The following is a 68057-nucleotide window of genomic DNA, read 5'->3' on the forward strand; positions in this document are numbered from 1 at the left end:
ATAAGGCTGCAAAGCTCTCAGAACACAAACTCTTAACTCCTATTATGGCACATAATAATCTATAGTGGGGGGTTTCATATTGATTTAGTATAGTGCTTAGTGAAATCTGAGTAAAATCTGCCCACATTAGCATTAAACAAACAATTCTAACATTTACTCTGTCTCTAATTTAGCCAAGTAACCATGTGGTGTGCATGTCTACTGCTCTGAGTAGACTAGCAATAATGCTAATGAAAAAAGTGTATTATTATTTATTATTCGCCTGGGGGGAAAAAAATCTTCAATGTCAACTTTCCTATGCTTACCAGCCATTATAGCACATGTGTTTTTATCAATAGTGGCAAGTGATTGTTTTGTTTAATTTGAGTCTACCATGGTGTGTGCTACAGAAACACTGCTAAACAACCCCATCTGCCAGGTGTACACTTGAATTGAAAGATAACTACACCAACCTAAAAATAATCTAGATCTGAAAACTGGTCTCCTGATGTTGTGGTCATTTTTTCTTATGAAATAGAGACAAATATTTTTTTTTCTTTGAAGATTGTCTGGGAAGGGTAAAAAAACAAAATCACCAGGAACTTGCTTCCAAGAATTGTTATGTTTTTGTTTTCACATATGTGATTGCGTCTCAATGTAATCAAGGTATGACATTTTTTTATTTACATGTACAATTTATTGTTGGGATGTGGTTAATTTGCACTATTCAAATACATCTGTATAATTATTCTAATTATGTCCTGCCTCCTTGAATATTTTCCCAACAAATATTTGCCTTAAGCTACCTCTGCGTATTGTAGCAACTGCACAAATGTTTGTTAGTTCAAAAGTTTGTTAAGCAGAGGTTCAGTTTGTGTTTCAGTTCTATAAGGCTTCGTCCATTTTAACATTCAGTAACCGATTGTTTGCATTTGTGTTCAGTTTCCATCAGTTTTAATGTTTTTCATTTTCTAATGCTGCTTGCATCTTGATCTGTATTCGATCATGTGTTTCCTGTTTAAGATAGTAAAGGGTTAGCAAAAATGATACACTTGTTCCTGACACAACTCAAACGTGCAACCTTTCTCCCAAAAGGTCTTACCTGGATTCATATTAATATTTGTTTTATGGCAAAGTCAGGCTACTATTATTATTTGTTTATTTTTTACCAGGTAATTATGACTGAAAACCTACTCATATTGTCAGCAATTAGAATTTACTGCTTTGCTTAGAGCCAGAACAACTTTGCCTGAGAGAGATTTTTCACTTTGCCGACTCTGGGATTTGATCAAACAACCATCTGACCTTTAGACAGATGCTGTAACTACTAGTCTACCCTGCTGACCCATTATGTTTCTGTCTGTAACTAAACCCTTAGCCTACCATCTTGGAGGTGCTCCTAAATATGTAAAGTATGTTGTATATGACTCAGAGGACAGCCTGTCATGCTTGGCATAACTTCCTACACCTCAGTCTAGTCAGGTTTCAGTCTGAAACACTAGCAGATCTGATTGCAGAGTCATACTGTACTCACAGCTGTACTCATTCTAACCCTCTTTCTATAGCCCTAAATAAATTCACAGGGAACAACTAATCCCACTGGAACAAGGTTTCAATATTGCAGAGGAAAAAGCCTGGTGACGTGCCAGTCTGAAAGCAGAGCAGGCCCTGTGGCATTCACAGTCACAGAGAATCAACTCAACCTCACTAGAAAATTCGGCCATTTCATCACCTCGGCGTGCTGGCAGAGGACAGTGTGAATAAAGGCTTTCAAAGCCCATTGAAGGACACTAATTAATTGGAAAGGTCAGTTGGACATGCAGAAACTACCTGTAAGATAAAGGATTGACCTTGCCGTACCTCAGCCTCCGTTAAACTGTTTCAAATACAAGGTCACAGTTAACAATGTCCTTCCCTGTTTGACCAGCACCCTGTTCAGCTCTATGCCAGTCAGACTTGTGGTCGATTCCATTTCCTGGTCAGAGGCTGCCTGGACAGATGGTGTGTGTGCATCCCTCTAACATCCCTCTCTACCGTGACTTGATCCACCACAGCCACCAGCTTGCCACTTCCTTTCAGGGTTCCCTTCACATGTTTGCTAACACTTTTTCACCGACACCACTGGCCTTTTGAAGTCCTTTTAAGAGCACAGTTATCCCCCCCTCCAGACAGTACACTCACTTCTCACCTTTTTAATAAGCCTCTCATAGACAAGTGTCGGACCCTTAGACCTTAAGTATGCTCATAAATTCTCTGTCACTTGGTTGCAAACATTGAAACCCCACAGTTGACCCCCCCCCCCCACACACCCCCCCACCCCCACCCCAAGGTGTCTTTTTTGCTTGGATTTTTTGTCTCTGTGCAAACACAGCTTCCGCCCCTTTGATTTCTGGTGAGTCAGGTGTGACAGGAGATTAAAGAAGCCATTTCACTAGGGAGCTGTGTACACTAATTGCTTTGCATGTGCCACCCTGGCATCTGACCGATGCTCATTTGGGTGGTGGGGTTATGTGTTGGAGTGGCACTTCTGCAGGTGGCTAAGGTCAAAGGGGACCAGGTTTTTAGTTCAAGGGGCAGTGGAACCTCTGTTAACAGCGTGTGTCCAGTAGAGGTTTCGAGTGGATTCGGGTGTGGTACACGGTTAAACTCAGTGTGGTGAGTACTTGCAGCTCAGGCTATGAGAGGCATTCTCTCTGGTCAGAGAGACCTCCTCAGTAAATACACATTGACCTATGTAAGTCTTATATTAATAATATCATATCATCTGTTTGGAAGTCCGTTGTGGCATATGTTCCCATTTAGGCTCATCAGAACCTCATGTGGATCGTGTGTGTGGATGGGTTGATCCAGAGGGCCATGGTATGTTGCCTGGTTCCCCAGCACACAGACCTGTGATGAGCGTAATGGGCTCTACTCAGCGTGCTGACAAAAGCCTGTGGAACATTCTCCTCAAGCGCACACTATCTTAACTCAAATACCTACCTGTGTTTCTAAGTGCCAAAACAGGCTCGCGATCCCACACATTTTGAAAACAAAGTGGCTGTGGAACTCAGTCTCCATGACCTGGGTTCACCAGCGAGCACCATCACACTTTGGGGGCTCTATGGATAAGCAGTCGGCTGTACATCTTGCAGCAATTTACTGTAGCTGCGTGTGCCTTGTGCAGTGAATATATTAATCAGCTCTGGTTTTCTGGGCCAGCATGTATTAGACAAACTTTTGATGGTATGGTTGAGCCGTAATGAACGGTGGCAGAACAATGCTGACAACCCAGACATCTACAGAGATTTATAAAATCCATGAGCCTGTGCTGGATGCATGCATGTTTGGCTGAATGCAATGACAATATTTTTGAAATGCATATCAGGGAGAACGCTGACTGATTTGAAAATTGAATACATTGTTGAGTAATTAATCAGAGTAGTAATACAGGAATTTATAGAATATAAATTCAGAACAGTAATTCACAAAAACACTGAACCTATCCCGTCCAAATATTCCCATAAATACCTTCACAGAGGCTTTATGGTTAAAAAAAAGTTTACCTATACAGGATAACTTGAATAATGCACAATTCTTTGAATTGGAAACCTAAATAATACATTCTTAATACATTCTTTTAATGCTCTAATCTCTATTCAAAGTTCTTAACAAAAATCATGGCTAGACAGCAATTTAAAAAAGAAACATAAGGAGGCAGTTATTCAATAATATGTTGTTTTGGATTTGTCCCAAACATAAGGTTTTGCATGTAGGTCAAAACATTTCTTTTGACCTACAATTTTCATGAGTATTATATTATTGCATAAATCCTTGTTTTGAAATATTTTGTAAGTTTTTATTCTTCTTTTTTATTTTGTCATTTAGATCTTAAGACACTACAATGTGGTCAATCCATCCTTAGTTTAAAGGCCTCATGGGGATGTCTCTAAGCAGTGTTCTTCCTGTCCTGCAGCTTAGGACAGCTTTAGCTCTAGGATGAATGTGGTTATCCTTGGCTAATATTGTGTAGGTCCCCTGTTTTGTTGTCAAAACAGCCCTGACCCATCGAGGCATGGACTCCACTAGACCTCTGAAGGTGTGCTGTGGTATTTGTAACCAAGACATTAGCAGCAGATCTTTTAGGTCCTGTAAGTTGCGAGGTGGGTCAACGCATAAGCAGCCGGCCATCCACATGATGAAAAAGAAAACGTGATTCATCAGACCAGGCCACCTTCTTCCATTGCTCCATGGTCCAGTTCTGATGCTCAAGTTCCCATTGTAGGCACTTTTGGCAGTGTACATGGGTCAGTATGGGCACCCTGACTGGTCTGCAGTTGTTCAGCCCCATACGCAACAAACTGTGATGTACTGTGTGTTCTGACACATTTCTATCAGTACCAGCATTAACTTTTTCAGCTATTTGAGCTACAGTAGCATGTCTGTTGGATCGGACCACACAGGCCATCATTCGCTCCTCATATGCATCAGTGAGCCATGACCATGTACCCGGTTCACCGCTTTTCCTTCCTTGGACCACTTTTGATAGGTACTGACCACTGCAGACCGGGAACACCCCACAATGGCTGCAGTTTTGGAGATGCTCTGACTCGGTTGTCTAGCCATCACAATTTGGCCCTTATCAAAGCCGCTCAGATCCTTATGCCCATTTTTCCTGCTTCTGACACATCAGCTTTGAGGACAGAATGTGCACTTGCTGCCTAATATATCCCACCCACTGACAGGTGCCATGATAACGAGATTATCAGTGTTAATCACTTCACTTGGTAATAATGTTATGGCGGATCGGTGTTTGTTGTTGTGCGATGGCTGAAATGTACAGAGTGGATAAATATTTCTGAGAGACAAAAATGTGAACGTCTGAGAGGAGAATCGAACTGGGGACAAAACATTTAAGGTTGGGGATAATCCCACAAGGTTGGGGATAAATCCCATATAGTATCCCAGTATTGGGAGCATTTACATCACGCCAATTTGAATCAATGTGTTAAACTGACTATTATTCTTAAGTTTACTTCCACCACAAACAGCATCTGTGAACTGTATGGCTTTTATTAGCCAGTAATAGGCCTATTAGTATCTACTTATTACTTATAATAATCATAAGAATTGCACAATTTCTAGCGAGACTGATGATTAACTTTACACTGCCAAAGCTATTTCATTTCATGGCACAAGGTCCGTTTTTCTCTCAATTATGGATGACATTGATACAATAACCATCAATATAGGTGAAGATAACTATTTCGTAAAGTGAAAAGAGACAATCGTGGAAACCCTTCCTCTTTTATTGCACAAGGGGTTGTGATCTATAGTCTTGTACCCCAAAAACTATGCACGGATGCGTACTTCGAAAATCCACCAGAAGTAGTTACAATATAACAGTAAACACTTTTATTTTTGGCTTACTATAACAAAGCTGCTGAAGGTTGTAGCCAGCAAAGTTCTTGTCCATCCTGAACAAATCCTAATGCGTTATGTCTGCAGTGAGACTCGATCACTGGTCGCTTGCGTGGAAGGCTGCCTCTAACCACTACACTGTTCAACAAGGGTCGGTCGAGCGGTCGGTCACTCACTCACTAAGAGACATTTGCTCTTCTTGGCCAGCTCTGCTTACGCGGTCCGGCAGAAAGAACTCTACTCTTTATACCTTAATCTGTATTTTAAATTCATTGCTTGTGAGACCATGGTTTGAATCCTGCTCAAGGATTAGGGTCCTGAAGAGGATTTTGCAATTGGCTGGAACTCTCTGAGGTGGAGGGGTTAGTAATCAAATACAGTTGCCCTGCCTCGTCACACTCTAGCAACTCTTTCTATTGGCTTGGGCATCTGTAAGCTCAATCAGGGTAGAAGACCAGAGAGTGTGTTCCCTCCTGCAAATAAGGCTCCTGGTATAGACTTCCTGGTTGAGCAAGCAGAATGATAAGAACCTGAAGAGCATTGGATGTGCTTCAGAGGACACATATTGACTTTGACTGTCCCAAATCCACTGCAAGTTGCAGCAGTTAAAACTACCGCAAGAAAAAGTTGTTAAAAGTAAAAATAATCAATTATGTGTAGATCAATCACAAAAAGATATATTTGCATCCTTAATAGTTTAATAGATTGCATCCTTTAAGTCTAATTAGATAGGATTAAAGATTAGAAAGTTGTATTATTATATTGTGAATATTATGTTTGTTTTTTTGCAAAGGTCCCGTGGTGCCCCCGAGTGGTGCTGTGGTTGAAGTTACTCTCTAACAATGCAGCTGTATCATAGCAGTTTGTTTGAATTCCTGGCTGTCCGACGTAGGATGGCAACATTGGGCTTAGTGCCGCTCAGGGTGGTCAGCTGTTGGGGTGTCTGCCTAATCATGGTTGTTGGCTTGGAAATACCTTCCCCTCAAGCGCGTGTGTACCAGTGAAAACGTCTTGGTTGGGAGAAAAGTGTGGGAATGAGCTTTGACTGCCTTGCACCAGCTGTGGGGTTGTTGTCATGAGGCCGTAATTGCCAATTGTATATCATGAAATAAGAAATAGAAAAGGAGGTGTCTAAGGTGAGGATAAAAACACATTTTCTTACAACCAAAGGCAAATTATGTTAAATTAACCAATATATTGGTATATGGCTAGTTGTTAGATTGTGTGTTAAATAAATGCATAAATGCATCTACTTTACAAACAACCTATCAAGTAGACGAAGGTGTAGGCCTTTTTCAAGCATTGAACATCTGGATTTATTATCTTTATTTTGTGGCATTTAGATCAGAAAGAGGATTCCAATATCTAGATTATACTGATCCAGATACAACATGAATGTATTTACCTAAACTAAAATTGGTAACATAACCTGCTGTTTAGATCAAAGTTTAAATCAGAATTTTGTAATACTGTAGTATCTGGATCAGAAGGTTACCAATTGTTTTCATTAAAAAAATCTCCAATTGAGTTCCTGATGAAAATGTTACTTAAATAATGCAGAAAAAGATGTTAGATGAATTTATGTCTGTTATTTGACCAGTATCGCATGGAATCATATGGTTGGTAAGTCTATACTGCCACCTACCAGAGACTAAAAATAATTGCTCTAAAAAAATTTCCACATTTGCAGGTGTGAATAGCATTTGCAGGTGTGAATCTAAAATAGCTATGTATTTTAGAAAGAACATTTCTTCTCGGAAGATTTATTCAGTATAGTAGACTTCTTCACTCTATAGAAATATAGTAAATTATATCAATAGCATAGTGCATGTGAACTATAATTCTAAAATGTTTGTTCTGAACTTTGAGATTTGAGTTGAAACAAATAATATTGCATTGGCTTCAATGCACCCTGCTGGCCTAGGGCCTGCATTAAACTGCCTGATTTGTCTAAATATGAGGTTGCTTGTCCTCAGTCAAGAAGTTTCCAAAGATTTTATCGCTGCCTCTGCAAACAGCAACTCAGCCCATAGCTCTTTCCAACCAGAAAAAATAATATAGATTTGAAAGGCTATAAAGAGCCAGGGTGTAATTCATGAGAAATAAGAATGTTTGCACTAGGACAGTTCAGTCAGTGTGTGACAGAGGCTTATAGCGCTAGCTCTCTGTTCCCCTGTTCCCTGCCCCAAGGGAATGTCAGTGGGCCAGGGGAGGAAACTCCAAGGGTCGTGCCACCGAGAACAGGAAAATAAAGCGGATAAATTACCCGAAATTCAACTGGCAGCACATCTGAGGCCGTAGCAAAGTAAGTCTGTCGACATTATGTGTGTCGGTTGCATCCCAAAAAAGAGCAGTCAGTGTCCTAAGGTCAGCATTGGCCTTCAAGGAAGAATAGTGTCCTTTAACCTAGTTTGCACTTCAGAGTTTCCTGAGCATTTAACAGAAAACCTTTCCTGTACCAAGGCATCGCAGTGATGTCTTGAAGTTCAGAAGAACTGTTTTAAAGTTCAGGGTAGATTTAACTTAGAATGAACTACAAATACCATGCTTCTCTGCTCGAACAGTCTAATGCCTTTAAAATGCCTATGTGCGGCAACAGAGGCATGGCTAGTGGCGTTCAATTCCCAAGCGAATTTATAGAAAGCCGTCGATCAAATGTTTAGGACAAACTATGTCTGTTATTTCATTGAAACATCGCAATATGGAACCTCTGTAAATACTCTGTTCTGTATATATTTAAATATGCATGCGTGGTACATTTTAATTGGTGGATACTGCCCCTTTTAGTGACTGTGGTTTGCATGACCACGTTGATGGTATAAATGTCTTGTCTTATTCCATTTATCATGATTCATTACACCTCATAGCAATGCAAAATACAATTTGCATGTATCGTAACATTTGAATATTTTTAAGTACACTCAACCGTGTAAAAACAGACATTGTTACAAAACATCTTGATTTTTAGATGCATTTTAAAAACATTAACTCTATTAAATCAACAGTGGGTTTTTTTATATACAAAAATATCAGTGTCTGAATAAAACTTTATTAAGTTTAGTACATAATGAAATCAAGTACCAAATTATTGTTTATTAAAAGGAACATTTACTTTACTCGCAAAACTATATTTTTTTAACAACACAAATAAAGTTATATTTACTCAATAAGCTAAAATGTGTTGCATTTCATCAATAACATTAGTGATGAGACAGTCATAACTATTAATTCAATATTAGTCTGACTAAACCATTAAATAATCATAACTTACAAAACGTCCTAAGTTTAGCTGAAGACAAATAATAAATTAAATCACCAAACATTTTGTTAATGTTACACAAAATCATTAAGTGATAAAAACAAATAATGTAATTTGAGAGTACCACTGATCATTTGAGATTGACAACATCTACTGAATAGCTACCTCTCAATTTCTATGAGGTAGGCAGTTATAATATACAGTGCTTATTTCCACTTACTTGAAGCACATTAACAATTTAGTCGTTCCGTGTCTTCGGGATGAATCAGATTCTCAACTTAACCTCTGTATCTTTCACATGAAGACTTACTAGCAGCTAACCGGAGTGTGACTGTTAACTGGAAACATCCAAGGATTACTTCCAAGAATTCATGGCAAGGACAATGACGTCAAGTATTTGTGCTTCTTGCCTGTACCAGCAGTGAGCCTACAGGAGCAGTCAGAGTGCTTTCCTGTCTATGAGTAATCAGATGTTATTGGTAGTAGAATGTGTGGTTTCAAAGGCCCCTGAAGTACAGTCCTACAGCACTCTAAAAAGAGGATGGTGGACAGGTCCAATTCCCACACACGGGTTGACAAATACATAGATTCCAGGAATATGAAATGATATCTGTAATAAACAAGAAAGATCCAATCTAAAGATTTCATTCAGGCCTGTGAGAACTGACATGAATAATGATCGGAGAGCATTGTGACTATCGAGACAAAGGGTTTTAAAACTGGTCACTTTACACACTGAGGATACCACCGGGCTGTAAAGGCAGTCTTCTGTGAGGCTAGTAGAGATAATACCTTATCTAATAGCCGGTATGTAACGGATGGGATGTCTGGGAAAGCGGCATATCATATCAACATCCATCTAAAGCTCTGCAACTTTTACAAATAATAACCAGGTTTCTTTCCCACCTGCTTTACATCACCAAAAGTGGTGTTTTTTGTGTTGAAGTCGGAGTCTGGTCATTGTATGTTGTTTGGCAGAAGCCTCTGTCATCCTAATTCATTATTGATTATGGGCCCTGGGCACTCTGGCTGGGGTTGAAATAGAAAGTAATCATCAGCACAGCCAACTGGATCAATACACGGCATTCAACAGCATATTCATGGAAAAGGCAACAGTCAAAGTCTTCACTATTTATTGAAGTGAGCAAAAAGCAATTGGCCAACATCAAAATCAGTTTCCATTACAAATGAGTTGAAAACCAACCGAAGACACAATGGAGGTCTCATCCCTTTCAAAACATTTAAGCAAAGCTTGTTAACCTCCCGCTCTTATTAAGAGAGGAATTTCTCATATTTTACCTGGTTTGCACGAGTTGTTAGAGAAACTCAGTGACCTGGGATAATAGCACAATTTCACTCAGTTGATCATGTGCTTAGTCTAAAAAAGTGAGCGCTTGTACACGATGTGAAGGCTTTCTATCATAAGTTGACTCAGCTGACTTGTAAAATGTAGTGCGGTAAATAATGCCGGCTTAATTCACACAGACAGCAGAACACTAATATTTCTTACTATTTGTTCTTTTGACCAATCAAATTAACACTGGACTACAGCATTCTGGTTGTATCAATGGGTGTGCCTGTCCTTCATACCTTTAGTCATCCCGCAGACCACAGCTGGGATATAACGCCACATCCCTGTGGTCACTTCATGGGTGTACTTTAGTGCTAAACCCACAAACAAACTCAAGTCATTGATAAATATTCAGCATAGTTCCTTGTACTCTTCGAGTGGTAGAGCCCTGGGCTGTTGGCATGAATGGTGGAGGTCAACAAGACAGGGATGACTAAGTACAGTCGATTCTCTTACCAGGCCACAGTGAGATACAGCATTTGATGTGAATGAAACGCCACTCAACGAAGACCACCAAAGACACACCGGAGTAAAATATTATTTTGTCAGTTGCTCAGTTAAGTTTTGCTGCGAGGCGTGTTAAAATATGTACTAATGAGCCTCCATCACACAAAATAATTGTAACTCTGGCAGTGTAAATGGCCCCTTACCTTCCAAAACTTAAAATATGTGAGCACATGCAAAAATGCTGATTTACCTGATGAAATGATGAAAACTCAGTGTACCGAAGTTCCTAACAAGCTGTGCCATCTCATCATTTAACATATTTAACACATGCTTAGGTCTACAGTACATCTCACAATACTATACATGCTCTACTGCTCACATACAATAGGTAGTGAAATAGATAGAACAAGGAAGAGCAACTTGCTCAATAGTCCAAGAGCCTCATATGCTAACATACAGAGATGTTTTGTCCCCCCGAAAAAATAAGACAACTTGCTACTAAACTAAGAACATTTCAAAAAATGACAGAAGAATGACAATGCAATATTACTTTTTAAGCCTTTAAGAAAAAACATTTGTCAGGTGTCAAAACACAAAAAAATCAGGCACATGAGACACCAAAACAGAAGCATCCTGGTTGGGACAGGTAATTTGCTGAAGACAAATATTCTGGCATACTTCTGACTTTGAACATGAGTACAGCATGAGGAAAGTGCATTAGTAACATTACATGACCTGTCCTCAGAGACACTCCCAAGATAACAGCTCACTCTTCAAGTACAGGATTATTGCTCAATAAATATTATTGTTGAAGCATTGGGGGTTTCAAAAAGGTAATTCTACTCAAAAAGTCAATTTAAAAGGAGCCAATGGGAATATGGTATAAATGAGGACAAACAACCATATTGGGTATAACTGGCGATCACAGACCTTAAACACTAAGGACCCATGTCATTACAATATTTAACTAATATAAAAGTCACAGAATTGGTTGGTAAAAAAAGATTTACCAAACATGTTTTCTTTTTATAAATGTATCTGAAATGCAGTGGCGTCGTTAGGCCTGGGCATAAAAAATAATAATAAAAAAATAGCCCCTGATGTATTCATCTATAATTCTCATCACGTATTATGACAATGTAGACTTGTAGGCCGCTAGCGTGTACTTCGACATTTTCCGCATGTACATTCAAAACCCTGTACTTTCTGACCCAGGCGGGGCGGGAGGGTGGGCTAAGCCCTGAATCTATTGTGATCCTAGCGACGCCTCTGCTGAAATGTATTTGAAAATATTACTTTAATAAAGGTTTGTGGTATTAGGAAAATATTGATATAAACCATATCCAATCTATCACAAGCACGCATCTCTTTATTTTAGGTGTCACAAAAGCCTTTTGCCTGTGGGTAGATTTTGGAAAGGTTTCATGCAGAGTAAAAAAAAAAAAAAAAAAGATATTTAATAAATTGTGAAAACTTGCTACAATTCTTGACAACAATACAAAACTAACACTGCTAGTTTGAAGATAGGACACCATTCAAAACAACAAGTCTTCATACTGTAGCTCCCCTCTGACATCATTTGTAGACAGGGGAAGAATAGTATTTTTTCCCTCAGAAAATCCTTTTTTTCCCCATTTTTGATGGACGGACGCGGCAACGTGCGCTGTAGCGCGATGAATGCGATTAGGAGGGTTTAAGAACTCTCCTCTCCAGCATTGACCAGTCGGCTCAGTCTAAGATGCTTCATTTGGCTTCGGTTGGCATCTTGCACATCATCAGAATCTGCTTCAAGGCTTTCTGGACATCCTCGTCCATCTGACCCTGTGAGAAATAAAGCCGCTACATTAAAAGAGCAATACCGTCAGTGTTTAATATGAACTGACACAGAACCCATAAGGATTTACCTGGACAGCGTAAAGGAGGTGCATCCTGTAGACTGACACTATCTCATGGTGTTGTTTCTTTGACTCCTACATTAAAGAGACAAACACTGGTTAGTGTGATATCAACCCATCGGCTAGCAGGAAGTCAGTCATCACCCGGAGGAATCTGCTCAGAATCAGGAAAGATAACCAATAGAAAACACTGCTTTTTTCTTTTCTAATTCCCAGCAGTGACATTGGAACACTTCTTGTAAAGATCTTCATCTAAATGTAGTGGTCCTTAGTCAAAGCTGTCTGATTTGGAGAGCAGAGACATGGACAAGGTGGTCAGTGACTAAGAGGCTGTGTCCAGCCTGAGAAGCAGCAGATGGGAGATGATCTGGTTTGGCCTCCGACGTCTAGTGATGTTCTGGACAAGAGGCCACCACGGATCAGCACATTGGCTTGGCTCAAACTCAAAACCGCAGTTGTTGGCTAAACATGAATCTTATTTTCAGAACATGATACAGCTGTGTGATTCCGACTGTCTGCTAGTTGTTGTTCTGGTACAATCCTTAGTCTTAGGGATTCATGTTAAACAACGTCCTGTCTGTTAGCACAATAATTGAACTGTTCAACAAAACCGTGTTAGCTATGGTTTTCGTGCTGGACTGACCCCGAGCTGATACTGCAGCTGTTTGACTTGCTGCTGCAGGCTGTCCAGGAGCTGCTGCTGTAGACTCTGCTGTCTCTTGGGTGAGCATGCGCTGTAGGACAGCTGGGAGAGGCTGTTTAAGGCATCCTTTAACTTCCCCACCTCTCTCGACAGGTCGTCAATCTGAAACACAACAGAAAATTGGCGATCAATAAAAAAGTTTGAAACTCTTCTATCTAGACAAAATGTCAGCAGGAAGCAAAGTAGATGAATACCTGTCTGAACTCCGTCAAACCAGGGAATTAGCACTAAAGATTGTATAAAACACTCCAAAGTAAATTTCTGACAAACAAACCTTCTTATTTTTCTCTCTCTCTGAGCTGACATGACTTTCTACCAGTTTCTTCAGCTGAGCGATGGCATCCTGGGCCTCTCTGAGCTTAGTGTTTAGTGTGTGATTCTCCTTCTCCCGGCTGATGGCCAGCTCCTGCACAGCTTCCCTCTCACTCCTCCCCTCTTTAAGCTCCTGCCACGCCGCAGCCGCCTCCAGAGCCATCTCGTCCTGTTTCCTCAGGGCCCCCTGGAGGAGCTGCGTCAGGTGGCCCACCTCCGTCTCCAGGCCTTCTCTCATCTGCTCGTGCTCCAGCCGAGACACAGAGTCATCCGGCGTGTGGTCCTTCTCCACAGTCAGTCGGTTCTGCAGAGCGTCCACCTGCAACATCCTCTGGGACAACTGTTGTCTCAGAGCTTCTGCCTGGCTCTCCAAGTCCTTGATGGCACTGCCCAGAGAAGACACCACCTGGGTGTGGTCGGCTAATGCCACCGAGCCCTGGGCTTGAGCCTCCGCCTCACGCTTCAGCTGGGCAATCTCCTCCAGAGAGGAGGAGTACTTGCTCTGTGTGTCGGCAAGAAGCGCCTGCAGCTCCTCCACTCTGCTCCTCAGATTCTCCTGCTCCTTATCCGGGATGGCTCCAGGGCTGCTAGGCTTTGATCTGACCTCCAGGGCCTCCTCCAGCTGGTTTCTGGTGGTGCTCAATTCACTCTTGGTCTCGCTGTAGGATTTGGAGAGCTCCAGCAGGCGGCGCTGCAACCCATCGATCACACTCCCAAGCTCACCCTTCATCTCCTCGAAGTCTTTAGCGGCAGCCTCCACAGGCACAGTCCCCCTCAGGGCTTCCTGCAGCATCCTGATCTCCTCCTGCGCCTCCTTGTAACGGTTCACCAGAAGGCTCTTTTCATGATGACTGCTGTCTTCTGCCGCCTTCAGCCTGGCCTCCAGCTCCCTGATCTGGCTAGCGTCTCGCTCCTTCTGCTGCTCAGCCTGGGTCAGCAGGGACCTGAGCTCTGTCACTTCCTGCTCCAGACAGCCTCTCAGTCTCTGGAGCTCCTGTTCGGCCATTTTACTTCTTTCACCACTTCCTCTTTCAATCTGTGCCCTTAGGGCCAGCACCTCCTCTCTGGCCTGGTCGTGTTTCTCCTGTGTCTCTGTCAGCTTGGCCTGGAGCTCTGCCAGACTCTCCAGCAACACCTCACCCTCCCTCCCTGTCTCCTCCCCCTGAACAGGTTTCAGTCTGGCATGGAGTGTGCGGTTCTCCTTCCGTGTCTCCTGCAATTTGGACTGGACACTCCCTAGGGTCTCCCTGAGCAGCCGAATCTCCTCCTCTCCGCCATCCTTCCCTTCCCCCTCAAAGTCTTCATCCTCCTGTCTCAGGGAGGTGCTGCCAAGCTCAAACATGTCCTCCTCATCGGCACCCTGGGGCTGGAGCACGGCCTCGCTGGGGGACTCGTTGGTGGTGTGGAAGGAGGCGTTAGAGTTCATACTGTCCGGACGGGACGTGTCCTCCTGGCTACACTCACCTCCTTGGGGAGATGGACGCTTCTACAGAGGGAGATTGAGATTGGGAGAAAGATATGTAAACAACAACGATAATTCCAATCTTATCAAGTGGATCTCTCTTAGGTCCAAATTATACCTCATGAAAGTTATGGACTTGGGAATAATTATAGTAAACAAAACAAAACAAGGTTATTAAACCTGGCAGTTAAAAAAAACAAGAGAAAATAGCTATTTTGCCGTATTGGGGGGATATCTACACCACTGGAATAACATGCTGTTTCGTTTGACAGCTTACCTTGAGTATCTGGGCTAACTGCTGGTTCTCCAGAGACAGGGCTGTAATCTTGGCTTGCAGGGCCTCAACCAAAGCTGAGTCAACCTTCCCATTGTCTCCCGCCTGCATCAACACAATTACACATTTAGCATGCAAAAGTTTGGACCACCAAGGAATGTCAAGTGTTTGTTGAGTTCATGGGACTTAACACTTCCAGTAGTAATGTCTGAAGGGAAGGTAGTAAAATCTGTCCAAAGTTGAAAATTGCTAAGCAAGGCAGTGTTGTGTTTAACTCCGGTACTGTAACTGAAAAGATGACTGGGTGGGTTGTTAATGAGCTGCTGCTGAGAAAGAGTCCAGGACCAGCCTGGCTTCCCTACCTGAACACAGGCTAAATAAATGGTTTCCAGAGAAGCAGAGAGAGGAAAAAACAAGTGGCCTGGGATCAAAGTAATATTAAAGACCAGGCCCGCTATAGCTGAAACTGGCCTTTGGCTCTGGCTCCATCTCGCTCATAGTCACAGGCCGGTCCACAATCTGCTTCAGATCATCAATGGTCTCCAGTAGCATGCGCTTCTCCTCCTGCAGCTTCTCCACCTCATCTCTCAGAGACACACTCTTCAACTCCTCCTCCTATGAGAGGGAAGGGGAGGGGGGCGCGTGAGAGGGAGAAAAACGGGTTGAAATAAACAGTTATGGAAAGAAAGTGCCCAACAAACAAATCAGCTCAACACAAAAATAAAGCATTACAGATAAGAACCCAGATCATAATTTAGCAAAAAGGGCTGTCGTTTCAAATTTCAATCCTACAACAATTTATATAAAAAAATATTTAAAAGATGCTGGCCTGTATGTGCATGTACCGTATAATGAAAGACTTTAGATCCACAACTTTTACTGGAGACTGGAGTTTCATTTGGGGTCATGTACACAGGAGAGTTGAAGCTAGACATCTAGACAGTTAAGAAACACAAAACAAAAATGAAATATATCAGTGTTTACTTGTGCGCTCTGTCCAACAGTGCGCTCTGTCAGTAACAGTTCTAAATGCACACAAACACACTCAAACAGAGAAGACCCCCCCCCCACTTCAGCCCTGAATTGATGATATTCTATACATAAACACAGCAGACATGTAAGGACAATAATAGGAACACCAACAGAAGGAATAAAACAGGCTTTATCGGACACCAACTGGGCTGAGGATAATTTCAAACCAAGAGGCAGGATCAAAAACAGACAGAGGGAGACCAAACTGACAGGAAGACATACTGACTGACTAACAAGCGGACAGACAGAGAGAGGCACGCCTTTACCTGCACAGGGCTAATGGGAGGTGGAGGTGCTTTTCGTTTTTTGGGAGTTGTGCTTCGATCGCCATCTAACCTAGCCACTTGATCATGCTGAGGTGTGAGTAAAGGAGTGGGTGGAAAGGAGAACAAAAACAGAAGAACGATCCAGCATTTTTAGTCAGGTTAGTTTGTGAAAGAAAAGAATCATCAAACATTCAGAGAACAGGGTTTGAATATTGATCTCTTGGGCATGTGTTAAGGTTCATGCTCATCTAGTACATGCTGTTTAAAGTGCATTTCATAAGGAACACAAGGATCAATCGTCTCATTTAAGTTAAGATAGGGTTGTTCATTTTTACTGAATGGGTGTTATTCCTTTGGCATAGACTAATCATTGTAGTCATCTTTATATAATGTTATCACATCTTTATATAATGTTAATACGTGTAGGTTCAATGAGTAAAGAAACTTGATTGCAGTTGGTAAGTTTAAAAGAAGATAGAAAAGACTGCACAAGCCTAACTAAATTACCTGAGGGGTTTTCGGAGACTTTGGGGTGTCTGTATAGGGAGAAGAGCAAAATAATTACATTCAATACACAGCCTGAAGATGGCAGTGTTGGGTAAATTCTGCATGAATGGCAAAGTAAAAAGTAGCATTTCAAAGCTCCACCACAAAGGTCAATGATATTTCTGTGTGGATTATGAAGAAAATGTGAGAAAAGCCCAATATTATTATTATCATTCTAATCTCTTTTGAATTTTACAGTGTGAGCAAAATAACAATTCCTCATGTTACCACCAACAACTATTAATATACTGTACAGGACATTTGAAACATTTTGTGTTTTAACTTTCAGACACCTCAAATTAATTTCAATGGGTAACAAAGCCTAAATGAGTCAATTACCTCACACTCAGGTCTCCATCTGCACAAAAACACGGTTCTTCTCTCACCTGAGTCTGAGTGGGCCTTGTGAAGAGCGGCAGTGAGGACGGCCCTGACTTCACTGCTGCCGGACAACTTGGCGTAGTGAAGGACGTCATGACCCAAAGAGTCTACAGCATGGAGGTCCGCTCCCCTCTGGACCAGAACCTCCACTACGGACAAGCTGCTGCTCTCACTGGCCAGCATTACTGCCGTTCTGCATCCCAGCCAGGAAAGACCAGCATCGTTGTCACCGTTGCGGTCATACAGTCATCATTGTCATCGTCATTGCCAACATCATCAGTGTAATGTGTTTCTAGACAACAGCGAAAGGACCGCGTGATCTGACGGGTGACTCGTTTCCTACCTGCCATTTTTATCACGTGCGTTGACGTCGGCTCCCGAGTCCAGCAGGCCGCTGCAAACCTCGGCGTGGGCGTGTCTGGCAGACAGCAGCAGGGGGCTGAGGCCGTCCTACAGGACACACCCACACATGTCACGGCTCGGTTAAAGGGTCCTGTGCACAGTGTGTTCAGATGCCTTGTTCCTAGTAACCACTGCACTAAAAATCCCAATGCATTGGCTCCACGACCTCGTTGCTTGGCAAGGGAAAGGAAGAAGCCTTTGGAATGTAAACTCTGCTTACAGTTGTTATACACTACAAGTATAGAGTATTGTTTGGTCCACTCAGCAGTGACAGCAATACAAAGTCAAGCGGTTTAGTTCATGTACTGTAGTCTATGACCCCAACACAAGTCTAATAGGAACACGGGTAAGTTTGGTGAGTGGTAACAGGCAAGGCCACATCCTTCAGCGTACGGCTGAAATAGAAGCATGACGTTATATCCCGGGCCTCCACAGAAACACATGACACCAAAGAAACAGGCCTTCTTTATTATATTCTTTTGGCATGCTGAATTTGTACCCCCACAGCTCAAAGGAAGGGAAAGACAAACAAAGATAAACATTTCCCACTTTCTCTCACCCAGCCAGACACCAACATGTAGAGATCCTTCCATTCCATCGCCACACAGTCTTTTCCATCCCATGCAGTAAGTCCTCTTTATCAAATAACGTACCTCCATATTCAATTCTATATTCCTTTGAGCCTATCTTTCCGTTTTGTATTTTATATATTTATTTCCCAGGGTTTGGCGTGTGTTATTACCAGTTTTAAGAAGTTTAAGAAGCTGACGTCTCATTAAAAGCAGTCAGGAAATATCTACAGCCCCTTTCTATCGCCCAATTTCAGTCCATCTCTGCTTCACAGAATATTACACACTGCACTGGGCCTTAACTCTTAATACAATCAGGAAGATTTAAACAGTTTCGGCTTCATGGGTAGATGGATGATGTCCCAGAATCACATTATTCCTGAAAGCTTTCTGAAAACACTTAAAGGACCAATCATAAAATGTGATATACTCATGACTGACACCAGAATTCATCCCATCACACTCTACTTCAAAGTAACATCCTTGCTTCAAACTTATACAGGAACTCGTAGCCAGTTGAAAAGAACCATTTCAGCAGCAACATACATACTGTATACTTTCCCCGGAGAGACAGAGAGATAACATATCCTGACTGGACTGACTGATCTGGCCTTGTCTAGAGGCTGTCAACATTGTGAGACTTCTGGCTGTTAGCTGTGAAAACACAGGCAGTTCTTATTCACCAAGAATGACCTCAGATGATTCCATTACATAAAATGTAATCTTCTGAGCTGCTTAACAATATCAGACATTCAGACCACCATCCACTATCGAGTGGTCTTATGGACTAATAACCTCTAGTAAATAAAGAGTGAATTACTCATGACAGTTCTAGTGTTTATACATTGTTCAGAGTCAACGTCGACTCAGTGTTACGCTACTAACATACACCACGTACGACCAGGCTGACATGCAGGTCACAAAGTGCCGTATTTAATGGTTTCACCAGCCCAGCCTATGTTCTTGAAATCCGAACAAGACAAAAGTCCTGCTTTCCTCATCTCTGGCTCACAAACCCCTGGCAGCCGCAGTGTGAATGTTTTCATACCCTCTCAGTCTGAGGGGGATGAGAACTACGTGGACTGATCCTCATGCCTAAATAAAGCCACAGTATGTGATCTGTGGGTGAGGCCAGCAGAGAGGCTGGCTGCCAGGGCCCAGGAGGCTAATGTAACAATCTGACATTTAAGCCACGTGTAATCTCAGCCGTCAGCACCAGCGCACCACAGAGGGCTGTGGTTACGACTGTATTGCCCGACACACACACACACACAGACTGAGGGTTAACTGTTAAATGAACCGTGCTGTAATGGTACTGAGGTGACGGTCCAGTTTGTCCCGTCGGTGTGCTGACAAGACTCCTCCACGAGAGTGCATATTCAGATAGTGGCAAAGCCACCATCATTGTTAGTCTTTGTTGCAGTTCCTGCTATGTTTATTTAAAGATATACAGGGCATGTGGCATGTCAAGGAACTAGTTGGCGAGCTGCCACCAAGCCTTTCTGTTAGAAGAGATCAGGAATCAGTTCCAGATGTGAGTCAGACCAGAATCCAGGTTGATGTTCTCACTGTGAACTGCTGCTATAGTGGTGTTGACTGGCAGTAACAGTAGAGGCATGTATGCATATACTGCTCTGGAAAATATTAAGAGACCACTGCACCTTTTTCTTTCCTTTCCAAAAAAGTTGAAAAGGAAAGCTTTGAGTGAGGAACAGATGCGTTCAATTTGCAGTGGTCTCTTAATTAATCTGGGGAACTTGTGGACCCAGCAGGCTGAGTCGGGCAGTGACAAATCATTCTACCAGTTCTTAATTAACCCCTCTATTGTCTCTGTCCTATTTAGTTACCCTCAGGTCAGGAATCCACCAGGTTTGGAGCTCACTTTTGAGCAGAAACGGGGAGATGCTGATGTGACCCCCGGCAAAGAGGAACAGCCAACAAAACCTTACAACCATTTTGAGTAGTGCTAACTAGTTTGTTATTGCTAGCATTACCCATTTTTATGTATAGGACTAGCACAGCCGATATTCACTTTAAACCTTCTTTAGCCATTATGCTTTTCTTTTGGTTTTATTAGTGACAGAATTAGCAAATAGTGAAAACAGAAAAAGCATTTATTGAATATGTAAAACTAGTGTTACTAGTAATAATTACTAAAGTTACTAGTAACTAGTGAATAAGTACTAGCTGCTTCTAACAACCATAGTAAGGACATGCTCTGTGAAGTTAACAAAAGGTTACATGACACAGCTGCTAGACTCCATGTTTCTCAATCCAAACAGCATGATCTTCCCACACAAAGCTAAAGTACTGCTCTTCAGATGGCCTGAGTGAACACTTATATCCGATGGATAGATCCCACAGTGAGGTACGGCCATTAGATGTGATTGTTTTTAGAGACAATTATGATCGCTGCAATGGCTCTCTGCAGAGACACAAAACAGTAATCTTTTGTGTTTATCATCCAGACAGGATGACAAGTTGGCAGTAACGAAGACGTATCCACAGGCTTGGAGAGGAGTGAGATAGTGACGGCCTTAAATGCTCTCACTGGTGCGTGACTCCTTGCCTGGCCCTCCACAGCGCCAGAGTCCTTTGAGTATATCAGAGTAGAGTGCTTTTTCAGGATCAGGAAGTGTTGATGAAAAACCCACAGCTGGACTGAAGAGGCTCGATAGTTTCATCACAGTTGTGTTTCTTCTTGTATATCTCCAACGAAAGCTAGCATCTTCAATTGAGCCAAACTGATTTATTGGTGTGAGGACTGAAGTTACTATCTTGTCCCATGTATCATCTCAGGCAGCCCACATGGCAAAGGTGCGAGGAAGGGCAGGATTTCAGAACCGTTTCACAATTAAACAATTAAGTATTGATGACAGTTGATGTAACACAAACCATGAGTTAAGTAAGCATGCAGTATGATTCTGTACGGCAGGAATGAATTGGAGATTTTGATCGCGATGTATTGGTTATTGCCAAGTTATACATTCTTAAACATCTATCCTGTGGTAGACTGGAAGTATATTACTGGATCAGAAGCCCTCGAAAAAGCACTCTAAAAAGCCAAAACTGCTCTTTATACGACCCCTGTGCTGCAATTAATGTAATTGGAAATAACATAGGCATTTTTATGAGGTTGAGTGTGTGTGCTGGGTGTGTATATGTTAGCAAAGCTGGCAGGAAGGAGACAGACATGTACAGCCGAGCTAGGGTCACGCCTCCCAAAGAGGAGGGGGAAAAACAACACAGAACTGAAAGAAACCACAGACATGTAACCTCTCTCCAGTGGAGACCACAAGTCTGTAGCTACGCCGCCCAGCTACCCAAGAAATACACAATGTCTGCCTCTCATACACAACGAACCCCCAACACACACACACACACACACACACAATGTCTGCCTCTCATACATAACGAACCCCCAACACACACTTACACACGCAATGTCTGCCTCTCATACACAACAAACCCCCAACACACACTCACGCACACACACATTTTTACACTACGACAGTTTAATTTATATGAATGAGACTTGCCCGGATTTGTGTCAGTTATATGATCTCATAGAGTTATGTTGTATTGTGACACAATGACATGTGGCTAATGTGTCGTTTATCTGACGCCCAAATTCCATTTGCTGGACCTTTTCGTAGTAATCCTGACGAAACTAGGAATTTGTCCATAAGATTATATAGGCCTATGATGTTATTTAACGCATTCATTTATTAGTATTTATTCATATTAATTAAAACGCACAGAATTTTTTTGTCATTCTTGAAACGTATCCTAGTTAGGGGATGAGTGATTTACAACACAGGAGATGTACGCTGGTCCTAGTCCAGCCCGCCCACGATTAGAAGGAATAAATGTTGTTGTCCTGGTTTGATTCGATCTGCGGTGTCCCGTGTGACAGACTGTGTCTTTAACCACTGCGCTATTTAAAAAGCGGGTGTTGTTGCACGTTATACGTGTGTAGAGATGTAGTGCCTGTTTATTTCCTGCATTTGCCAAACCAATTAGTAAAAACTCCCCAGTTCTCGAAACTAGTTCCTTACATTACCTATTAACATCCAAACCAACAACAGGTATAACAGGCTCACAACACTACATACAACATGTTAAATTAGAAAAAGATTTCAGTAGATGGCTAGCTAATATCTATACAGTACCTATAATGAAAACAATGACCCGAATCACTCGTCTGGTTCGTTTCTTTAGATAATAGTTGAATAGCCAACCACTACACTATGTAAATCGAAATGTTCCTTGTCGGTGCAGTTCGTCCATCGCAATAGAACAGTTTTACTTTAGGCTTACTATACTGCAGCTACTGTAGCCAGCAATGTTTTAGTCCATCCAGAAAAAATCCTAATGCCTACTTTGTTTGGTCAGTGCATCGAACCCCTGTTGACTACGCGGCAGTCTGCACCTCTAACCACTGCGCTATTTAACAATGGGTCAATCAGTCACTTTTCTAGGCTGGCTCCGCTTAAGCGGTCCGACAAAATTAGTCATTGGGAAGTAACTAAAATCACCTCACACAGACGGACCAATTCTTCTATCACCAGCAACGGCACTTGTTCGACTGAGTGTGCCAAATTAGTTACCAGGTAAACAACATTGTCAGTTAGTTTATTATGCTTTCAAGGTCAGGGGTCTGTCCACAGCAATGAGCGCACGTTATTTGCCTAACGGTGCAGCAAGAGCTGTTTTGTGCTGCTGTGAATCGATCATTTTATTTACATATTATGTTAAGGTAATGTAAATGAAGAAGTTTTCATAACAAATCATGTACAACCCCATTTCTAAAAAACTTGGGATGCTGTGCAAAATATAAATAAAAAACAGAATGCAATGATGTGCAAATCATTTAAACCTTATATTCAAATGAAAACATTTCAAAGACAACATTTTATTGTTTCTTGAAAAATATATGCCATTCTTTTTATTTGATGTCAGCAACACATTTCAAACTATTTGTGACCGAGGCAACAAAAGAGTGGAAAAGTTGTGTAATGCTAAAAAAACTAAACCTGGTGGAATATTACACAACTATTTATGTCAGTTGGCAACAGGCCAGTAACATGATTGGGTATTAAAAGATCATTCCAGAGAGGATGGGTCTGTCAGAAGTGAGGATGGGTTCACCAGTCAGTGAAAGTCTGCGCAGCCAAAAAGTGCAATAATTTAAGAATAACGTTTCTCAACATAATATTGAAAAGAGTTTGGGAATCTCTTCATCTATGGTACATAATATATTAAAATATTCAGAGAATCCGGAGAAATGTATGCAAGGGACAAGGCCAAAAACCAATATTGGATGGCCACGATCTTCAGCTGCATTAAAAACAGACACGATTCGGTAGTGTAAATCATGGGCTCAGGAACACTTCTGAAAACTATTGAATACAGTATATCGCTGCATCCACAAATGCAAGTTACAACTTCACCATGCAAAGAAGCCATATATAAACAAGATCAAGAAACACCTCCACCTTCTCAGGGCACAAGCTCATTTATGATGGACTGAGGCAAAGTGATAAACTGTCCTGTGGTCTGACTCATCAAAATTAGAAATTCTTATCGGGAATAATGGACACTGTCCTTCCGGACAAAAGAGGAGAATTCAGCTTGTTATCAGCACACAGTTGAAAAGCCAGCATCGGTGATGGTATGGGGTGCACATGGCATTAGTGCACATGGCATGGGTGACTTTTTCAGGGAAGGGCTTGCTTATTTCAGCAAGACAATGCCAAACCACATTCTGCATGTATCACAACAGCATGGCTCCGTAGTACAAGAGTCTGAGTGCTAAACTGGCCTGCCAGCTGTCCTGACCCGTCACCCACTGAAAACATTTGGTGCGTTATGAAACAAAAAATATGACAAAGGAGACCTTGAAATGTTGAGCAGCTACAATCCTATATCAAGCAGGAATGAGAATACATTTCATTTTCAAAACTACAGAAATTGGTCTCCTCAGTTCCCAAATGCCTACAGAGTGTTGTTTAAAGAAGAGATGATGCAACACAGTGGTAAATATGCAACTCTCCCAACATTTTTGAAACGTGTTGCTGGCATCAAATACAAAATGGGCATAAACTTTTCCAAAAACAACAACATTCCTAAGTTAAAAATGTGATGTGTTGTCTTTGTACTATTTTAAATTAAATATAGGGATAAATTATTTGCACAACATTTAATTCTGTTTACATTTGCATTTTATGCAATGTCCCAACTTATTGGGAAATGGGATTGTAGTCTGAATAGGCTATTAGTTGACACTACCATAACCTGACAGAAACACACACTGTCAGTCACTCTGGGTCAGTATGCTTATAGCTTTTAGGGCATAGCTGAATCTGTACAATGGGATTCCTGCATGCTGTATTTATGTGTAACAGCCTTTTCTCTACCCGCAGGCACTTGAAATCTAAACAAAAATTTAATTGAATGAGAACTGCACTCCACACTCAACAGTTCCTAAACCTTTACCTCTATGAATTAAGGAAGCCCCTCACACTGGAGGCCCCATACACCCCTGCTGTATCTGAATGAATGCCACACGTACCTTGTCTTTGACGTTCACCGGACACTTGTGCTCACATAAAGCTTGGACAATCGCCACACTTCCACTGGCAGCTGAGATGGAAAAATAAGACAATCAATCGAATGCTTAAAATGCCTTGCTGACCAAGGTCATATATGACAAAAGTAAAAAAATCCATGGTAGCCATAGAAAGTAATGATAAATATCTCCCACAGTCCCCATTCAGTACTGCTATAGCAACACACTTCCTGCTAAGGTGTCCAATATAAGCAAATTGGTTTGCGGCTATCCACATTTAATGCCTGGAGGAAAATGGGAAAAAGCAGGAGACTCTTCTCCCAGATATGTAATTGACATTGCCCTCGTTACTGTAGTCTTTTATCCAAGCCGTCAGTCCATGATAAAAGCATCTTGTGCTGATTGAAAGCTCTCTAAAATGTTTGTAAGGCCCACTATGTCTCCAGTGTCACAATCACCAAAGACTGGAATCACACTCCTATTGAGTATCTGTCTCTCTAAGTGGCCTATTGTTAGAGTAGTGTAACAGTCCGTGCACTTCCTTATCAAGTCATTTGACAGTACACTTACAGATGCCATATCTAAGCATCCTGTTGTTGCAGGAATATTCAATTATAGGAAACATTTTCATTAAAGTGGAACTAAACTGACAAAACCAACTTCTGTGCTTTGAAGGTGTGTATTTGGCAATGACATAAGGTCAGACATGTCAGACACACTGTATGTATTCTATTCTCAAAATTATTGGTTTTAAAGTCAGCTAAAGAATAATTGTGCCTTGTTGTAAATGTTGGGTTTAAATTAGAAACGTAAACAACTCATGCCCAAACTCGAAATCATCCCAGCGATGACAATGTATCCCCAGCCAGATCAATATACAGTTCACATATACAGTCAAATAGAGCAAAGTGACAAGACATATGTCTTGTCACTTTGTTTTAAATCCCTAAACTCTTGCTTCAACGGTCTGTCAAACCTGAGAATGATGTGTTGGTGATACATTTTTCTTTATACTACAGTAGCTAGCTAGCTAACACATTGTTAGATATCCCACTGTAATGTAAGCTAAATACATAGCCTACGCCAAAAGTGTGCGTGGATGATTTGGAAGTTGGTGTTGCTTCCATTACATTATGAAAGCAAATTTCCAGTAACTACAGTTGTCTCATTAAATATATTCCAGACTCTGCTTACTATCACAGATTTGATAGAAGCAAAAAATCTTTGCTAGATCAGCTAACCAACTGCAGAGCTTAAATACAAGCTATGAGTGCTAATAAATTAGATAGCTGCAGTTAGATGGCCGCAATCAGCTTCACCTCAAAGTACAGAATTCAGCCTAGAGATACTGAATTAGCTGTATTGCGAGGGCAAGGCAGTCAGGAGGGGAGGTCTCATCTTCAAAACATCCACAGCAAAGCTAGCATATCTATCTCACTGTCATTACTCACTATTGCCATGTCTGAATAACTGAATGGCAAAAACACATCCAAGAAACACCCACAAGAAACCTAACTCCAGATAGGTGGGTGAGATGGATGGCCAAGTTAATTGATGGATAAGAAAGATGAATGGCCAAAGTAATGGACGGATGGGGTACGACGGCAACTTGAAAGTGAAATGGGGATCAGGTAGAGGAAAATGGAGAAAATACAAATAGCAATGTTACCTGAAGTTATCAATAGAATGTATAACATGAATGTGTACCACATTCTATGAAAGGAATTACTAGTTTGATTGTTGTAATCAGCAATTGTCTCTGTAAATATCACCTATATTACAAAACATTTAATTTAAAACTTAATGTCTCTAGTATTGTATAGACTAGATTCCTTTAACTGATCAATGTTAATAATCTTCCCTCAGACCGGTGGGCCGGGCGGCCCTTTAAAGTGCAGAACGGGGGGATTCCATCCAAACCATGCACTCAGCTGTAGTAGTGCATAGTACAGCTGAGTGCATCATTTGGATGAAGGATGCCCAGCCAAGTTCAAGTGAGACAGAAAATATTAATTGCCCAGAGCTGAAACCTACAGATGTGTTAGTCATAAAGCTTCAGACTTTTTCAGAAGATTTACAGAGCCCTTATGCATATGTCTTACAACCAAATTCTTTCTAACAAAGTCTTACCTGCGTGGTGAAGGGCTGTCTTCCCTGAGCCATCCAGAGCATTCAGCACACATTTGCTCTAGAGGAAAAGCACAGGTATAGGTCAACATCTATATTAAAATGTTGTTTTTCCTTCACTGATCTGAAAAATTGGTCTGAGGCGCATGTCTGCCATTTTTTAGACACTTTTCATACAGTTAATGGAAGTGCCCTTGCATCAGATTTCCAACAATTTGTCAAGTCAATTTGTATGGTCGACTGGTTTAACTGGCCATTCATTTGACAGGAATAACGAGTGAGAAGAATATGTATTAAATCTGACTTCAGTTTAAACTGTTCAACTGTTCATAAATGGTCTCAAACTCAGCATGAAAAGGAACATACATAAAGGCCCTACAGAAATATGAACCTATTAACCACAAAGTAGCTTTAGAACAGTATAGCTACTTTGAATTTGTCTGGTCCATTCTATGCTTTCTAAAATAATGAATAATAATATTAAGTAGATAAAACCATACTCACAAATCATATTTAAGTAAGAACTTGTGTTATCTTGTATGTGTAAACAACAGACATGGCTCAAACCAGAAGCAGCCTAATTGTTGCAGAACTAATTTTTCATATCGACATATTGTGTGGAAATATTTTTGCAGTATATGTAATTACTGGGATAATAAAAATAAACATTGCAGGGTGCTCGAGAGCAATATATTTATTCGCTAACATGGCAGAGAGTGCAGCAAACTAACTATGGAGATAGAACCTTGCCTTGTAATGGTTACGTTTATGTTAGTGAAAAAGCAACATGGATTCATGGTTTGGATATAAAAAAATTAAACAATGTTTTGTAAGGTTCAGCCTTATCTGATTTGGGGCCGGGCTGGATTCAGACTTCAGGTTAAAGGGCCTGGATCGGAAACAAGCTCGACTTTCAGGCCTGTTCAGAACTCTTGAAAACAGGTCTGAATGAAGTGAATTACACTTCAGTCCACCTATTTCAGTCCACCACAAGAGGAAGCCTGCAGTCCCACGTAAGCCAAACTAGTTAGTTCCATTTTACAGCCTATATATTAATAATACAACTTGTATCTCAGTTCTGAATTTCTCTTACGGACAAACGTCTCATAGTTTCAAAGCAAATCTTTCAATAGGCTATAAAGATTCAGTGATTTAAAAAATGTTGCCTACTATTAGAACATACACACATGAAAATAGACAAAACATTACAAATTTATAACCTCACAATATAGACATAACCTATATGAAAATAATAAATACAAGTTGAATACAAAAACCAAAATGCTGGCAAATCACAGAGTGGCATTTTTTTGGTACCAACTCGCTGTTATCAGACCTAGCGCATGCCATCTACTACTACAGGAACTACTTAGGGGAACAGGAGGAGATCTGAGCTTGAGGACAGGGCAGTAAAGGCATGCAGTAAGGGAGCCTAATGGTGGTTCTCCATTGATATGTACAGGGTTAGCCAGTAATGACCATTCTACTTCCCGTCCCTTATAATTTTGCCACAGCCTTTTGCCGGAAGTTTAACTTTTGTTCGGTTTCTTCAGGTGTACACCAGGGCATAGCAGTGTTACCTGTTCCTGTAGTGTACAATTGTTTGTTATACTGTGAGAAAAGAAAACATTATTGAAACCGAAAACATTATACTCCTGCCTCTGGTCTTTTTATTTCAAGCCTCCCACTTGTGTCTGAGAGCTGAATATTAAATTCCATTACACATCATACCGCCCAACCCTACCCCATACATAGGCAGAGGAGCATATCTGTATATGGTACACATGAACACTGATGGATGCTGGAGACGGACAGCTTCATAAAACATTTCTCAATCACAGTTACGACGTGTTATAGTTATGAAAATACCAACGCTTAATATCTGGGTTCAACCAAAAAAATATTATACAATGGTACTTTAACCAGCTCCCACAGCACTTGGTGTTTTTCAGAATCTATCCATATTGCTCCTGCAGATGCATGAAAACAGATTTGTGTGTGAATGGTTGCATGACTGAACTAAGGTCCTATCAGGGCACTGAGGATAGGGAAGTGGTCATGGGTAAGATCAGAAGATGCACTGGGACCAATCGGATGATCACCAGACTGAACACTGCCAGATATCACACGCTTCTCAACACAAGACCCGTCAGTATTGTTAACAGCCAGTTAGTTAACCCACTTTCACAAAGGGATTCATGAACTAGCACAACTATCTTAGCTCTCATACATAGAAATGACCCCAGAAAACGAGTGCCAGTGAAATATACCAAAAACACAGCCAATTAATTAAGTAACCATTCATGTTTTCTGTATTATTAATTCAATAGGTTCATCTTACCTGTATAAGCTTTTTGGCACACTCCTGATGGTTGTTTTTGGCAGCAAGGTGTAAAGCACTAAAACCTGAGACAAAAAGACATTCTGCTAAGATATCTTCCTTTGCAGCCTCAGCTTAATTCAACTCCCTGCTGATCAGTACATATCTGGAACCACTAGCCTCATACACTAAATATGTTTCTGGGCAGATTAGCTCTACAGAGAATATTCACCAACAATTAAGTACGTTCAGGGCATGTTCACATTAAGAAAATAGCTCTGCTTTAAAATGTTAATGTAAGTCTTTGCACAGTACAAGGTATGGTCACACTGTATTTGGGTAGACAGATGTACCATCTATAGACACTCTAGATGATTATACTATACATTGTGGGTGTTAGTAGATAGGCAACTTGAAATGTTGTTGATAGTCTGTGGACAATTTGTGAAGCATCTACAAATATAGTGTTACCCACGGTATTGCCCTGACCAAAGGTAGTCCACTAACCTGAGGCGTCGATGACCGATGTGTCCACTCCATGTGCCAGGATGACTGAGAGACACTCCGTCTGTCCACGGGTAGCAGCCAAGTGGAGACTTTATGGAGAGGGATGGGAAAGAACAGGATGTTCACACACACAGTGGAAGAATAGAACAGAAAACATTTCCTTTACATCTGAACCCGGAACCCGTAAAATTCCCTTAAGAGAAATCCTGCAAAGGTAAACACTACAATTCAATCTCAGTCTTCAGCAATGTGCTCTGTCTGGATGATTATCAGTGGCATCTGATTCTTCAAGTTGGAAACATCAACACAAGGTTAAATAGTGTAGGGACCCTTGAATTCAGTACTACAGGTTATCCACCAATCTATTCATTATGTTAAAAGGCTTTTTTTTTGTGTTATTAAACTGGGTCAGTACTCCGCTGTGGATCGATTAGCTATGCTCTAGGCCATCATGCAAACCAACCAATCTGAACACACACTGGGAGCTAACATAGGCAGCCTGATGCCCTGCAGGCTCGCTCGACGCAAGAAAACAACGACCGACCAATTACCTCTGCTATGGAGGATGTCTTCCTCACACCTCATAAAGAACTTGATCGAAACAAGAAACAGAATAGAAGATTCACCAGAATGAATTTTAGCAAAGGATATTATGCCATAGCACTTCGACTGATCCAAGGATGTGTAAGAGAAATAATTAAGTATTCAAGAGTCATTATCCAAGTGCGCTTGCCACCATTAATTCACAGTTCTTCTGTGAAAAGTCTGAACTTGAATTGGAAGAGATAGCAAGAGCATTTCTTCAAAACTGTCACTTTTTTAATGAACATGGATTATCTATAGAAATATAGAGATACGCATGGGTTTAGATAAGGTTTCTAGACTATTTAATTGACCTTTCAGAGAGTATCTGCTCAAAATGCATTACCTTCAGGATGAAAAGCATTGCTCAAAATCACTTGCTGGTGTGTACCATGTCTGGTACAGACTGATAATATTCTGCATTTTACAAACAGCTTCCTCAGAGAGCCCACATTTCTAAACTAATTAGACTTGAAGTGCATTAATTGCAGGGTCAACATATGTTAATTATGTATGCATTTTAACTTGCAATTAGATATCAGGTGAGAAAATTAATTAAGTATACTGTCATGGTTGGATGGCAGGACCCGACGTGCAGAGCAGTAGTAGACTGACATTCCTTTATTGGTTTCCGAACAGAGGAGAGGAGAGGAGGAGTGGAGAGGAGAGGAGAGGAGAGGAGGAGTGGAGAGGAGAGGAGAGGAGAGGAGAGGAGAGGAGGGGAGACTGAAGGCACCTAGCACAAACAATGATCCACAACTTTGTTAGGCAAATGGCAACTTAAATAGGAGCCCCAATTAGAGGCAATGCTGGGCAGCTGCCTCTAATTGGGTTTCAAACAAAAACAAAACACAGAGATGCCTAGAGGGCATCCCTACAGTCACGCTACTGTAGGTGATGTGAAGCGCATGATAACTGTGTTTGTGTGTGGTGGTGGTGTGTTTGCACTAATATTCATTAACGGTCTTATGCTTTCAGACACCAGTGGTTTCCATCCATTCCAGTCACTATCCACAAAGGCAATGACAAACTGTCCATCAGTTTGTGTCCTGATAAAGCTGGGAAAGTCAGCGATGTAAACAATGGCCTCTTCGTTCTGGTGACCTAAAATACACATTGTCAGCCTGTGAGCCCCCCCCAGCCCCCGAAAAGTAAATCCCTCCATATATTTAGGTCAGCGGTGTTGTTTTTCCCTGGTCTCTGGCAGAGCAGCAGTCAGAAAAAAAGGTCAAACATTAACGCTGTCTCTCTGCATTATCTGCCCTAGTTGGGTAGAAGGGACATGGCTGTCACGTTTATTCAGAGCCTATAGAAACCAGGACAATGTCAGGATTCAATCTCGCTTTGTGTTAATTGGGAGCATGTTAAAAACACAAAGGAGACCAGTTTATACAATGGCAATTATATTATTTTCAATAGGCTATCAATGTAAGGCCAGGAATCCTGGCAGGTCTGTACACATGAGCCAAAACACTATAAGAACACTGAAATTCAACTAGACATTTGTGTCTCGGCTTTAGCAAAACTGTGTGGGGTGAATTTTATGAATCATTAGCTCAAAGCAGTGTATGGGATGTATTTTATGAATCCTTAGCTCACCAATTTAATAATCTCCCGATCACGAGTAACAATAGATTCCATTTAGGCTTTAGCTCATATTCATTTTGGCACAAGCAATTGGGCAAAGAACAACCCTACATCATAAAATTTTGAAAAGAGTAGAAAGTAATGACATGATTCGTACAGACAAAACCACAACCCAATCAGAATCCACATGACCGATTTCATCTCGTTACCTTCCCCACTAGGGACAGGAACTATGGCCTACTGCGTTGAATAGTTGCCTGGGGACAATTCCATCATTATTGCTATGGTAGATGTGTAACCAGAGAACTGTAATGGAATATCCAAGAACTGCATGCTCCACTGAAACAGTGTGGTCGTTTTAGATCGTCCAGGGAAAAAGCAGCAGAAATAGTAGCAGAAATAGTATCGATTTAAACTACAAACCTTACCACGCTCCAATGTTACCCTTAATTCAGTTTGTACAACCCACATCCTAAATCTCCAAGCTGTCCTGATTACCCGTTTCTAATCTGCGTGTGACCCAAGTCCGACCCGTAACCCTCGTCACTCACGCTGACTTGCCCTCATGGTCCAGTTTGACGGCGCTGGCTCCTTTCTTGGCGAGGAGGGCAGTTACCTTCTCCACCTCCCCATGTTCCACGGCTGCCAAGAGGCGCTCGTCGTTTTTGCTCCATTCATGGGCCTGTAGGTGGGGGAAAGAAACAATGTCACAAAAGTCAATGTCACCGCACCACTCAGTGATCAACATTCGGACTGGCTAAAACCAAAGCCCCCTACCCATTGTAGACAATTAGCAGAAAATATTAGTGACGTCATAGCTGTTGGACGGTTTAACACTGCAGTAAAGCTAACCAAATTCAGCCTGTGAACGAGGCCAGTCGTGTCGCTCTGGTAGCCTCGACTCTAGAAGGTGATTATCCCATTTAGGCTTAGTCTTTAAGTAGGGAACTCCCCATTACATAACCTGAGAAACACAGTTCCATTATGGCTTTGGTATTAGGCCTGCTGCACCAGGAGGCTGTTTCAACACCAGCTGCACAACATTGTTTCAACACATTTATAGCTATGAAGACCGTGGCTGTTCACATTCAGTTGGAAACAGTTAGAACTATCCCTTTTTGCTTGACTGAATCCATTGGATCCCATTAATATGAAAACAGTGTTTAAAAGGGAGCCACCATCCTTCTGGCCCTGAATGATTAAATCAATTCATCAAATAAAAGCTTGTCTGCAGAGATTTATAAGGGCATTCGTTTTCACCAGTGCCCAGGAATGGCTGAAATGCTCAAAAAGTGACTAATGTCCTAAAACCGAGAGGGCTGTTTTTCGAACTCAGCTGCAGTCCATTTTTACAACGAATTGCCCTCATTTGTAATCCTGACTGACCGACAAGATGTGCAGAGTTCCCGTCTGCCCTCATACTGGAGCTGTGCATTCCCTGGGAAGAAACAACATATTGCCACGCTGCCTGAAACACTCGTAATAGGAGGATATTATGCTTGATGATTGCAGCCATCCACCCATTCACATCTGCTGTAATCAAAGGGTTAATGGGGTGGCTTGCCAGTTAGGATAATGGCCGGCTCAGTCTGACCCAAGAGGGTTATGAAGGGATAAACAGCGTCTTCTCTCTCCACACTTGTATGTAAACACGCACGCGCGCTTGTTTTACTTACCCATTTAATATCCTACTTTCCCCAGTCCCAAACCTTAAATGAAACTCAACCTTAAAAAACATATTCCTCATCCTGAATCTAACATTAACCTGGGCCTGTTATACCGGCCAAATGTTCTCACTTGTTCTCACCAGATTTGCCAAGGGTTACTCTACTTGCAAGGACTTTAGATTCTCATATGTATAGTAATAAAGGCACACACACACACACACACACACAAAGGAGGAGGATGTCATCGATGCATCAGAGTGAGGAATGGGAGAGTCTACATCCAAGAGAAGGACTATCCATCAGTCTGACCCTCGGCCTCCCTAACACTAAGAAATCCCAGTGAGGACTCGGCCTGGTGGAGAGGTGACAGCAGCCTGCAGGGCGGGGCTACGGCGCTCCGTCCCACATCCCCCACCGCCGTGACTCATCAACTCAGCCCGATGAGCGGCGCGGTCAGGTCCGCGCATTAAATCAGAGGTCCGTCCTACAGCAAACATCACTTCAGGACTTCTAACAGACGCACAGTATGAGTGGACGTCGTGGCTGAACCTTTCCCAAGCTGGGTACGCCCAGCTGAGCAGCAGGACGAAGGGGTCAGACACCCCACTGAAGACTTTGGGAATGTTGTAACAGGAGACGGCTCAAAGAAAACACAGTTCAGGAAACACAAACATTACCTCAACCAGTAACATGCACTGTCCTGACCTGCTACACACTGGAGGCTAGGACACACATTGTTATCAAGCTAACACGGCTAAGAGAACAAATATATACGTGGTTGGTTTCCAACTTCCCATACATGGCAACAGAGGGCATCTGGGTTTAGACATCGTGTTTCCTTTGAGCAACTCTCAAAAGTCTCTCTTACAGCATTAGATAAAACAAAACTAGTGGTAGCAATTAGGGAAGGCATGTTTCAGGCCTGACCATCTCTAGCTCTAAGTCATGGTTGGTTGGTGAAGAGGGTATTTTGTCAGGATGATCTGACAACAGTGTTATATGGAGAGATAAATCCTCTTAGAAACATCACACTCGAGTACTGTACCAGCAGACCACATTCATTTAATATGAAGGCTATTCCTGTGATCTGAAGATAAGGAACTCAAACTTGACACAAGTCTATTTTCTCTACAGACATACATAGATGTCAATTACAACAAATTGTTCACAGCAGGAACTGACAAAATAAAATAAAAATATTTATACACACACACCATTCAAATGTTTGGAGTTACTCCTTGTCCTTGTTTTCCATGAAAACATACATGACATTTGTTTGAATATAAATATAATCATGGACAAGGTTAGCTAAATATAATTTTTTGTCCATAAAACTTTGCTTTCTTCAGAGAACCCTCCATTTGCAGAAACTGGCATTCTAGTTGTCAATTTGTTAAGGTAATCTGAAGAGATTCCACCCCATGCTCTCTGAAGCACCTCTCGCAAGTTGGATTGGCTTGATGGGCACTTATGCACAATACGGTCAAGCTGCTCCCATAACAGCTCAATAGGGTTGAGATCCGGTGACTGTGCTGGCCACTCCATTATAGACAGAATACTGACTGCTTCTTCTTCCCTAAATAGTTCTTACATAGTTTGAAGCTGTGCTTTGGGTCATTGTCCTGTTCTAGGAGGAAATCGGCTCCCACCAAGTGTCATCCACAAGGTATGGCATGGCGTTACAAAGTGCTAGCCTTCCTTCTTCAAGATCCCACTTCACCATCACATTGCACCCCTAGACTCCACCTTGACAGTTGGCATCAAGCACACCTCCAGCATCGTTTCATTTGGTTTTACTGACCGACCCTTGTTAAATAGCGTAGTGATTAGAGACGCGGACCGGCAACTAATAGATCCTACGTTCGAATCTCAGTCACAGTCAAAGCACAACCTTCAGTAGCTGCGTTATAGAAAGCCTAAAATAAGCATGTTCACGATTACATTGCGACTATTTCTGGTGGATCTTCGAAGGACGCATCCTTGCATGCTTTTTGGGTCAGGATAGACAAAAACTTTGCTGGCTACAAACTTCAGTAGCTACGTTATAGTAAGCCTAAAATAAAACAGTTTACATTGCAACTATTTCTGGTGGATTGCATCCGTGCATGATTTTTGGGGTAATAATAGGCCAGATCAAAACCCCTCGGGCTGTAAACAAGTAGGGGTTTCCACAATTCTATCGTCTTTTCACTTGATGAAGAAGTCAGTTATCGTCACCTATATTAATAGTTATTGTATCAATGTCATTCACGAATGAAAGAAAACAAGTAAGCCTATTACTGGCTAATAAGCTGTTAAAAGAGCCAGTGGCAAAAGCCATTCATTTCATAGACGCTATTTGTGGTGGAAGAAAAATTCATAAGAAACTTTAGTCAGTTTAACACAATGCTTAATGGTGTCTAGAGAAATATACACACGTGGCGTGATGTTACTGCGTGACAAAATCGAATGTCGAGTTGCTATACTGACACTGGATGAATGTATAGCACCGTGGTGTATTGGTGAAAGATGCAACCACTCCTGTGACAGACCCGGGTTCGAATCCTGTAAGGGCAACAACATTTATCGCTTTTAATTACAGGCCGGCTGAACTAAGCTTGCCTGGTTCCTTTTCTGGTTCCAATTTTCCTCTGTCCAGGGAGTCGCCTCTTCACTGTGTGTTTTGCGGGTGCTATCTAAATGAAGCTGCCAGTTGAGGACCTGTGAGGCGTCCTCTTGCTCAGTTGTGCACCCTCTCATTCCTGTTTCTATGCTGGTTTGTTCTGTTCTGTGAATAGAATAGTACACAGCATTGTGTACTTTCTACAGTTTCTTGGCAATTTCTCACATGGAATAGCCTTCATTTCTCAGAACAAGAAAAGACTGGCAAGTTTCAGAAGAAAGATCTTTGTTTCTGGACATTTTGAGGCTGTAATCAAACCCACAGTTGCTGATGCTCCAGATACTCCGCTAGTCTGAAATAGGCCAGTTTTACTGTCTCTTTAATCAGCAGCAGTTTTCAGCTGTGTTGACATAATTGCAAAAGGGATTTCTAATGATCAATAAGCCTTTTAAAATGAACTTGGATTTGCAAACGTGCCATTGGAACACAGGACTGATGGTTGCTGAAAATGGGCCTCAGTACACCTTTATGCATGGATAGCAGTAATGAGGTTCCAGATTTACAACATGAACAATGTCTACACTGTGTTTCTGATGAATTCTGATAAACCCCAAACATTTGAACAGTCGTGTATATAGTTGATAGTTGACTTCATATATTAATGTGTTTTTTGATTTTACTTTATCATTATCGTTGGTTCTCATGGCCTCTCTCTCACACCAACCTTACTAACCCTGTATAATGCTGAGACAATTTGCACCACCTAATGGGAGGCCCCAGGGCACTGTTGGTATGCCACCAACAGGATTTGAATTCTTGAAACCGCTTGGCGCAATTTCTGTGTAATTGATGTATGTGTCATTGTGTCATGCATTTAGTAATGTATGAAATTATATTGAACAGTGTTTCTAATTGCCTACAGTACTTCAGTTATAAAGGCCCATGCAGTGGAGGAATTGCAGATCACAGGGCCCTACTCTGGCATTTCATATCAGTACCATGTGTTCTTAAGCTTAAAAATCTGTGCGCCTGCTAATACATGTAGGACCACAATTAAGACAATAGTGGCTAAACAGGTGTGGGATAATTTCAATGATTTGCAGGTTACATTATAGCTGGGAGCTTGCAGTGCCAGATCATCTTGAGATCTGTTTATGAGGTTTTGCATTGGAACACGTGAACACAGAGCGTTCCTATATGTATGCAGAAGTACATGTGAAAACAACGGCCCCTCACTACACTTGCAGTTTCAGGAAGCTTGTAGCAGCCTTGATTTTTGCTTGAGGAGGACCTGGTGACCTGCAGGCCACAGGGGCCACAGCAGAGCCATTGGAAAGTAGAGTAGCTTGGTCAGTTTTGACAGATTCTGTAAAGGGGTCAAGTGGCTGTTGCTAAAGTCTCAGTTACTATTTTTGGTTACCAGCGTAATGAGACACGACTCAGCCAGAGATTCGGGAATTGCCAGCGTTATTCCAGTCGGCTAGGCTATCTACAGCCAGCTAGCTGAGGCTAGGGAAACGAAGCAGTAAAATGCAGCAGCTCATCACATGCAATGTCTTGGTAATTGAATCTGTTCAACACTCAATGTTAAAGGACAGAAGGGGAGACGGTACAAGACAGACAGACAGATAGATGTCTACATCCGTGTACTACAGTCAGGGAGTGAATCAGAGGTAGACACAGTCATGAACACTCAGTCAGTAGTACAGTTATGCATTTCACAGGCTGCAGACAGATTGTGTTGAAGACTGTGTAAGGCAATCTGATGAATTTCTTCATGGTGTGACAACGTCCTCATACGACAGGGGTCAAAAATAAGTTAGCATTGTATAATGCTTGTCCTGACGGAATGTGGAACAGTTCGGTTTCTATTATCAGAATGGAAACTGTATCTCTTTGATACTTAGGTACATCATTTTGGCCTCTTTTCCAATTTTTGAGAAGTATGGAAAGAATCATGCGTTAAACCAAGGTTGTCAATATAATTTAACCTGTTGGCAACATTCAATGGGGCACAATTATACATTATATTATATAAAAAAAATTGTCAATGCCCCCTGTTTTTCAGGCTTTTATTTAGGTGACTAATAGCAAGACTAAACAGTATTAATGTAGGGTTCATTAACCTTTCTAAAATATTTACATTTGTTTTTAACTATACACACTCGCCCAAGAGTCAATACAGGTGTGCTATTAGATCCTATGTTGAGGTATACTGAGTATATATATATTTTGGTTATGTTTTTACTCAAACCACCCGTATGTTCGACACCTCAGCGTTAAACTCTGTATGGCCTAAAATGGGATTACAGCTGTATAGGTACAGAGACACAGAAGTAACTGTATGTGGTGGTTGGCCTGCTCTGGTCTGCTCTGTTCTCCATCAGCATTTAAATCTACTTGCTCTGCACCTCTGACAGACTGAGGTCAAAGTCCACATTTGATTCACTAGCTGGATTTCACACATTGGAAGACTTGCCTTATTGACATTTACTAAGTAGCCTATAAGGAAACAGCCTATGGGCTGTGCATTGTCCCTAGAACATCTCGGATGATGTACAGAGCATGAAAGTGTTCATGCCAATTCTCATTAAAGGGTATGCACAGAAAAATAAATAAAATTTTGAAGTACGGCAGGTGTAATCAGTATCACTAAGTATGAGGTTGATATCATTGCTAGATCTGTTGAGCCTTATCTGAAAATCCAATCATGTGACTCGAGATTTTTGCTTGAAAGACCTGACATCATGTTGTCATGTCATTTTAATACATCCAACGATATGCTTTTTGCATTTTCACTTCCCGCCCAAATTTGAATGTGTGTAGCACATCCGATCATTCCCCAATTGAACAAACAACTGATCAGATAGCTTAACCATGCCACCGTTACCACTAAAAGTCTACTATTTGAAGAGCACATTTTGCAGACAAGTGCATTCCGAACATGATGCAAAAACAAATGGGGTATGCAAAGTTGTTGTGCTAAAGTCCAATGCAGTTCCAACAGTTGAGTCATGACTGACAATCCCAGCAGCAAACAACGATCACCATTTAGCGATAAGTAGCTAGCTAGCTAGTAACGTTAGAGACAGCCCACAAACTATATGATGGTCGAAATATTATAATTCTTTTTACAATTGTGAATGGAAATCATGTTTAAATGTTGGTTTAGCTAGGTAGCTACAGTATATACTAAGGAGCATTAATATTTATAATGTTATCCTCACTCTCATTCCAGTCGGCTAGTGTGTTTTGAGGAAATTCAATAAAACAGTTATTGAAAAGTATTATTGGTTAAAAAAAACAGGAGGTGAGAAGGTACAGTAGAAGACAGACAGATGGACAGATGTCTACATCCGTGTACTACAGTCAGGGAGTGAATCGGAGGTAGACACAGTCATGAACAGTCAGTCAGTCAGTTGTACAGTACAGAGATATGAAATATGTGGGGTTTTTAAAATGTTGAATGGAAATCATGTTTAAATGTTGGTTTAGCTAGCTATACTTATTGACAAGTATTATTGGCAAAACAAAACAGGTAACAGCTTAATGTCACTTCAGTTCATTGTTTATTGAACTCGAAACTAAAACGGCTGTGAATACCTTTTAAATGTTTGAGATTTCTATATATGCGGTGCTGCTTCAAAGTTTGTGAACCCTATAGGAATGGTTAGTTTTTGGTATAAAATATAAAAATAAATGTATCTAAACCCCAATTTGTAATAAAGACATTCCAAATAAAGGACACAAACAAAAACATAACGTATGACACATTTGCATTGTTTATTTTAAAGCTTAAATGTCATGTGTGCAGAAGTTTTTGAACCCCTTCATTCAATTGCTTATGGCACATCCATTAGCAGTGATAACGGAGTAAACATCTCCTATAGCTACTAATCAGTCATTGACCTCTTTTTTGAGAGATTCTTTTACACTCCTTACAGAACTCAGCCAATTGAGTGAGTTTTTAGAGGTCTTAGCATCTCCATTGGATTAAGATCAGACACTTTTATTGGGCCAATCCAAAATACAAATCTTCTTTCTCATGAGCCATTTTATGGCAGACTTGCTTGAATGCTTTGTGTTGTTGTAATTTGAAGACCCCTTTTCTGGCCAGGTTTATCTCCTTGACTGATGGCCATACATTCCGTTCAAGAATCTCATAGCACACCTCAGAATTCATTATTTTATTAACTATGTGCAGTCGACCAGATCCTGAGGAGGAAAAGCAGCCCCTGATGTTGACATTCCAGTCCCCATGCTTGACTGTTGGGATGAGGTTCGTTTGGGGATAGGCAGCATTGGGTCACCAAAAATATCAGTTGTGAATGTGAGCAAAATGCTCAAATTTGGACTCATCTGTCCAGAGAATGGACCAGAATCCTTCATGTTGGTCCGGGGGTCTCTGGCAAAGTTAAGAAGGGCAGTTTGTGTTTTTTTTGACAGAAGAGGCTTCTTCCTTGCAACCGTCCCATGGATGCAATTTATATTCATTCTTCTTATTGTTGACGCATGCACAGTAACCTGAGATGCAGCAAGGGAGGTCTGCAAATCTCCAGATGTTATGTTTGGGTTTGCATTTACCTGATTTATTATTTTTCTTGTGGCTCTTGGGGATATTTTGGAACGGGGTCCACTTCTAGGCCGAGTTGTTGTCATGTTAAATGCTCTTCCCATGTAAATGATTTGCCTTGCAGTGTACGGTTGTGTAGCATTCTCAGACTGATGTGCTCAAAACTTCCCTCTTCTCTGTGTCGTTATATCTCCTTTCCTCTCGGCATGCTGTGCTTTGCATTCACCTGTTTGAGTAACACCAAACTGATAAGGATTCTTCTCTCTGTTTAACAGAGTCCACGCCAAACTGTTTCCCAGAGATCCCTCATTTGATTGGTTCATTTGATACCCAATTATTTACCCACCTGATTCTACTTAACTACTTGATTTAACTCTCAACTTATTTTTGCACTTGCTCTAATTCCTTCATTTTTTCTACTAAATGCATGATTTCCTCTAAACCAAGATATGGAATTGGTAACTATAGATGTTTCATGTCAGATAAAAAAGACTGATGAAATGAAGATTTCATTTCTGATGAGATGAAGATTTCATGGTGAATACTAAAAAGATCTATAGTTACACAAAAGGATCATATACTTTCAACCAGCATTGAAAGCCAACTGTGTTTCATCTGACAAGGAGACTGTAAAAACCATTTAATGGTTTCACGTACAAGCTTCTCTGCAATACTCAATCATTTGTTCAGACTGTAGTTCTCTTTCATCCGAACCCATGGGATGCCTGTGGAACTGTGGCTGCACCAACAGTACTCTAACAGCAGTTGAACAGAGAACATCAAAACATTAAACCACCAACGCGCTCTGAAGAATTGCCCGATATCATGAGACCGTGCCGTGTAGTGCAATAGATGTGGCAGACACACAGGAGGCTACCGCGGCAGTGGAATGTGAATGCCTAAATAACATTATATGACAGATCTACAGTAGTGGACTAAATGGAGCAGAATGTGATGCTCAGATTTCAAAGGAAGTGGCATTCCATGGCATGGACGAAATGTTAAGCCACTGTAATATGGTCGTGAATAGATGCTTTGCTCAGACTCCACTAAATCAGACATAAAATGCATGACAGTAAACCTCGCCCATTGAAATATTATAATAGCAAGCTACAGCATAGAAATACAAAGTACACTCAATATCCACATTATAATGTAGATCAGGCCCGGCACATGAGCCCTCCCTGCTCAGAGCTTAGTGACTATTTATGGAGGACCAGTGTAGATTTACACTCAATAAAAACTAATCTGGAGCAACAGCTAATCCACAGTTTACCAAATGAACTCTTCTTAACAGAACACTGTCTCCACTGCATCAGGGGAGCCCATGCAATAGTATTAAAATTGTAGATGCACATTAGAACAGTCCATCAGCAGAATTACATAAGATAATGGAGAGGGCAAGGACAGAAACAGGCTGGAATATGCTTTTAGCATCTAACATGGAGACAGACAATCAGTTTGAGTGAGGGGTTGTAGGAGGACCCCATGACGGCAGATGCTTATGCACTCAAACTAATGAAAATATTAGAAAACAGATTCTCTCTTAGATTTGGCAGCATTTTAAATCTAACAGAGACTATCTGCATAACATTCATTTGTAAACTGATAAATTACTGGTCAGTTCTGTCTTTTGAGTCAGGCCCAGGACTTGTGAAAACAGGAAACACTTAACATTAACAGGATAAGCTTGGCAAAATGACTGTCGGCGTAAAGAAAGACATAGAACAACGTAACCCCCACACTCTTCCCAGGCAGTGTTTATTTAGGTTTGCCAAAAAGAGACAACACGAAATGATCTTTGTGATGAAAGTTTTATAAAACTACTAATTGGATAGGTGGATTTTGGAAAGAGAGTTTTAATTTTTTTTTGTCCAATCAAAAACATTAATGGGCATTAGCAGAATTATTATTATTTTCTTTCTCATACCAATGTTGCAATGCTATTATTGGTGAAAAAACAATGTCACGCTCAAGTCATTCCAAAGACACCTCTGACTGTTCTCTATTCGGGGGGCAAAAGATTGACTGAGTTCTCTACAGCTACTCTTCCAGTAAAAAAATGTTTTAAAAAATACTACGAACATCAAAAGACTTTGGAAAGCGCATCGGCACAATACACACAGGTAAATACTGTGTGTTGTGGTGCCAGGACAAGTCGTTATACTAATTTGTCAACTATCTAAAGTTTTTTAATATTCTGTAGACTCCTCATTTCTTACATTTCAAACTGACACTTCCATCCATGTCAATTAAACTGCTTGAACGATAACGCGCGTCCAGTATACATTTCCTCCTTGCTAATTTTGGAAATTTCACGTGTATGCATACTGTGCATAATACTGTGCTAAAATGTTAATACATAAGAGTTAGCTATGTCAACATGGTAAACAAAACATTCAGATATATTCCATCAGCCTGATTTGATATGGATTTACTACAAGATTAATAATGTTGCTAGCTACAATATGTGGTGAGAGTTGTTACATTCACACAACAAGTCAATGCTGTCGTAAATCATTTCATTGGAAAAATACATAGCATTTGATATGTTTCAAGTGATTTAGAGTTGTTAAAATAATTTAATCGCACACAGACGGAATGTTTTTGCATTATTCCTTGCCCTTTAAATGCTGCAGATTAATGTGTTCTTCCACCATTTTGAGAATAGAATCATCCAGTAATGTTTATGCAGAAAAATGTGTTGGTAAAACAAGACTGTGTTTGTGTACTTGGAAGTCAGTGATATGTTTACTAGGTCTATAGATTAATCAGGAAATACTTTTGATTTGACTAAAATGTAAATAAAACAAAAGGGCACTGTGCTGATTAAAATGGCTCACTGTTTTCGTAATTTTGACAATAATTAAACTACATATTTTTTTGACTGAAACTTCCAGATATTGTAGTCACAATGAGTAAGACTAGACAAAAGTAGCTTTCCAAAATTAAAATCCTTTCACAATATCCCACAATCAATGTAGTTCTGTTTGATCTGACGCTGGATAGCTGGGCCTCAATTAAAGGTTTCTTATGTCTCAAGCTAAATCAGAAGTCCTTCCAATAAAGGATTTTCTCTTGACAAATGGACTGTTTAATCTGCACATGGAAGGACAACCCTGCTGTCTCCCAACCTTACCACGGGCTCCTGACTGTGCCAGCCCAAAGGCTGATTCAACCATGGAAGGAACCATCTCCTTTACAGTGGACCACCAGGAATTCTTCTGCTAATGCCTTCTCAGATTCAAGGGCTCAGCTAGTCAACCCTGTGAAAAGCATGAACTTTGCTCCCTAAATTGCTACACACTGGTCTCTGTTAATCGCCTGGTAGCATGAACTGCTCCATTTTGAGCAGAGAACGTGCAAAATATGGAGTATGTTTGCCACAAGATACTGACAAGTTAGTAATGCACGAGTTTTCCCAGAACATCCCCAGACCTGTATGTTGAAAACCCAAAGGTGAACCCTCTATCCATATAATCAGACGGGCATTTAGGTCACAGCCAACCCTCACCCCTAACCCCTATACAAGGATTGTTGTCAAACTAGATTGGAACCTTTACTGCAACCGTGTTAGCTAAAGACATATAAAAACAAGTCCATAAGCATTTTTGCTAAAAAGTATGGAGAATTCAAAGAAAATAGACATAAGTGAACATAAATGTTCACATTGACTGTTATTCCGTCCTAGAGTCCGTCTCCTGATCCCAGAGGCCAAAATGTCTCCAACAAAAAATAAACTGAGACCGGAAAGTTGTAATTCCTTCAGCTCTACTCGACATGTTTGTTTAGTTTTAGCCACGTTATATAAGGAAAAGGGAGATCAAAAAGAAAATGTCTACATAAGAAGATTTATACATCCCCGCAACTGAGTCTGAGGCTAAAACAAAGCTAAACAAACTTTTCCTTTTTCTGCCAGGTTGAATATTACATTAAAACAAATGTGCTTAAAGACATTGGGCAACTTCATTCCAAAAGACTGAGTACTGCTTATCCACAAAATGGGTGGTTCAGAACTTATTTAGCCTCAGGTCATGGGTCCCCTGAGTCTGCCAACTGCACCAGTATGTGATGCTCAAACTGTAGCACTCACATTACTGTACAGACGCCAATTGGGCCAACGTCATAAACGGCCCGTTAATGAAACACGCTGGGTAACACCAGATTAGCAGCACAGCTTTCCTTGGTGATAGCATGGCTCATCTCTGAAGAACAAGGATTAATCATGTACAGGAGATGGGAGGAAAAAAACAACTTAATATCTGCTGAGAATCACAGATTAAGTACTGTTCCAGTCAACAAAGATAAGGCCGTCTTGCAAAGCTCTGTCCCGGATGCAATTTCCTGAAGGCAGACGTACACTAAACCAGAATTTGCAGCCCAAACCTTAATAAATTTGGTTTTGCTCTACATATTGATGTAACTTTGGTCATTAACATGGAGAAAGGGCATCGTAGAGATTGTGAGGGGGGTCATATCAAGGAAGAAAACACACCAAGACCCCCAGGAAGCTATATGATTGAGAGTGTATGCTACACTTTGTGGAAATGATGTTTCGTCTAAATTTGTATGGCAGCAAAACAAGGCATGAACGTTCAAAAGTTTGGGGTCACTTAGAAATGTAATTTTTTTTGGGAAAAGCACATTTTTGGTCCATTACAATAAAATTTCATTTGGATAGAAATACAGTGTATACATTCTTAATGTTGTAAATGACTATTGTAGCAGGGAACGGCTGATTTTTAATGGACTATCTACATAGGCATTAGGGGTGTAACGGTATACAGAAGTCATGGTTCAGTACAATTTCAGTACAGTGGAAAAAGACATGCTAGACATAACATTTATTTTAATTTATTACAAAGTTATATCATTTGCCCATTGCCACTTTCAGTAAAAAAATAATAATAATACAGCATTTTGCAATTACTCACCGGTCAGAAAGTGGTTCTCTACCAATGCCCAATAGAGAATGAAGTTCTGAATAATAATGTAAAAATATTCCAAAAAAGAGCTTACTCAGAGTTCAATGTTATTGTTAGCCATGATAACATTATCTTAGGGTTCCTGGTTACTGGCTATAGTGAGCTAGTCTTCTTTCACTTCTTTGTAGTGTTTGCTGTAGTAAACAAGGGAGGAATTTACAGTTTGTCATCCTGGTCTCTAGCTGCCATTATAGTTTCTTACAGTAAGCGAACTATGCTCCCGTACTACTGCTATATATACACTCACCTAAAGGATTATTAGGAACACCTGTTCAATTTCTCATTAATGCAATTATCTAATCAACCAATCACATGACAGTTGCTTCAATGCATTTAGGGGTGTGGTCCTGGAACTCCAAACTGAATGTCAGAATGGGAAAGAAAGGTGATTTAAGCAATTTTGAGCGTGGCATGGTTGTTGGTGCCAGACGGGCCGGTCTGAGTATTTCACAATCTGCTCAGTTACTGGGATTTTCACACACAACCATTTCCAGGGTTTACAAAGAATGGTGTGAAAAGGGAAAAACATCCAGTATGCGGCAGTCCTGTGGGCGAAAATGCCTTGTTGATGCTAGAGGTCAGAGGAGAATGGGCCGACTGATTCAAGCTGATAGAAGAGCAACTTTGACTGAAATAACCACTTGTTACAACCGAGGTATGCAGCAAAGCATTTGTGAAGCCACAACACTCACAACCTTGAGGCGGATGGGCTACAACAGCAGAAGACCCCACCGGGTATCACTCATCTCCACTACAAATAGGAAAAAGAGGCTACAATTTGCACCAGCTCACCAAAATTGGACAGTTGAAGACTGGAAGAATGTTGCCTGGTCTGATGAGTCTCGATTTCTGTTGAGACATTCAGACGGTAGAGTCAGAATTTGGCGTAAACAGAATGAGAACATGGATCCATCATTCCTTGTTACCACTGTGCAGGCTAGTGGTGGTGGTGTAATGGTGTGGGGGATGTTTTCTTGGCACACTTTAGGCCCCTTAGTGCAAATTGGGCATCGTTTAAATGCCACGGCCTACCTGAGCATTGTTTCTGACCATGTCCATCCCTTTATGACCACCATGTACCCATCCTCTGATGGCTACTTCCAGCAGGATAATGCACCATGTCACAAAGCTCGAATCATTTCAAATTGGTTTCTTGAACATGACAATGAGTTCACTGTACTGAAATGGCCCCCACAGTCACCAGATTTCAACCCAATAGAGCATCTTTGGGATGTGGTGGAATGGGAGCTTCGTGCACTGGATGTGCATCCCACAAATCTCCATCAACTGCAAGATGCTATCCTATCAATATGGGCCAACATTTCTAAAGAATGCTTTCAGCACCTTGTTGAATCAATGCCATGTAGAATTAAGGCAGTTCTGAAGGCGAAAAGGGGTCAAACACAGTATTAGTAGGGTGTTCCTAATAATCCTTTAGGTGAGTGTATCATCCAGGTAAAATGTGCACTCACAAAATAAACCGAGGAGGAAATCCCGCCTCGTAGAAGGCGACTGCCTGGAACAGGTTTTTCTGGAACAGAATTGTCCGGCAAAGTAGCGTCAGGCTCCAAAAAATGTAAATTGACATTTAACTGGCATTGCTAAATAACTCTTAGAGGGCCTCATCAGCATACACAACACGTTTATACAGTAGGGGACAAAACTTTTTTCCTGAACACATCCTACTTAGTGGAGCTTTTACTGGAAAAACGGGAGACCTCAAAAATATGGGATGGTCCTCAAGCTCTGGCTTGTCGTTTGTGTTCACCATATTTATTTACGAGGCTGCATCACATGTTCAAGGCTACTTGGGTTGCGAAGTTACAGCTCCAAGATCTATTTCCGGGTGGAAACTCAGTTCAGAATGTTAGTTTCACACACAAAAAAGTAACGTGTGTGGTTAAAACTAGACTATATTCATTGGGATCACAATGCGTACCGAACCTAATGTCCTGTACCGAACGGTGTGGATACGTGTACCGTTACACCCCTAATAGGCATACAGAGGCCCATTATCAACAACCATCAGCCCTGTGTTCCATTGGCTGACTGTTTGCTTATCCAAGTATATCATTTTAAAAGACTATGAGATCATTAGAAAAGTATTTTGCAATTATGTAAACACAGCTAAAAATTATTGTGCTGATTAAAGAAGAAATATAATTGGCTTTCTTTAGACTCGTCGAGTATCTGAAGCATCAGTAATTGTGGGTTCGATTATAGGCTCAAAATGGCCATAAACCAATAACTTTCTTCTGAAACTCATCAGTCTATTCTTGTTCTGGGAAATGAAAGCTACTCCATGTGAGAAATTGCCAAGAAACTGAAGATCTACTACTCCTTTCTTAGAACAGCGCAAACTGGCTCTAACCAGAATAGAAAGAGTGGGGGGCCCTGGTGCACAACTGAGCAAGAGGACAAATACATTGGAGTGTCTAGTTAGAGAAACAGATGCCTCACAGGTCCTCAACTGGCATCTTCATTAAATAGTACCTGCAAAACACTAGTGTCAACATCAACAGTGAAGAGGCTACAAACATTTGAATGGTAGTGTATATTTTACACAATGTTGAAGAACAATATGGGCTACTTTGTTCAGGATTGCGATTAAAATCAACTGTTCTGTAGATTTGTTTTCAGCACAGTGCTCACAGTAAGTAGTGTGACAGAACACGGTTTTGGGTATTCAACTATACTGTATTGTGGCAATTGCCAACGAAAAAGGATTGTGTCCACACAACAAGAGCAATGTACTGCAAACCACACTTGCTACCTCTGGTCTTCTCACTACTGTACCGGGAGACTAGTCTGGGTCAAATCTGAAGGACTTCCACTGGGGCCTGCTGGTGAAATCATCAGCCCACATTTACACAGAGCCAGTAAGTGTAGACAGACAGACTGTAAAAGTCACTCTGCTCTGTACCCCAAGGACAACTAAAATCCTAGAGCCATGATCTAGTGTCTGCCTAATTCCAAACAGCGTATACCAGTGTACACGCTTTTCCTGTGAGAAATGTGGAGCAGGTTTTACACTGCAGTGTGGAAAAAAAAGTTGCTACAAGGAATATCTTGTCTGTCAGTCTCAGCAAAAACAACTAAGCAGCTGAATACCAGAATTCTGATACTGATGTTCCCTCCTGGATATTGTCGGTCCACCACAAGGACCCGTGGTTGAGTAGAAAGGGTGGCAAGTATCTATAGTGCTACAATAAACAATCAAATGTTCACTTTAAGCACTTACTAATTCAGAGCATATGAACAATGTCCCCAAACAATGCGTCCTTTATACTGAATAACAGCTGAAACTGCTTAGGCAATCTCAAATACTCTAGAAGTTTATATGACTTTGAAACTGTAACCAAATTAAGGGATTGGAAACCACAGAGAAATTAGGGTGAAACAAAGACCATATGGTCGTGTAGGTTTCAGACAGACATCCACTCTTAGACGCTACAGCACAACAGTGTCATCTTTTTTCATACAAAAATGGTAAATTCTTCAGTAAATCACTTCAAGGTAAACCTCGGAAATGTGTTTGAAAGCACACGACCACATTTAGTCAAATCTACTTTATAGGCAATTTAGGCTAGCAATTGTGGCTAGGAGTGTAAACATCATGCAAACATACTATATTATTGCCATGGCATCGACTACTGCTAAATAAACAGAGGCAAGATTTTATAATTTCCACGTTTCCTTTAGCCTCAAGTCCCTGGGCTCATCCCCTGGCTTCCCATCCCCAACACCACAGACCTTGGCTGAATTACCTTCACAGTTGTTCATGTTGTGAATGTGAAGAGACGCCAAGGAAGTGGAGAGACAAGGGAGCAGAGAGTACATCAACAAAGTAACAGACAACACTTGGAAATGCATCCCGGTTTGGGTTTAAGAGTCAGTAAGGACAACTCCATGTTTTGGCCTCATATGTGGTCTTGGTGATTGTGTTGGTTTTCTGAACCGTTGCAGTTGTTGGGGTTCATTGTGAAGGACTTTCCATTCCGTTACATCACTAGACAGAGTTCTAAATGGCGCTTTTGAAGACTACGGCATAAATAACAGCAGTGCTACACTTCCTATTACACTTCCTACTACACTTCCTTGAACACAAATAGTCTTCCCTGTTCTAAAAATAAACACGCAACTTGGAAAGCTTCCAAATGTCTGAAAACACTGGATGCCTGTTAAGGAATATGGTTGGAAAAAACACATCTCCCTCACAAACATAAATTCATGTGACATACCATGAAGAATGTGTGGATGTATTTCTTTATCTCACTCTGAACCATATGCAGTGGGAGGAGCAACTGACAAAATATCTGCCGAATCAGTTTAATCTGACGTGGAATGTGCGGACAACAAATAAACAAGGTTGCCAAATCGGTACAGATATGACCTTCCAAGTGATCTCACGCCAAGCTTTTAACTTGAACTCCTCCAGTTCACTTATCATGCCGGCAGTAATGCAATATGTGCGAAATCTAATAACTCTGTGCTCCAAGTTAACCTTAAAGTTAGGCCTTCCCTGACTTCTCTCCCCTGATTGAGTTTCTCTCTCCCTCTGCTCCAGTGCCATTCCCTTTATCTGTGATCAGTGGCCTGTGCCATTACCTCATTTCTGGCGGTAACCGACGCCAGCCTGAGCCCAGGGAGGCAAGGAACATTTGATTTATTACCAACATTTTTCATTATCGTGTTCAAACACGGACAGAATTAGTACCATACTAAATATCTCAACCATCTACAGAGCCATTCCATACAATGCTTAGGGCCAGCCAGCTTAACCTATAATTACTGAGACAAGCCTTCTGTTGCTGACCAGAGGTTTCGGTACTGTCCCTCTGCTTCTGAAAGCAACAGATTAAGGCTATGGTCCTAGTTTTCATTGACACTATGTCAGTATTTGGGCTGTCTCTGGGACCCCCCTCTGACAAACCTCCAGGACACCCCCACACACACACACCCCACCAAGCAGACCAAATTACCGCCTGACTACACCAGTCTACTGTCACTGTCCCCCATTAAGAGGCCTTTCAGTAAGAAGGCAGAGATAAGATACAGTGTGTGTGTGTGCGCGCGTGTGTGTAGTCTGCTCTGAGATCATTCTAAGCCATCCAGACAGCTGTGTTTGGTGAGTCGAGGATGCATAATGCAGCACACAGATGAATTAGACACAGTCTGGAGGCCAAAGGGGGGTGTGTTGGAACAAGCCTTTGTTAATCCCTATGAGCAGCCAGGGCAGGGCAACTGGGAGCGGAGTAATACAGGAACTCTACTGTAAGAGCTACAGCAGGCTAGAGAGTGTCTGGGAGGGAGGGAGGGAGGGAGGGAGGGAGGGAGGGAGGGAGGGAGGGAGGGAGGGAGGGAGATGCAAGGACCCTGGCAGAATGTTGACATAACGACAAGGTGAGCATGGTCACACATGGTTGTAATAGCTCTGACTGCCATTTATACTTTCGCTTCTCCTTCTCGTTTTCAATACATCCCGCATGCAACAGTACTTACATTGATGTATAGAATGACCTCAAGAACACTCCTCAGATGTAGTCGATGAGGAAGGAATGAGGAATATTTGCACATGTGTAGTAATGGTTGTGTGTGTGTGTGTGTGTGTGTGTTTGTCTGTAAAACTGTTCACGATAAATTGGCCAGACCAGAAGGTTGCTACTGTAAATCACAGAGTCCTTGGGAATAGGGATCTACAAAGACTCTAATAACACAGTACTTCAGAGGCTTGAACTCTTCCCTGTCCCACTGCGCCCAGCTAGTCTCATTCCCCTTGCTGATAATACACTGCCAGATTCTATGATTGGTCACCTGCCGTTTGGCCAGGTCTCAAACTGTCTCCTCATTGGCTCTGCAGTCTATATACTGCAGCTGAAGATTTCTAATTGGTGACTGGAATTGAGCAGATTGGATATAACTTGCTTTCTGGGAATGTGCTTGGCCAGTTGTCACAGACAGACTTACTGAGAGGGAAAAGCAGGGCTCTCACTTTTGTTTCCATCGCCAAATGGGCTTAGAATGAAATGCTAACAATGTATTCACATACACACAAAATTAAAAACAGTTTCATGAGCTATTTTCCTTTAGTATGACCTTGTATATCTAGACACTCTCAGACACCTGCTGCTGATGGTTAACAATGAACGTTTTTCTTTAGCAGGGAGCCTTCTTCCTAGACCTGGCTTGCATGGATGACTTCCTGATATAATATTTTCCTTCACGCAACATTACATTTGTTTAAAACCAAGCTGGGAAAGCACATCTAAACCACCTGGCCCTGTCAATACTTCACGATCCAATCATAAATTGGGTTTGAACACTTTTGCATTCCATACCAGCCTCCAGTAAATGCATCAGCTGCCAACCTGTATGAGACAGTTGCAACACAGCCCAACAACTAAAATACAGAAAGCAACCAAGGCTAAACTATAACAGACAGTTGCATACATTCTAGATGACAGTACTTAGTGAAGGTGTCAGGTAAGGACAGGTCTTTAGAGGATTACTGTCTAGTCTGTTTTCTGTTGGCAAACACAAAAAGATGCACTTGGGCCATGAGAAACCAGGGGAGGGTGGACCACAGGAAAGGAATTCTGGGACCAGGGTGTCTGAAACATGCAGACATAGATGCAACTCATAATCACTGAAGACACAACTCCCCTTCATTTCTGATCACCTCAACTGAGTTCCCTGTCCTAATATTAACTGACTTAACTGCCTATGACGGAGATCCTTGTAGAGAATCCTATGAAACACATTTACCATTGATTTGATACTACCATTGTGGCGGTCCTTGGATAAAATCGCTATTACATTACAAGAGCTATTTGGCAAATGGCTGACTTCATAAAACTATTTATACTGGCATTCCAGATCTCCTTGTTTTGTAAAATAATGAATGTCTGGCTCTGGAAGGAATTCCATTGCAATCTCAGGCTGACACACAGCCCTAAAATGGAACCAGGAGGATATTTTCTTTCTAATGCTCTTGATTAGCTCTTTATAAAAAGCACACGGTATGTGGTATGGCTTAGGGCAAAATGAATGTGGTCTGAAATATGAAGACGATTTTCACAGATCGTGTTGAAGGAAAAGTTAATACTCATAATAATGACAGATTGGTATTGACTTATCCATCTATATGCCACATGTAATATGTATGGGCCAATAGCTGAATATAAGAACAACTCATGAGCCTTCTGAAAAGTAGTATGGAATGTTAAATTCATAACATGTATTCAAAACTAGAATGCAACAACAAAGCAAAGGTAAGTCTATGGCTGGTTCTTTAGCCTCAAGTCCCTAATATGTTTCTTATGAGAAGGAAAGTACAGAATCAGGTCCCAGTTAAGGTCATTTTAAATCTACTAAGTCGATCAGCTTTAGCCAATCTTGAGGATAGAAAATGCATTTCCAACAGCAAAAGAACTGTTATGTGGTAATGTGGGTGTAAAGTATAAATGGACATGGTTACAGAGATGCAGAGTTACTGTTCCTTAGCAACCTGAATGTGAAAAACACCCACGGGTTGCAACTCCCACTGTTATAATCGATTAGTCAGCTATTAGATATGGTTATGCATTTACAATAACAGCACTACTGATCGCAGGCCTTTTGTTGATTTCGTTCATTGGACTGTTATTTGACAATTTAATCTAGTGCGTTAGCTTAAGAGTAATTATTAAAGAAAAAAACTATGGTTACAAACATATCTTTATGTTTAGTGTTACTGCATAAAATTTGGCAATTTATATTCAAATGGATTTGTGTTCATATGTTGCCAAGCACTACTCCAACATATGTGGCATTAATAACTGCATGTTGTCTTACACTTTTATAATTACACGTTAATAGAAGTATCCAGTTGACAATCTCCCATTAGATTTGCAATAATACAAGAACATATCTTTTTCATGTGTTATATTACTTAGGGTGTACTATGGATACAAAACAGTCTTTTGCCACAGACAACAGCATCCCAAAACTGCCTTGGGCATCTTGGCAACTCTCATGTATACTTGTGACTCAGGAGGAATCTTCCACTCCCACGTAACAAGGCAGGTATTCTGCCTCTAAATTCCCTGTCTGTAAATATTACAGGAACAGTTATGAAATGTATAACAATCCAAACTTTTGCTTGAATTTGGTCCCTCCAAAACAGGTTTTGGTAACTGAGCAGAGTGTCGAATTCAGAGTGATTTACCAGGGCAATTAGATTAGGTGGTTTGCTAAAGGACACAATGACAGATGTGTTTAAACTTGTCAGTTCAGGGATTAGAATCAACAACCTTTATGTTACTGACACAGTCTTTTTGACCACTAGGCTATCTGCCACTGTACAGCTTTCTGAATACATACGTAGACTGACAGACGTACCCAATATAAAATCTTTCTATTGCATCCCCTTCAAAGTCAAACTTTTTCTCAATGGCAATAATGTCGTCTGACATATGGGCATGGTGATGACTGATGAGTCACACTGTGTGGAAGCTAGTCACTTCCTGTAGAATCTTTAGGAAACTCCCAACCTGGAAAGTCACTCCCAAATGATTCAGGCAAAACTATGTAGAAACTACAAATGCAGGCTGTAATTAAAATAGCTCTAGAGCAGAAGACTCCATTACTATGATAGTCAAACAGCCACGGATGGATGAATAAAGAAATGAATTGAATTCTGTCAATGAAATAACATTCTTCACCTCCACCACCACTCAACCAATTGAAAAGCAATACATGTTCTTACGTCGCTCTTCCTAAACTTCGCTTTAAGGCTCTTCATGTTGGGTCTGGTCCATACAGTTTTCCACTTGTCCAGGAGACCCTTTGAAACATAAAATGCATAGTTACACATCAAAAACTTTTAATAAGCCTATCTGTCTAAAAAAAAACGTTTATCTATTTTTTTCCTTTTTTGAGTGTTCGCCGTTATAGTCATTATTATAGTCATAATATTATTTTAACAGTGTTATATGAACAATTTGCAGTAAGTTGCTGTCTTGCACCCTGGTCATTTACATTCTTAAGGCGCCAATACCGGGCAATGAATGAAAACAAACTAATCACAGGACAGAAGTTGTAGGCTGCAGTGCTAAAGAATCCTGCGCGCGCTCGATCACAATGCATGTTTAAGTGAATGAGGTTGTGTGCAGCGATAGAGAACTGAATATAATGGTGGCTACAATTAGTTGGTAATTTTCAACGGTAAGACATTTGTATCATTCAACAAAGCCTGCTAGTTGGTGAAAGACTCATAAACGGCTAGCGAGCTAACAACTCAATCTAGCATCAACCAGGTAAATATGAACACACTGCACACTTACCCTATAAAAGTTGGACTCACAGAGGAATAGCCTGATGTTGATGGGCTAGCTACAAAACCTGTCTGATACAGTTGACTCAGTTGTCAGTCTGTAGAAAACTGTTCAAATATCTTCGAGAAATAAAAAGGTACTTGCGATATGTGAACAAAAAGACGACCTAGATATGCTATGCTGGCTAGGTCCAGGCTGAATACATTAAAAGTTGGACCTGTGTGAATCGAGCTACAATAAGGATTAGGCACAATAGTGGAATTTGCGTTTTGCCTTCAGAACAAAAGTTCACAATGGAATTAATGCAAAATGGTATATTAGTAAAGTCATGCATATCTACAATAGATCATGCTTAAGAAGGTTGGAATGTTGTTGTACTGCATACATTTAATTTGTAGTTAATTTGAAAATAGAAATTAGTTGAAATCGCTGTGTGGATTAATGACTTTCGTATCCAGAGTGACTTACATACATTGTCAAGCTTTTGTTCTGGCCTTCTGTGTGAATTAAACCCACTGCAATAGCATTGCATACACCAATCTCTATCAACTACACAGGACCGGTATTTGGAGACATTTCTATGATTATTTTAACATTAAAAAGCTGAAAAATGTGAATTATACTTCCATGGGTAAAGGTGAAGCAGTTTTCTATTTTGCATTTTGGTTTAGGTGTTGTTCAACACCCTTCTATCCCCAGCACCACACTGTTTTACATTGGCTACTCTCGCTTAAACGACTCTTGCCTAAACACAAATGGTAAAATTAGGATGGAAGGGAATCATCCAGCACCTAAGAAAGTGTTACAAGTCACAATTTGGAATTAAGTTCAAGAGAACATTTTAATAAATATTAGCATTACTTTTGAGTGATGGCGGAATCCTTTTTTATAAAAATGGAAATTCCAAACCAAAGTTTTAAAACGTAAACTACAGATTGCCAAGATAGCTATCTATTCCTCTTGTAGACGTGACTACAGCACTAAAACTATGAAACACACCTTTAAGTATTGCCTCTGAGACATACAGTAAGTTGCACTGCACAACTATCCTGAGAACACTGAAATGAGGTATCAGTCTACAGTCACATTTACAGAACAAAACAGTAAAAAGTATACATAAATTTGGCAGAACCTCCCATGTCTGTCTTATCATGTGTATTTTATTTTTATTGCAGTGTACAGCCTAACATCTGGATTGTGGATCAATAAAAGTACTGTCCATAGAACATAACTCTGAAGAGTGTGCAGAAAGATTTGCATCACAGCTCTTATTGTGTTACTCTAAAACCCAGTACAAAATAAGCCACAATCAGCATTCAGCCTGTTGTACATATTGTACATTGTTTTGACTACACAGCCTTACTTATCTATGTATTGCGGTTAATCGAAATCAAAAATCAGTAACTCAGTGATTGAAACATAACTGTCAAGAGTTTACACAAAATGAGTATCACAGCTCATACTGTATGAGTTGACTGACTGGAAAATCTCCACCCCAGTCCCATCTCAATTAGGTGAACAACAATAGCTCATCCATGACAAAGACCATTCTGAGATACCGTTCTGTACACACCATTGGTATAGTTTGCAATTATTTGGCTTGTTTTTTTTTGCCATCCTTCGATGACCTCTCTCATTAAGGAAATGTTGTCATCAAAAGCATAGCCACTGATTGGATGTTTTTATTTGTTGCGTCATTCCTGGTAAACTCTTGGCACTGTTGTGCATTAAAAGTCTAGGCCGCTGGGCAGAGATATTGGAATTGGAGCTGGTAACGTTGATCATAACACACTCAAAGTTGCTTAGGTCACATTTTCTCCCATTCTAACATTCAGTGACCAGTAAAGAACTGTCCCGATGCCTGTCTGGCTGCTTTATGTAGCAGGTCATGGCCATGAGACTAACTGTAGGATAAATATTTTTTTGTGAACTGGGTGATGAAAACTAATTAAATGAATGTTAGTAAATACACAAGCAAGACGTTCATGTACAATATTAAGACAGTCTGATCCGAGTCATTTTCTCACCAATGGACTAAGTCTGTTGGGCAAAGTGTTTGGTAATATCTTTTTATCTGTTTAGGAGAGACATTTTCCAATAGTAACAAACCTTTGAGAGATTGTGAAATTTTATGAGTAACTATAATAACATCATCATCCAGACTATGTGGCAATGCCCCATCATCATTGAGTGAACATTTTATTTAAGTAGGGCAAAATACTGTAATAAAAATGTCTTGAAAATTCACCAGGGAAACCATTTAGAACAGGGATCTTGGCTCCCTTTAAGGTTTGGATGGTTTTTCGTATTTCCCCCAGAGATTTCCACACTTAAGAAAACGGAATCCCTTTGGTTCAGGAAGGGGCGATTACACTCCTATAAAGGGTTTTCACTTTGCTTTACATGAATAGGGAAGTATCGAGCAGAAAGTAATACATTTTTCTGTAACCATTATGAACACAAGAATGAAATAAATGTTTTTACATATGGGGAGGAATGATCAAAATACTGGTCTAGTACACAGTTAAATTCTCTATCAATATCCAGAGCCACCTAGAGTAGTGATTATGTACATTTTCATACTGGCCCATTCTGTGGATTGGAATCAAACCAACAACACTGACACCACAAGTGGCATGCTCCATCAAGTGTGCCACATGACACCTATGAGACTTCATAAAATAAATCAAACTGACTGAAGCTATTTGGCATATTAAAACAAATATTTCGTTTTTCCAAGGGGAGTGTCGGGTGAATTTTTAAAGTTGGGGAGCGTGTTGGCTTTTTTTTTTATGACACCTCAAGTTTGATCAAGTTTTGCCTCCATTGCAATTCTACATTTAATAAATCTACATAGTGCAATTTCAACTTTAACATTACTGTCTTTTGTTGAATTAATACAACAACAAGAATTCAAACTTGTTTAGCATTTTCTCAGAAATGTTTCTGTGTATCTTTGCATCACTTACAATGTGGGGACCTTTATTTTGAATGCAATTCTCAAATTCCACCCTGGCGTCTAATCTTTATTGTGGCTAGTTTCACATAGGTAAAAGTTGGACTGTTCAAGTGCTTGTCGCTTGCTCGGGAGCTCTCTGATTGTTCCCGGGATGAAAGGATGACGTCATTCTTCCCTCGTGACCAAACTTTCTGCATGAACTTTATGAATAAATATTAAATGTTGAATTTAAGAATGTATTGTATTAAGTTTTGAGGGCAATTACTGGAGCTGAAACTGTACAGAGATTACCAGAGGGCGTCTGTTAATCTCATACAATTATCTCAAGCAAGTTTGAAAGAAAACGCATAAACACAAAATAACAGTGTATTTCACTTTGAAGGCTGCGCTCCGCGATGGAAAAAAGAAAAATAGCAAGCTACTTTAAAGCGTGTATAGTGGTCGGGCCGATGGTGTGCCGTTCTATCCATTGTTCTGATTTCACAAACAATGCAAATCTGTTGTATCACTATTATTGGTTGACTTCTGATATAGTAACTGTATGCTTAAATGTCATACCCCCAGCTGTGACATTTTTAGGCGTTGCCTTCATCCTCAGCAATCGTTTTTTTTTTTTACAAAATTTTTTGAAAACACTTCGGCGCAACGCAACTGACGCAAGAACAACCTGTCCTAGGCCATACCTAATACGTTGCTTCTTGTTGGAAATGTAACTAATTACCCTGGAGATGACCGGAAGAGCATCACTGTATGAATCTCAACCTCTTAACCATGATGTAACAGCAGTGAAATATCATCCAATGAGGGTTTTGTTGTTAGACTGGAGCGATCAGTGAGGGGTATAAACGACGAGGGATTTATGTGTAGAACCGACGTAAACGTGCTGTTGCTAACTGTTTAATAACTTCCTCCACTTACAGTTCGCCTGGACACTCCATCTTAACACACACGAACGCTTTCCCGGATAACATTCCAACCGCTTGAGCTATACAAAAGGTATCACATGTGTAGCCCCACCAGTGACATTTCAGGAGCGATTTTATGGTGCGTTTTTAACACTTCTATGTGCATGGATCTACTCTGTTTTGTTATTTGTTTTCATTTTAATTAAAACTGTCAACACGCATCTTCTGAGCACGTCTTTCTTGTCGGGACTGTTTGATCCATGACATGTTTAATTAAATAAAATGTCACATCATCTCACATGCTAATCCTCAGCACGAGATTGCATCAGGATTGCACTTTGCGTGAATTACACATCAGTGATATACGACACTTTCTAATATGATTGTGTCCAGTAGATGGTGGTAATGCTCTGTATTTTCTTCTTGTTATTTGGGCTGAGGTGAAATCTTATAGGGCAATCGCTCTTAAATGTTCTCCCATGGAGCGGGAAATAGTTATATTCTTTGCAGACATTTAGGGGGGGGAAATATGCTTTTTTAATTAAAAACATATTTTTGATTACAATGTACTGTTCTAAACAACATATTGAATTGTCAAAAGTCAAAACATGGTCCATCAAGAAATGTTATTCTGTATTTTAAGACAACATAGTTGATTTACTAAATATATACTATAAATATGTAAGAATAGGTCAACCAAATGAAATCTTAAGGATTTAGGTCTGTCGTTTGTGGTGGAAGCCATGCATCAAAGAGTTATTGGGAAGTTATTGAAAACGTCTGGAAAGATCATCAGGTAAAAATTGACTGTTGAAAAGAAGACATGCATTGTGGTGAATTGCGATTTTGTCACAGTCCCTTTTAACGAAAACTGCACACCTTGTCAGTGTGGTACGGGAAAACAGACAAAAATAAAGTATGTCTGAGAGCCGTACCCTTAATTTAAGAGGCCACAATAGCCAATAGTTCAAACTGTTCAGAAGCTAAAGTCAAATTTGTAGTAAAATGGAAAGCACTGTGTATGTGGCCAGGTTTGCCAGATTTGATTTACAGTATACTATCAAAACCAAAAAAAACAAAAACCCTGGCCATTTTATATTCTATTCTTTGCTAGAAAACTAAGTTAATTACCTTGGCCAAGTCCATTTTGTCACACACACACTGTCACTATCAAAAATAGCCCAACTGGGAAAGAAACTGATCTATCTGACACTGCCAACATCTAAATAGTGGACATTAATTGTATAACTCTAGTTCTATGAAGGAAATGTCAATGCAGTACAAGGAACTTTCATGAGTGATGCTGCGGACCAGCAGGCGTTCCACCATGAATGTGGCCGATCCACTGACCTTGGTTTGAGATATGTTGCTGTAGGTGCATGACCATGGTTAGAAAGATTTTATGTTCTGGAAAAATAAATATTGTGAACTGTCTCTGGTTGCCCATTTCTTAGAAATGACATTGCTTGGTCTCAAATTGGCTGACCCCACCATTGGGGTTTTAATTTGAAATTGAATCAACTGTTTGTCCCAACATGTGCATTTTTCACTTACATATTAGCAGCAAGCATGACTCATCCACAGAGATGGTTCCAGAGTTGGACCATGTAATAACATGGTATAATATCTTTACAAAACCAATAATATTGTACAAACCAGTTCACACTACAAGTTTCAGTCACTATTTATTTGAAAGGGAGAGGCAAATGAGTGAGCCTAGGCAGCAAGTAGCTGGACAACCACTGACTGTAGTTCCTATCATTGTTGTCGATCAGGCTTTTCTCTGACCTTCTACGCAGGAGCCTATCTAGCGCTTAAGATCTAGAAGCTTCCATGCATGTGCAGCTCACATCTGAGCATCTGTTTATTACTTTCTCTTTATATAGCTAGGTGTTGCTCGCCCCTTACATTTTATATGTACCTGCTCCTTCATGTTTCCCTCATATGGAATTTTGATTGATGTAGCCTACATTTCCACTTGATTTTTCCGAGATTATATTTTTTATTGGATGTTTTCAGAAAACCACTGGTCTGACCCCAGCCTAGGGCAATACAAAGGCTGAAGGAAGCATTACTGGTAAATATATAGTATATTTATCAAATACATACTGTATACTGGTGTATGTGTGTTGATATATAGCAATAAGGTGGGAACGGGCAACTATACAACAGCTAAGAGCTGATCTTATGCACAGTGCAAAACAGAGTGCCTGAATACAGCTTTTAATTGTGGTATATCCCATGAAATCCAAATATGCCTTATTGCTATTTGAAACTGATTAACAATGCAATTACAATGGCAAAAATATGTATATTCTGCTGTACCTATGTTATTTGGTCTCATATATCGCAGTTGTAACCGATCAGCATTTGAGGTCTCAACCCAGGTTACAAGTTACAACAAACAAGTTTGCTGCACAACATGTTGAAGTTTATAGGGTCCTACACCAGAGAGTTGCTTGATTAACAGCATTAACAGGAAAATACACACCCAGAACCTTCTGGATCTGTAATCTGGAGGTCTGAGAAATGCCGGATCCACTGACTTGTGCAGAAGTGGGTGTTAAGTCCAGTATTCTTGGAGTTGCCACAGTTCCTTCCTCGAAGCCTACAAAGGATTTTTTAACCTTCAACGAGCCCCAAGAACCCCCCTGAAAAGGTCTACAACAGGTTTGTCTGATGGGAAAATGAAAACGTGTCTGTTGCACAAGATAAACATTTATATAATAAGACATGTTAGTTCCCTCACATACAACATATGCCAAGCATCTGCTGGTTTTGTCTTGTGATCATTGGGTTTCTGTTGTGGAGACAGAGCCACAGAACTCCGTCCAATAGGTTCACCTCACCCCTGCAGTGGGTCAGAACTGAATAGTACCTGTGGCACTTAGCACCCCCTCACAGTCCCCAGGCACTTGACTTCCAATGTTTTGCTGTTTATCTTGACATTTGTCTACAGCTGCTGAAACAAAAAGCCCCCCCCCCCCTACTGTTAACCACCAGCCAATTAGCCTGTGGTGACGGCATCCAGACTTTGTGTATCTTGCGCTACACGATGCAAGCGCTCTCATGGCATCTTCAATAAACAAAAACATCTGGACATCAAACCAGATGCACCGCTGAGTAAAGCGATTGATGTGGTTGTATTTACTTGTAATGAGGCACAGTGCCTTTCATGGACATGCTGCGGTTAAGATTGCTTCACCTTGATTAACATAATGACATCAGTCTTGGTGTTTCTGTCACTGGGTTAACTTGATTAAAGTGATGCAATCTGACTCGGTTCTCCTGACACTGGGTGCACAGTGTTCCTTTTTGGCCAGGAGCATTGTCTTTGCTCAGTCGAGTGCCGTTACTGATTTCTTTGTCGCGCTGACCTAAGAAACTGAAATTGAAGACATCGTCTTTCTTGTTCACTCTACATAGTTGCCTGTGAACTTACTTTTCCAAATGCCATAACACAGTCTCGGTGGCTGTGTATTATGTTCTCGTTTTCATGTGTAGCTGTCAGAAAAAGGTATTGTAACACATTATATTCTGAGTCTTACTTTATGTTGTAAAGGGCCCTGTTAAATAAATACAAATATGTTGTCCTTGGATGAACTCTGCAATGGATAAATAACCATGGTGTTAATATGCAGTAGGTTAGTCAATATAACTCTTACAGCGTAATGCCTAGTGGTCTTAAATGTGACTAGAATGTACCAGAAGGGTTAACATACATAGGTCAAGGTGAGTCTGGACCCGATGACACACAGTGTGTTTAATGTTACAATGGATACAGATGCTGGGGCAAACAGGCGATGGGTAAACTAATAAAACAACTAAAGCTTTCCCTAAAAAAGATTGCTAAACTGTCATGCAAAATAAGTAAATGTGTGTAAACCGCCGCACACCACTCTGCACAGTGCTTTAGGAGCACAATATGACAGTCAGAAAAAGATTGAATTAGGGAACTACCTTTACATAGTCATTTCAAAAGAGATGAAGTCTAGAGGGTGGTTTGCCCCAGTGGTAGACTACCCCAAAATGAATGATTCTGCTGCATTAACTGTGTTCTGGGCTGGCAGATAGCCTAGTGGCTCGAGCAATTAATCAGTTACAAAATGGTTGTTCGATCAAATCCCAAAGCTCGAAGAAGGGAATAATAAATCACACTGTCCTTGAGCAAGACATAACCCCAACTGCCCCCTAATTGCTGATCTGATCTGCTAAATCAGCCACATTTAAAATGGCAGGTAGGGGAAGCCCATCAAAGACACAATGTATATGTTTTTTGTCAGGAGAGGGCTGAGAGGATATGTTGCTCTGCTTTTGTGAGGTGAAGTTTCTATTTTTCGTTTTTAAGGCAATCTGCTGATCACAAACTTCCAGACAATAACTTGGGTTTGACACCTTAAATTTGAAACAGTGTTCCCCCTTTCCATCTGACTGTTATATTGCTTGCACAATGTGTCAGATTGAAATAGTGTACATAATAAGTGGGAAAAGTTTGGATTCAACTTTCGTGATACTGTAAAACCTTTTCAAATGAGTGCTACACTAGACTGCTGGTAATTAAGTGTTGGCCACTTTATACAGCCAAAGGCTGTGGAGGTAGACTTTTCTGGTCCTGTTATCTGAGGCTGTCAGACTGTCATTTTACAAGCGACTTGAGACAACTCCCCAGTGCAGCGCTGCTTAGTCAGACTCAAGAGTTCTCTGTTTGCTGTCACTACACTGTTTGTCTTAACCCCTTGAGATCATAATATTGATATTTCTTTCTTGATGTTTCATAACCTTAAATGTAATACCTCACTGTTCATGACACATATTGTCCTTACAATAGATTGAATATTTTATTTTGTCCTGTAGGTGTTTTTTATATATATTTATTGAATGCAGTTGTTATACATTGCCATGAAAAAAGTATTTGCACCTTTTGTGATATTCATACAAAATGTAATATAAGATGAAGAGAACCCAAGTAAACAAAAAATTATGTTATAAATTATAATTGTATTATTTGAAGGAGAAAAGTAATCCAACACCAACTGGTGTGAAGAAAGGATTGCCCCCTTAGTTACTCAATCAACCCATTAACCAAATTCAATTGATCATTGGGTTAAATTAGATCAGACACATCCAGGACTGATTATTGCCAGCCAGTGCTTAATTTGTAAATTGGGAGGTCCCGGAACACATTGGGGCGTGTGAGACACATGGATCCGGTTGGCAAATTGACAACAAAAAGCTTAAACTTACACAATTGTCAGGCAGTGCTGAGGCTACAAGAGGCTGCAGGAATAGGTGCCTATATGAACTCTGATTTGCTTTTAGTAGAATGTTCACAGTGCAAAGCGCAGCAGACCTTTTACAGTGCAAAAGTAATGCGCAGCAGACCAGATCTGTGGAAAAAAAGGGGGCGGAACAAGCTGAAGAAATCTGAGAGGTGCTGGATCCTGTTCCGGTAGGATCCATCTCAAATGAACCACTGTTCAACCTAACATGACTTACAATACCATTCAAAAGTTTGGAGACACTTAGAAATGTATTTTTCTTTCTCAATGAAAACATACATTAAATGTGTTTCAATAGGAAATACAGTATAGTCATTAACAAGGTTAAAATAATGATTTTTAATTGAAATAATAATTGTACCCTTCAAACTTTGCTTATATCAAAGAATCCTAAATTTTCAGAAATTACAGCCTTGCAGACCGTTGGCATTCAAGTTCTCAATTTGTTGAGGTAATCAGGAGAGATTTCACCCCATGCTTTCTGAAGCACCTGCCACAAGTTGGATTGGCTATAGACAGAAAACCAACTGACTGCTTATTTTTCCCTAAATAGTTCTTGCAAAGTTTGGAACTGTGCTTTGGGTCATTGTCCTGTTGTAGGAGGAAATTTGCGCCAATAAATCATTGTTCACAGTGTATGGTATGGTGTTGCATAATGGAGTGAAACATCTTATTTCTTCAAGATCCCTTTTACCCTGTACAAATCTCCCACTTTACCACCACCAAAGCACCCCCAGACTATCACATTGCCTCCACCATGCTTGACAGATGGCGTAAAGCTCTCCTCCAGCATCTTTTCTTTTGGTCTAGCTCTCACAAATGTACTTTTGTGTGATCCGAACACCCAATCTTCCTCTGTCCAGTGTCTGTGTTCTTTTGCCCATCTTAATCTTTTCTTTTTATTGGCCAATCTAATATATGGCTTTTTCTGTGCAACTCTGGCAATAAGGCCAGCTTCCGGGATTTGACATTCACTGTTGACGTTGAGACTGGTGTTTTGCAGGTACTATTTAATGAAGCTGCCAGTTTACGACCTGTGAGGCGTCTGTTTCTCAAACTAGACACTCCACTGTATTGTATGTATGTTCTGTATGCACCGGGGCCTCCCACTCCTCTTTCTGTTCCGGTCAGAATACAATAGACAATTACCACATTAAGAATGTCTACACTGTATTTCTGATCAATGTTTTTTTAATAGACAAAAATGTGCTTTTCTTTCAAAGACAAGGACATTGTTAAGTGACCCCAACCTTTTGAACGGTAGTGGATATAGAACCTCACCATCAATGTGAAGTTGTTTACACAGTCTCAGCAACCCGCACACCAAATTCCGGAAGATGAAAAGAAAAGTTGCAGAGATATGGCAGTCTGGAAAGCGTTACAAAACCATTTCCAAAACTCTGGGACTCCAGTTAACCACAGTGAGAGCTATTATCTCCAAATAGAGAAAACTTGGAACAGTGGTGAATCTCCCCAGGAGTGGCCGGCCTTCCCAAATTCCTGACTCATTCAGGCAGTCACAAAACACCCAGAACAACATCTAAGGAACTGCTGGCCTCTCTAGCATTAATAGTCACCATTCATGATTCAACAAGAGGAAAGAGACTGGGCAAAAATGGAAATCTTGGGAGAATTGCACTGTTATGAGAAACATTAGTGTTCATCTCACATTTGCACAAAAGAACATTGTGACCCTCAAGCCGTTTGGGATAATGTTCTAGGGACAGACAAGTCAAAAGCAGAACTATTTGGAAAACCAGAGTCCCATTATGTCTGTCATAAAGCAAACACAGCATTGGCTCAAAGGAACAGAATTATGGTTTTGGAGTGGTTAACTCAAACCCTGTCGAGATGCTGTGGCAGGATATTTAATGAACAGTTTATGATCAAAAACCTTCCAATGTCGCTGAATTACAACAATTATGCCAAAAAGAGTGGGCCAAGGTTCCTCCACAACGATGTGAAAGACTGATCTCCAATTATATGAACCATTTGTTTGCAGTTGCTGCTGCTAAATCTGGCCCAAGTAGTTATTAAGTTAAGGGGGGGGGGAATCTTTTTCACACAGTGCCAATTGGGATTGGATAATTGTTTTTCTTAAATAAATACAATTATAATTTAAACCTTGAATTTTGTGTTTACTCTGGTTTCCTTTATTATATTACTTTTTATATGAAGACAAATATGCAATAATAGAGGATATCAAGATGAATATTTTTTCCTTGCACTGTATCATTTCTTACTACATTGTTATTCTTGAAACAGTAGTGTTGTGTCAGTATATCTAGTTAAAAGATTTTACTGTGCCAAGTTTTACCTTGTCAAATGAGCAGTCGGATCTCATTAGTCCCATAGCCAGAAGCATTTTACGTTTGGTAAAACGGTGAAACACTGAAATTAGTGTTTTATGTTATGTTTAGTACAACAAATATGAGCAATAGTGAGCCCTGTTAAATTTAATAGAGTACAGGTTTGGGCATTGTTGATTCTGACTCCAGGGGTTGAGAGTTTGAATCCATGGAGGGAGTCAAGTTATTTTGTTTTGGCTATGTCACAGACTGACTCCAGGCATCACCTCCAGTTTCCTGAGAAAATGTTAAAGGATAAAGGATTACCAACTGGTTTTTAGGGCATGAATCCATCTATTTGGCCTGATTCTATATTATTTTGGATCAAGGTTGCTTGGCTTCAAAATCCTCTTTTAGCCATGATGCAACAACACTCCCTTGAATGACGAATATTCTGTTGTAAGCTATCACGCATGTAACTTTTGAATCCTTAACTGATCTCACCTTTTCAAACATGTCCCACACCTTGACCTTTGGGATCGGCCGTGGGTGCTGGAACCAGGACAGACATTTACAGAGTTAGTTGAATAACCTCGGAGAATAGTTTTTTCCCCCGTTTTGATCTGACAAGGGATCCTCAAAGCGTTGAGTTTACCACACAGGTCTTTTGACTTAGTAGGTGGCGCCATCTTTGAAGTTACATCTGAGACTTTGTAAAGGTTTTCTTGGTTGGTTTGTGTTGGATTCCTTTAGATTGCTGTTTTTTTCCCCACACATATACAATTCAATTCTCAAATGTTGAACTGTTGATAAAACCTGCTGTGACTCCACTGCAACTGTTCATCTCCAAGACTCTACACGTGTTGGCTCTTTTTTTCTCAATGTTCTGAAGTAATAGAGCTTTTTTCTTATTTCAGAAAAGTTTTTTGAAGAACTAGACTGAAAACTACTATGAGCTGTACTGACAGCTTTTAATTGAAACCATTTTTAATTGCATTTCAGGTCTCGTACCTCCCACCTACAAATTTTACATTATTACTCTCTGTAATTTGCATCTTACCTTGAAGCAGTTTTTGTATATTTATTTTAAAGGTTTATTATTTTTTCGGGTTTCAACTTAGAATATGCAGTATCTCACAAAAGTGAGTACACCTCTCACATTTTTGCAAATATTTGATTATATCTTTTCATGTGAGAACACTGAAGAAATGACACAAATTTCGTGTCATCGCTCTCACACTCCCTCATACTGGTCACTGGAAATTCAACATGGCACCTCATGGCAAAGAACTCTCTGAGGATCTGAAAAAACTTATTGTTGCTCTACATAAAGATGGCCTAGGCTATAAGAAGATTGCCAAGACCCTGAATCTGAGCTGCAGCACGGTGGCCAAGACCATACAACTGTTTAACAGCACAGGTTCCACTCAGAACAGGCCTCACCATGGTCGACCAAAGAAGTTGAGTGCACATGCTCAGCGTCATATCCAGAGGTTGTCTTTGGGAAAAAGAC

At 40.6% G+C, this 68057-nt stretch overlaps 1 protein-coding gene across 3 annotated transcripts; it reads right to left on the reverse strand.

Moving 5' to 3' along the window:
- Window positions 1-11870: 11870 nt before the first annotated feature.
- rai14 (retinoic acid induced 14) lies at window positions 11871-55318 on the reverse strand. Of its 3 annotated transcripts, XM_010877275.5 has the most exons (18): window positions 55123-55318; window positions 54546-54623; window positions 32524-32654; window positions 29804-29892; window positions 29318-29382; window positions 26980-27037; window positions 24853-24923; window positions 17651-17757; window positions 17313-17500; window positions 16888-16916; window positions 16381-16467; window positions 15928-16017; window positions 15554-15697; window positions 15086-15187; window positions 13309-14832; window positions 12975-13136; window positions 12341-12406; window positions 11871-12257 (listed from the first exon to the last, which is right to left on the reverse strand). In XM_010877275.5, exons 2-18 carry the CDS (start codon window positions 54579-54581, stop codon window positions 12180-12182), a joined length of 3027 nt encoding a protein of 1008 aa, XP_010875577.2. In that variant the 5' UTR covers window positions 54582-54623; window positions 55123-55318; the 3' UTR covers window positions 11871-12179. The 3 variants fall into 3 exon arrangements, with proteins under 3 accessions (XP_010875577.2, XP_034152714.1, XP_034152715.1); XM_034296823.1 differs by lacking the exons at window positions 54546-54623; window positions 55123-55318 and adding an exon at window positions 32750-32874; XM_034296824.1 differs by lacking the exons at window positions 16381-16467; window positions 54546-54623; window positions 55123-55318 and adding an exon at window positions 32750-32874.
- Between the last annotated feature and the right edge of the window lie 12739 nt (window positions 55319-68057).

The sequence above is a fragment of the Esox lucius genome, chromosome 14 (genome assembly GCF_011004845.1).
Source record: "Esox lucius isolate fEsoLuc1 chromosome 14, fEsoLuc1.pri, whole genome shotgun sequence".
Classification (NCBI taxonomy): domain Eukaryota; kingdom Metazoa; phylum Chordata; class Actinopteri; order Esociformes; family Esocidae; genus Esox; species Esox lucius.

What these genes read in the sequence shown, in the direction of transcription:
- rai14 (XM_034296823.1), bottom strand. Translation starts at nt 32,788, where the DNA reads ATGACGTCACTAATATTTTCTGCTAATTGTCTACAATGG. An exon ending in CGGTGAACGTCAAAGACAAG is followed by an intron (nt 17,758 to 24,852) that starts GTACGTGTGGCA and finishes TGTGTCCTGTAG; the next exon opens with GACGGCCTCAGCCCCCTGCT. An exon ending in CTCCCATTAGCCCTGTGCAG is followed by an intron (nt 16,018 to 16,380) that starts GTAAAGGCGTGC and finishes TTAACTGTCTAG; the next exon opens with ATGTCTAGCTTCAACTCTCC.